The sequence below is a fragment of the Beta vulgaris genome, chromosome 2, assembly GCF_026745355.1.
Source record: "Beta vulgaris subsp. vulgaris cultivar EL10 chromosome 2, EL10.2, whole genome shotgun sequence".
NCBI classification, from domain to species: domain Eukaryota; kingdom Viridiplantae; phylum Streptophyta; class Magnoliopsida; order Caryophyllales; family Amaranthaceae; genus Beta; species Beta vulgaris.
In genome coordinates this window covers 26,763,279-26,835,367 of record NC_079203.1, presented here as the reverse complement: position 1 = coordinate 26,835,367, position 72,089 = coordinate 26,763,279, and the positions used below count along the sequence as shown (strand labels likewise).

The 72,089-nt window shown below is 37.3% G+C and overlaps 2 protein-coding genes across 5 annotated transcripts; one reads left to right on the top strand and one right to left on the bottom strand.

Annotated features, from left to right (window-relative positions):
* Positions 1-33,740: 33,740 nt before the first annotated feature.
* LOC104906151 (pentatricopeptide repeat-containing protein At4g20740-like) lies at positions 33,741-34,550 on the bottom strand. Its single transcript, XM_010694865.1, has one exon. The coding sequence runs from the start codon at positions 34,548-34,550 to the stop codon at positions 33,741-33,743; it is 810 nt and encodes a 269-aa protein (XP_010693167.1).
* A 3,064-nt stretch (positions 34,551-37,614) lies between these two features.
* Positions 37,615-61,808, top strand: LOC104906137 (zinc finger CCCH domain-containing protein 37). Of its 4 annotated transcripts, XR_007271177.2 has the most exons (13): positions 37,616-38,116; positions 43,385-43,629; positions 50,134-50,190; positions 50,278-50,346; positions 50,418-50,492; positions 50,619-50,834; positions 54,199-54,236; positions 54,326-54,372; positions 54,463-54,611; positions 57,381-57,434; positions 59,412-59,549; positions 60,781-60,885; positions 61,394-61,533. XR_007271177.2 is itself a non-coding variant. In XM_010694851.4 (12 exons), the coding sequence occupies exons 1-12, from the start codon at positions 37,801-37,803 to the stop codon at positions 61,568-61,570; spliced, it is 1,581 nt and encodes a 526-aa protein (XP_010693153.1). In that variant the 5' UTR covers positions 37,617-37,800; the 3' UTR covers positions 61,571-61,808. The 4 variants fall into 4 exon arrangements, 3 of the variants coding, with proteins under 3 accessions (XP_048494861.1, XP_048494862.1, XP_010693153.1); XM_010694851.4 differs by lacking the exon at positions 60,781-60,885 and having other exon boundaries at positions 37,617-38,116; positions 61,394-61,808; XM_048638904.2 differs by lacking the exons at positions 59,412-59,549; positions 60,781-60,885 and having other exon boundaries at positions 37,615-38,116; positions 61,394-61,808.
* Positions 61,809-72,089: the final 10,281 nt, after the last annotated feature.

The following is a 72,089-nucleotide window of genomic DNA, read 5'->3' as shown; positions in this document are numbered from 1 at the left end:
TCACCTAAGGAGGAGAGTTCTAAGCCTCCTCCCAAGGTAGAGTTGAAACCCCTTCCCCCTTCTTTAAAATATGCATTTCTTGGTGAGGGTGAGATTTACCCGGTGATAGTCAATGCTACGCTTGAAGGCACTCAACTTACTCAACTTCTTGATGTCCTTCGGGAACATAGAAGTGACATTGGGTATAGCATTGAAGATCTCAAGGGGCTAAGTCCTACCCTATGCATGCATAGAATTCATCTTGATGACAATCATGCTTCTTCTATTGAGCCTCAAAGGAGGTTGAATCCCAATATGAAGGAAGTGGTCAAAAAGGAGGTCTTGAAACTCCTTGAGGCGGGGATAATCTACCTTATCTTCGATAGTCGGTGGGTTAGTCCCGTCCATGTGGTCCCTAAAAAGGGAGGCATGATCGTCATCACCAATGTAAAGGGAGAGCTAATCTCTACAAGATCGGTGACCGGGTGGCGTATGTGCATAGATTACCGGAGATTGAATAAAGCCACCCGGAAAGATCATTTTCCCATCCCTTTTATAGATCAAATGTTGGAAAGGTTGGCGGGTCATTCCCATTTTTGTTTCCTTGATGATTATTCGGGGTTCTTTCAAATTCTCATCCACCCCGATGACCAATAAAGGACTACATTCACTTATCCATTAAATACCTTTGCTTATCGAAGGATGCCATTTGGCTTGTGCAATGTGCCATCTACATTCCAACGATGTATGGCCGACATCTTTTCGAACATGTTGGAAGATACCATTGAGGTATTCATGGATGACTTCTCCGTGGTAGGTTCATCTTTTGACGATTATCTCAAGAACTTGAAAAATGTGCTTCAAAGATGTCAAAAGATGAATCTAGTGCTTAATTGGGAGAAGTGTTACTTCATGGTTGAGGATGGCATTGTGTTGGGACATAAGATTTCCCAAAAGGGAATTGAGGTAGATAGGGCCAAGATTGAGGTCATAGAGAAGTTGCCCCCACCTACTATGGTGAAGGGAGTGCGTTCTTTTTTGGGTCATGCCGGTTTCTATCGCCGGTTCATAAAAGACTTCTCTAAGATTGCTAGGCCCCTATCTAGCCTCTTGTAAAAAGATAATGAGTTTGTTTTTGATGATGATTACATGAACGCTTTTGAGACTTTAAAGCATGCCCTTATTTCCGCCCCCATTGTGCAAGCTCCGGATTGGAGCTTGCCTTTTGAACTCATGTGTGATGCTAGTATTATGCCGTGGGAGTTGTTTTAGGGCAAAGAAAAGAAGTAAAGCTTCATGTTGTTCAGTATGCGAGCAAGACACTTGATTCGGCTCAAAAGAACTACGCCACAACGGAGAAAGAGTTTTTGGCGGTTGTGTTTGCCTTTGATAAGTTTCGGCCTTATCTTGTGTGCTCCAAAGTGGTAGTGTATACGGATCACTCGGCAATCAAGTATCTTATTTCCAAGAAGGATGCGAAGTCGCGGTTGATTCGATGGATCTTGCTCCTTCAAGAATTTGATATTGAGATTAGAGACAAGAAGGGAACGGAAAACTTGGTGGCCGACCACCTTTCACGGTTACCTTTGATTGAAGACTCCCCCTCCCATGAGCTTCCCATTGATGATAGCTTAAAGGATGATCTCCTACACTCCATCAAAGCCCTTGATACCCCATGGTTTGCCGACATGGCGAACTACTTGGCTTGTGTGATTATTCATTTTGAGCTTACATATCAACAACGAAGGCGGTTCCTCCATGATTCTAAGTTTTATGCGTGGGAGGACCCACTTTTGTTCAAGCGAAGGGAGGATGGTTTATATCGGAGATGCCTTCCCGATGATGAGATAGCAAGTGTGATAGAGAAATGTCATTCATCCCCTTTTGGAGGACATATGGGCGTCGACAAGACCGTTTTCAAGATCTTATCATGTGGATTGTGGTGCCCCACAATGTTCAAGGATGTTTGGAGCTTTGTTAAAGCTTGCGATCGGTGTCAAAAGGTTGGCAACATCTCAAAAAGGCATGAATTACCCCTCACCAACATTCTAGAGTTGGAGATCTTTGATTTTTGGGGGGTGGATTTCATGGGACCTTTCCCTTCTTCACTTGGTAATTCTAACATTTTAGTTGGGTTGACTATGTCTCCAAATGGGTGGAAGCAATCGCCTCTCCTACACGATGCTAAGGTAGTTACCAAGCTCTTCAAGTCCGTGATATTTTCGAGGTTTGGGGTTCCGAGGGCCGTGATTAGTGATAGGGGATCCCATTTCGTCAAAAAGAGTTTCCAAGCACTCCTCTCCAAATATGGGGTGCATCATAAAATGGGGCTCTCCTATCATCCACAATGTAGCGGCCAAACGGAAGTGTCAAATACGAAGGTGAAGCTCATCTTGGAGAAAACTGTGAACCGATCTCGCAAGGATTGGTCATTAAAGCTCGATGATGCTTTATGGGCTTATAGGACAGCTTTTAAGATACCAATTGGCACAACCCCCTACAAGATTGTGTATGGCAAATCATGCCACTTGCCAGTTGAGTTAGAGCACAAAGCATATTGGGCCATCAAGCTTTTGAATTTTGATCTCAAGTCATTCGGGGAAAGAAGACTTTTGGATGTACATGAGCTCGAAGAGCTTAGGCGGGATGCCTATGAAAATGCTAGGATTTACAAGGAGAGAACTAAGACATGGCATGATCGAAGGATAATGAAGAGAGAGTTCAAGGTAGGAGACAAGGTCCTTCTCTTCAACTCTAGGCTAAGACTCTTTCCAAGGAAACTTAAATCTAGGTGGAGTGGACCATTTAAAGTCAAAACAGTGTTCCCCCATGGAGCGGTGGAAGTGTGGAGCGAAGAAAAAGGGACGTTCAAAGTAAATGGGCAAAGACTCAATGTATACCACGATGGAACCCAAATTGAGCACATTTGTCACATTGCTTTGGATGACTACCCCCTTCCCCTATGAGAATTTTAATCGTAGGGAGGTCAAGCTAATAACTTTAAAGAAGCGCTTACGGGAGGCAACCCGAGTTCTTAGCTTTGAGAAAAAGAAAAAAAAAACAAAATAAAACAAAAACTAAGTGTTGAAGAAGAGAGGGAGGAGCGAGCCAAAAGAAAAACCCAAAGGGGGGCGCTACACAAGAGGAGCGGGCTCTCCACTAAAACAGGAGCGGGCGCTCCGCCCCCCCCCCTCCCCCCCCCCCCCCCGGCAAAAAGTTGGAAGAAAAACTGAAGTTTGGAGCGTGTGGGGAGCATTCAAGGAGCGCCCCGCTCCAGGCTTGGAGCGGACGCTCCAGCTCGGTCACGTGAATTTTTTTTATCCCTCCTTTTCCCATCCGTCCACCCCCCTTCTCTCTCACTCACATTCCCCCCCCCCCTGCCTCTCACTCAACCTCCATTCAAACCTCTTTTCTCTCTCTAAACTCCATTAAAACTCCACCTTCAAACCTCCATATCTCCTTCATTTCTCAACATTTTCACTCACTTCCTTCACAAAACCTTCCTCTTTTCTCCTCCTCTACACAAAGAACCCACTTTCGTCCAAAATCCCCAAATTCAAAAATTCATCATCACTTAAAAGTTGAAGTTTGGGGGAGATTACTTGAAGAAAAATGTTAAGGAGCACGGTTGAAGCTTGAAATCGCCTACATTGTGCGTAATTGGGAATTTCTTCACCCCTCTTAAAGAGGGAGGTAAAACCCTAACCCTAACTTTCATTTTTCTTCTAGATTTGGTTAGGAAATTTGAACATATGATGATTGTTGTGGACTTAGCTGGTAGATTTAGATAGATTTTGATTTTTATTTAATTTTTGGAATTTTTGTATGATTTCTTTCTTTCTTTTCTTTTTAGTTGCTTACTCCTTTTAGCTTACTTAGCTTAATTTTTCCTAGTTTCTTTTGTTTTTTTATTTTTTCTAGTTTCTTTTCAGTTTTTCTTAATTTTTACTTTGATTTTTTTTCTTGTCTTAGTCGGTGCCCTCATTTTTGTGCTTATTTGTCGGGTTGAGCTCGTGTCTTTTGATTTCTCAAAACCATCACTTGGTTGAGTTATTCTCTATAAACTCCAAGCATGTTTCGTTTGTGCAAAAAAAGTAAGAAAGACCATGGCTCCTCTACCCAAAAGAACCCAAAGGGCACCCTTCCGGCCCTTAAGTTCGTCAACCCCGAACATAAACGTTGGTATGACTTAAGCACCGAAAGATTAAAGCTTCTAAGTTTTTCCATGGTGACACCCTTGAAAGTCTAGGGATAAGGAGTGATATAAGGCATGCCTTGTTTGTTGTAGGCATGGAACGCTTTTACACGTTTAGCGCTTTGACGTATGAGCGCCTCACCTTGGAATTCTTAGCCTCTCTCGAGAGACGTGAGGTTGAGGGACATGAGGGGGAGTATGAAATCTCCTTCCAATTGTTCAATCAACCCCAATGCATCTCTTTGGTGAGGCTTAATCAAAATTTCCAATGTGATGCCTCAAATGTCATTCGCAACCTCGAGACTTGGCAATATCCCGTCTTCGGGACGTATTTTGGCGCGACATTACCGGATACGCCCTCTTTGATCCAAAGACGGGTTACTCCTCTCACATGCATTCCCCCATCCTTAGATACATTCACCGCCTCTTGGTTACCGCCATTTACTCAAAAAAGGAACCAAGTAAGGTAGCCTCGGAGGAGGTGAGTGCTCTCTACATTGCCGCCCATCACCCTGAAGAAATTGGGGGTAAGTTGAATTTCGGATTTCTATTTCTCCAATGGTGTCTTGCTATACGCCGTGGGGAACTATTCAAATCCGATATTCATTGTGGGGGGATGGTTACTATCATTGCCTCCGCCATTGGGTTTGGGGAGCAACTCTCTTTGTTGACTCCAGTTGATGAGAACCCCTTCCTTGATTTCAATTATATTAGAGCCGCCGAGTGGATTGATTTTACCCCCGACCCCGAGCGGTTTGTTTAGAAGGTAAGGGGTCGTCATCAATGTTACCTCCCAAACCCGGAGGTGACCCAATTTGATCGCGACGGGGATGATGGTGATATTCTTCTCATGCCTTTTGAGCCCCCCGTCGGGGAAGCCCAAGCCGCACGCGTCGACTTAGCTCCTCCTCCCCATCACGAGGAGCCGAGTTCCAACCGTCGTGCCTCAGTGTCGTCCTGCTCTTTTGACTACGAGAGGGCCTATTACAGTCTTGCTCTCAACCAAGATCGTATGATGAATACGATCCAAGGCATGAGAGAAGACTTGAGTTGTATGATGGTACAAACTAATACTATGTACCATCACCACGTGGAGAGTGGAAATGTTGACCCATATGTCAACTTTACAAATTGGCCTCCTCAACATGGGCCGGTACCGGGATGGAATGAACGCCAACCCACGTACCCGTATTGGCCCCACCGCGCCCCACTCTATGATTGGCGAGCACCCGGGGGTTCCAACCCCATGGGTGATCCCGATTATCCCCACCCCTATGGCGTTTGGCCGTCAGGCTACACAGGCGGTTGGGAGCCTCATGGCCCCGCTCCTTTAGCTTTCTACGGCTCGATGCCACGCCCTCCCCCTTCGGGAGAAGGTCCATCTCACATGGACGAGGAGTAGTTCCTCTTGCCCCGCTCCCCCTTTACTTGTTTTGACTGGTTGCACCGAGGACGGTGCCTTGATTGTTTGGGGGGTGTTTATATTTGATTATGCTCGCGGGATGTGGCTTCTTTTTGAGGGTTTGGGGTGTATTTTTGGGTACGCGTTTTAGAGTGGATGCATTGATAGGTCGGGTTTACGGGGCATGACAGCAGAGTGTGCTTCACTGTTTATTGCCTTGAAGAATTTGATGATAAGGACCATGGTTGACTGTTTTTCTTGTATATTACATGTATATGACTTTCTTCTATTTTTACCTTTTTGTTGCTTTGTATATATCTCTTTGCTTTACTTGTCTTTTTATTTTCTTCTTTAGGTCTTAGACTTGCATATAGTATAGTTGCATAGCATGATAGTTTTGCATGTAGCTTATGAATTGAATATAGGATTGTCTTTGGTAGTTTGAATGTAAATTTTTAAAACAAAAAAAAAATTCAAAAACATCAAAAAGATTTTTGCACCACCAAATTAAGGAATGACTTTATGATCTGAATTTAGAGGTTAGAGGTTGGGAACTTGACTTTTGAGTAGGGGTGAATTAGCTTGAGTGTCTTATGTGCTCGTTAGGAGTATTAGGGGTGCTTTAAGCTTGGATGCCTAGGTCTTGGTACGAATAGACCCCTTAATTGTCCGAGACTCACCTTTAGCGTGACCTTGCGTGAAAATTCGACCACATTGCGCGAAAAACCAACTAACCCCCCGCGAAAATCCCCCACCTTGCGCGAAAATCTAACTCACCCCTTGCGAAAATCCCCCACCCTGCGCGAAAAACCCACCACCTTGCGCGAGCAGTTGATGTGATGGTGAACGAAGAAGGGGAGGGGGAAGGGGGAGGAAGGGATGCTGCCAGGGAGGGATGCTACCAGGGAGGGGGGAGGCCGGCAGTGGAAGGGAGGGGGATGCGGCGGTGAGGGGGAAGGGGTGGGGCTGGGGGTGGGGGGTTGGGCTTGGGGTTGTGGTTAGTGTCACTATATCCCCATAAAAAGTCTTTACTCTCTCCTTTGACCTTGGATAAGCCCTTTAGCGACCTTGAGAACCCTTCTAGCTCAATTAAATGGAAGGCTAGTAGCCTTTAAAAAAAAGGAGAGGAAACAAAAAAAAAAGAGAAAAAAATGAAAAGAAATAGAGCCCTTTGGCCAATTGGATCAAATAAGTGGTGCATAAGAGCCCACAAGGCTAGGAGCCTATAGTTAAAAAAAAAAAGATCATGCTTTGGCCTCTAGAGATGCTCCAATGCCTTGGGTATGAGCTACCTTACCCTCTTATCGCGTCTCATACCGAGTGCTCGGTACCGTGCCTCAGAAACATGATTATCGAGTGAGAGGTAGACCGCGTGAGGAGGTAGTCTAGAGCCCTTGCAACGAAAAAAAGAAGAAGTTAACTAGTGAATAAATAGGCTAGCTTGGGGGATCTTGTGAGCTTGTAGGGCGTGATTGGTACAAGGTTGAGCGAGTTTTTCCATTTTATAGGGAAAGGTTTCACTTAGAATCAATGAGGGGTTGTGTGATAGTTGTAGCCCAAAAATCAAGGGCTATTAAGATGACAAGTGGCCTCATCGGAGCCCTACACGTGGCAGATGCTCATAAAGGTAAAGTACAAAGGGCCAGAAAGCTGCAGGGCTAAAAGTATATCTCCTGAAGAAAAGTGTACTAAAGTCCCTCTCTTGGCCCAAAGGTTGTACTTAGGCCCAGCAAAAGTAGTCTGCACCTTTGTATGAAAGTGAGGTGTACTGACCAATCAATCACCTCCACGTGTCACCATTTTATTGATTAGCCAATCAGATGCTCCCAAATTAGGGTGACATCAAGGTACAGCAGTCATTTCAAACAGTATAAATAGTCCTTGATTTCAGGGTGAAAGGTACGTTTTTCAGAGCATAGTACTGTTACTCTGTCATAAATTCTTCTCTCTCTCTCTCTATTTGTCTCTCTAAAAGTTCCTTTACATCTCTGATATCTGACTTAAGCACCGGAGGGGGAAATACCACCCAAACCTCTATGGTGGGTCCCTTTTTTGCAGGTTGTTGGTCAGAACTTTGCACCGGGATTCGAGCCAATCATTGTTGTACAAGTCTCCAGTTTTAGAACCTATTTTTGGGAGTTATGATATTTAATTACTAGTTTTACACTACGTAACATTTGGCGCCGTCTGTGGGGAGACGCAGCAATGACGGCTGTCTTCATCGAATGTCGCAAGGAAAGAAGTTTTAGATTCAGGTAGAGACACTGTGGATGACGAGAGGCCACCTCGTGGACGAGACATGGCCATGCTGTCGTCCATCTGGAGGGTAGGACTGTGACTCTAGTCATTCAGGAGAATCTTGACCGTTCAGTGACAGCTGGTCACTTGGAGAATGTGTTGAATGACTTCCAGGCAAGAATGGCCGCTGTTATGGAAGAGCAGATTAAGAACAATATGTTGTTCTTTCAGCTGAGTCCAGGAGGAGAGCAGCGCCGCTCAAAGGGAGATCCCAAGAGGGTTGTCCAGGACCTAGTCCGCCACCTCGGCCAGAATTGACCAGGCCGCTTTCCAAAGGGAAGGGGCCAGCTGTTAGTGACTCTAGGAGAAAGATGGACTGGAGGTTGGTAGTCCGTCTAGGAGACAATATTCCTCCTACTGGCCACAAGATGGAGACTGATGCTAGGGAATATTTGGAAGCCAAGAGGGCAGCAGCTCAGCAGCGTTCAGCCTCTGGTTCCACTCCTTATATGAAGGATCCGTCCTTAAGACTCCCGTCCAAAACAGTGGTACGAAGCCATGGACCATCAGCTTTTCAGCCAAGGCAGGAAAAGACAGTTTTGCAGCCAATGGTGTACAGGCGTCAAGCCTTAGCTAACACCTCTTCTAATCCCGTATTAAAGGAGTACCGTCAGGAGCACATACCCATTGAGGGTCAGGTTGCGGCACTCCAGATCAATTGGCCAACTCCTTTCTCGGTCAGGATTATGGAGTCCCCTCCTTTCCCAAAGGTTAAGCTCCCGACCATTGAGCCTTTCGACGGAACTACTGATCCAGACGATCATCTATCAGCCTACAAGCATCAGATGTATGTCCAAGGGGTGGACGATGCTACTTGGTGAGAATTTCCCAACTACTTTGAAGGGGGTAGCGCAAAAATGGTTTAACAACTTGTCGCCTAACTCAGTGAACAATTTTACTGAACTCAGCATTCTTTTCACCAGTCACTTTGTGGCTAATCGTCAGGAATAAAAAACAAGCATGCACTTGAGTAAAGTCATCCAAGGCCCTAAGGAGGCATTGAGAGGTTATGTGAATAGATTCAATCTAGAAACATTGCAGATCCAAGATCTAAATGCGGGAGTGGCGTTTGATGCCTTCATCAGAGGTTTGAGACCAGGAAGCTTTAAGTTTGATTTGGTCAAGAAAAAGATCACTACTTTGACGGAAGCTTTGAAGGAGGCTGAAGCCTTCATTCATGCCACGGAGGTTTGTGCTGAGGCAAAGCAGCCAGAGGTGAAGAAAGTTGAAGAGGCTGTTCAGCCAAAGAAGAATCCGCCCAAGAAAGCTGAGACTTGGGCAATGACTTCTCTGACCACCTCGTCCAAAAGAAGTAGGCGGTCTGAGCCGGCGGCCTCAGTTAACCAATAGAGTTCAACAAAGATCAATATTCCATTTTGATGGAAATAAAGGATCAGCATGAGCTAAAGGCGCCGGCTGAAATGAAGACGCCATACCGAAACAGAGACAAAAGCAAGTATTATCACTTCCACAAAGATTGTGGTCATGAAACTAATGAATGCAAACACTTGAAGAGAGCACTAGAAGAGTTGGCTCGAAAGGGTAAGATGAACAATTACCTACCTTAGTCAGGAAGAAAATTCCAGTAAAGAGATAACCATCAAGGAAGAAAGATGGACGGAGATAGCACAGATGATGATGTCGTAATGGTCATCTCAGGAGGATTTGCGGCAGGAGGTCCAACAAATCGCGGCCACAAAAACTATTTAAGGAAGCTCAGTCAGGTTATGCTCACCAATCAGGCCGAGTCTGATCCTTTCCCAAAAATAGTGGTCAGCGAGCTGGACCGAGGGAAGATAAGGACGCCGCATGATGATCCACTAGTTGTGGAGATGAAGATTGCCAACATTCTTGGTCCCTTTCCTATTGCTGCCGGCCAGAAGAAGTTTGTAATAGTAGCTGTGGACTACTTTACAAAATGGGTTGAAGCTGAAGCATTAAGAGGCATCACCACTAATGATGTCAAAGGGTTCATTTGGAAGAACCTGATTACAAGGTTTGGAATGCCCCAGTCGATAGTCTTTGATAATGGGCCGCAATTTGAAACACCCAAGCTACGTCAATGGTTGGCTGATCAGGGAATCAAAGCTCACTTTGCCGCAGTGGCTCATCCACAGGCTAATGGGCAAGTTGAGGCTTTTAACAAGATTCTGTCGGCCGGGATCAAAAAGAAGTTGGACAATGCAAAGGGACTATGGGTAGAAGAATTGCAGCTGGTCTTATGGTCAATAAGGACAACGGCCAAGAATTCCACAGGAGAGACTCCTTTCATGATGGTCTATGGCTCTGAGGCGTTCCTTCCTATTGAGGTTGAAGAACCCACCTTAAGGGTGATGATGTACTCAGAAGATGCTAACTGGGCAGCTCTTCGGACGGCTTTGGACTTAGTTCCCGAAGTCAGGGGCAATGCCTTGCTGAGAATGCAACTATACAAGTTGAGAATGGCAAGGGAGTTCAACAAAAGAGTTGCAAGGCGTCCGTTAAAGCTGGGAGACCTCGTCTTAAGGAAAATGGAAGCGGTCGGCCGAGCCAAAGAGTTAGGCAAGCTTACCCCTAACTGGGAAGGACCCTACAAAATAATCGAAGTAGTTCATAATGGCACCTTTCGTCTGGAAGGCATGGACGGACGTCCCATTCCTAGGACGTGGAATTCTGACACTTTGAAGAAATACTTTGTTTAGGGCATCCTGCCAAATTGTAATCTTTTACTAATGCATTACAATGAAAAAGTAGAATGTATACATGTACCTTGACTATTCGTCAAGCAAACTTCATATAATACAGTTCTACTTCTCTATGACTTTGTTTGATTTGTTTGTTTAAGTTATATACTATCGTCCAAAGCTAATTAATTTAACAAAGCAAAAAGGCAATGCACCTTTCATTAGGAGGTTGGCTGAACATGTTATCGTCCTAAAATGGATAAATACATAAGATTTGGTCGGTTGTTTACTTAAAGAGTTAAACATCTCCTAAACAAGGTCGGTTGGGATTAGGACGCCTTAGTAAAGGTATCTTACTTTCCGTCCAGAAGCCAAAAACTTAGAGATGACAACCTTAGTAAAGGAACAAGTTATCTCATAATTTAACAAAGATGGACGAGTTGCAATCACTCTTAGCAAAATGTCCAAGTTATTTAAAAAAAAAATTATGGTCTTTACTCCTTCTTGAATAGAGGAAGAATATAAGCATTCCTCGTCCAAGAAGGGGGCATATAGGGGGATAATTTATAAATGACTAAGTCTTTGTCCAATGACGAAAGATTGTCCAGGTTCCGGCCGAACAAGTTATTAACTTGGGAGGTTTTTAAAATTCAAAATTTAAAACAAGTTTTGCTTGGACATCTATTGATGAACGTCCAGAAAAGAGCTAATGGGTCAGATAAAAACTGGTTGACGAATTACTTTTATACTTGTGGACATTAATAAAGGTTTTAATGCAATCGGCCAAAAGAGCTGAAAGGATCGTCGGAAGTATGTTATGACGAGTTGCTTTTGTACTTGGCATAAATATGGAATTGTAATGCAAGGCGTCTTAAACAGTAAAGTATGACACAATGGAGATTGAAAAAGATAGCTTTGTATATATATAAAAGAGATGATTACAACCTAATCTAACAACAAAGTACAAGAAGCAAAAAATTACAAGTGGCCTGCGGCCCAGAAGAGAAAGGGGAGAAGCTAAGCGTCAGGATGGCTATTATCCTCTTCGTCTTGAGCCTCAGCATCAGCTTCTTCCTCTTCGTCTTCGGAGGATTCTTGGAAGACGGGGGCCTCTACCCCTTGGATGTTGGCTTTGTGCAGGCTCTCCTGGAAGTCCAGCCGGCGTACATACCGGGGGACATCCTCTTCTTCGGCCATCATCTCGAAGGCCTGCACCGCCTAGTTCCTTGAGGTGTCTATGACGTTATTCATAGCCTCCTTAGCCGCCTCCACCGTGGCCGCAACCTCAGCTCGGAGAGTTTGATTTTTAACCTTCAGGACGAGGTTTTCTTTGTAAAACTCGGCAGCCATGGTCATGACTGAGTTTCTCTCGTCCAAAAGGTAGCGTTCCAGAGACGCTCTCTCGTCCAGCCATTCGGTCAGCCGAAGTAGATAACTTTTGTTTTGAGATTCAATATCGGCTGACCGCATCTCCCAGGCTAGCTTGGACTGCTGATGCAGCACCTCCTGCTCGGCCATTTTGAACTGAGCGAGGTCCGCAGCCGCGGTCACATCTTGGACGAGCTTTTTATTTTCCTTTCTAAGCTCCTTCGCCCAATCTTCAGTTATTATGTTGCGAGCAAAGAGCTTAAAATAGGAGGACAAACGAGTCAGGACGAATGCAACATGGAGAAAATATATGTCTAAGTAAAGAATATAAATGTCAAAAGAAAGAAATATGTACCTCGGCAGCAAGTTGAGACATGTATCCTACATGCCCTAAAGATGCTCCCCTCAACCCCTTAATGTAGGGTTCAGGAAAGCACTTGAAAAGCTCCAGCTTGAGCTTCTCGCGGTCGGACGATGACATCTTTCCAAAAGCCGGAGAAGATTCATCGTCAGAAAGAATGGGAGAGCCGTCAATAGCTGGACCCTTCCCTTTATCTGAAAGATTAGACTCGTCAGTACATCTGATGGGAATAACCACGGCCTGTTTGTTGGACGGACTCATCGGACATCCGCCAACCCGTAGTGTTCTAACCACGTTTCAATAATAAGACTCACCAGAAGAACGGGACGCCGTCCTATAGGCAGTAGGCATTTGGCCTACCAGCTTAGCCACTGGTCCAGAGAAAGCGGACCTATCTGCAGCCGCGTCCGGCTGAGAAGATTGGCTTGCGTCGTCCAAAACGACAACCTCGTCAGGTTGTGAGGCTGCAGGTTGTGAGGCAGGGCCGGCGTAGGTCACCAGGGCCAGAGAGCCAATCTCGACCGGTTCCTCCTTGGCCTCTTCTTTGGCCGAAATATCGATCACGACCTTAGGAATCGGCCGTGTCGATTTCTTCTTCTTGGCTGTGAACCCCTTTGCCTTCTTAGAGGGAGGAGCTTCATTGGTTCCAGCCGGCCGCTTCTTTGCTGCTGCCTTTTCAGCCAAGGCTTTGGATGTTGGGGCATTTATCTGAAAGATTGGAAAGATGTAAATTAAGTAAAAACTCAGAGGCCCTTCAAAGAGGGAAATCGTCCAGAACAAATCCGGACGTCCTGCTCATCATGGAGGCAGCTCGTCAAGCCATCGACTGGACATGTTGCACTTCAAAGAGGCAGCCCGTCAAGCAATCAAACTGGACGAGTTGCTCCTCAAAGAGGCAGCCCGTCAAGCAATCAAACTGGACGAGTTGCTCCTCAAAGAGGCAGCCCGTCAAGCAATCAAATTGGACGAGTTGCTCCTCAAAGGGGCAGCCCGTCAAGCAATCAAATTGACGAGTTGCTCCTCAAAGAGGCAGCCCGTCAAGCAATCAAACTGGACGAGTTGCTCCTCAAAGGGGCAGCCCGTCAAGCAATCAAATTGGACGAGTTGCTCCTCAAAGGGGCAGCCGTCAAGCAATCAAACTGGACGAGTTGCTCCCCAAAGAGACAGCTCGTCCAGCCTTCATCTGGACGTGTTGCTATTCAAGAGAAGCAGCTCGTCCAGCCATTGCCTGGACGTTTTGCTCTTCAAAAAAAAAAAAAAAGGCAATCTTACCAGTGTGTCCGCCCTCTTTTCGGCACATGACTTGCTGTATTCCTTCCAGAGGGTATCTGCAAATCTGGACGAGCTCATGTCTCATATCCAAGATTTTCTCAGTTTACTTCTGGCTGAGTTTGCCAAAAGAGAAATAAGGAAGTGAAGGTCAGACGAATGATAATTAGGACGGGAAATTAACTTGGAAAGTTTATCGATGATTATACCTCTGTCCTCGTCCTGCCGTAAGCCGGCAGCGACTAAGAAGTTATCGTGGTAGAACATCTCTTTAAAGGGGATCCAGTTGGACGGACCCTTGAAAGAGACGCCCTCCATGGAATATTCCGAAATCCGGAAATACTCCACCATCTCTTCGGCCGAGTTACTTTCTAACTCTAATAATGAAGCCATCCGTCCAGTGTTGGTATTGGATCGGCTAAAATAACGAAGCCGATTAGCCATCACTTTATTGGGTGCTTGGACGAATAGGAACTCACCTTTCCAAGAATGCATCTTGGATGTTTTATCCCAGGATGTCAAGAATCCTTGACGGTTGCATACACTTAGCCAGCTTCCCTCAACGGTTCTGGGAACCTTGGCAACATAATGAATATGGGTGAAGGCGGCCAGAGAATGGTCCTTTCCTTTTAAATTGCAAACGGCCAGAAAAGTGAGGATGTTTTGCCTGGAGTTTGGGGAAAGCTGATTATGTCCTATGCCATAGTAATGAAGAAGCTGACTGATGAAAGGGTGAAGAGGAAAGCGCAGGCCGGCATCTAATGCCAAGCGATAAACAGCAAAATGTCCCGAGGGGGCACTAAGTATGGTATCCTCTCGGCCAGGGAGGACGAATTGGTATCCTGGCATAGGCATGGCCAGTGAGAAAGGTCTAAGGTCCGAGCCTAATCGTTCCAGCCAAGTATTATCGGCCAAGATAAATCTAGGGTCAAAAAGAGGACATAGCCGCCGTCTTATTTCAGACGAGGTTGTCGACGGCTCCTCTGAATCACTGGCAGGATTGGAAGAGCTGACCGTCTTTGGCTCATCCGAGACCGTCCTACGTATGGACGGGCTAAGATCTGGGGAGCCTCTAATTTCTTGTTCCTCCTGGACGTATTCAGGGGAAGGACTCGGGGTTGCTGGACGAGCGCTCCGGACTTCGCGCTCACCCTCGTTGGGAATCCGTCCAGTGGATCCCTCCATTTCTGAGCTGGAGGCCGGCAGGTTAACTCCTCGTCTGACACGAGTTGTTTGCTTGACGCGCGCCAGATTACCCTGCACAGGTAAAGACTGGGTCGTCTGACTTTGCCGGCCATGAGAAAAGAAAAAGAATGCATGACCGGCCAAGATGGGTCCAACTCTAGAAGATGCCGGTGAAGATTGGCCCTCTGTTCTAGGGCTAGTACCAACCCTTGAGCGGTCGGGATTGTTCGATGAAGAGGACGAATCCATTTTCTTAAAAAATGCTTGGAAATATACAAGAAAGGAATAAGGAAATACCTGTAGACGAAAGTTCAGACGGTAGTCAAGGACGAGTTGAATTCTCGGACGAGTGAAGTAGCAGTTGCAAGAGCTTAGACGGGAGTAGTTTCTCTCTCTAAAAGCTCAGTAAAAATTGCGGAGTCTCTCTCTCTAGAAAATTTCTCAGCAATGTTAAAATGATTCCAGGAGCGACTAAGTCACATATTTATAGAGGGGTGAAAATGACCCCCCATCCGGTAAAAAATAACCGTTGCTCTCATGAGTTGACCTGTGGAGACCGGCAAAATGGCGCCTCTTTTTTGAAAAAGAAAAAGGGCAGTTCCAGGTCGGTTAAAAGAGGAAGATTAACCGTCTTGGCGCCTAGAAAATAATAACTCCCTCTTTTAAGGGGTAAATGTTGTAGCCCAAAAATCAAGGGCTATTAAGATGACAAGTGGCCTCATCGGAGTCCTACACGTGGCAGGTGCTCATAAAGGTAAAGTACAAAGGGCCAGAAAGCTGCAGGGCTAAAAGTATATCTCCTGAAGAAAAGTGTACTAAAGTCCCTCTCTTGGCCCAAAGGTTGTACTTAGGCCCAGCAAAAGTAGTCTGCATCTTTTTATGAAAGTGAGGTGTACTGACCAATCAATCACCGCCACGTGTCACCATTTTATTGATTAGCCAATCAGATGCTCCCAAATTAGGGTGACATCAAGGTACAACAGTCATTTCAAACAGTATAAATAGTCCTTGATTTCAGGGTGAAAGGTACGTTTTTCAGAGCATAGTACTGTTACTCTGTCATAAATTCTTCTCTTCTCTCTCTCTCTACTTTCTCTCTCTAAAAGTTCCTTTACATCCCTGATATCTGACTTAAGCATCGGAGGGGGAAATACCACCCAAACCTCCAGGGTGGGTCCCTTTTTTGCAGGTTGCTGGTCAGAAGTTTGCACCGGGATTCGAGCCAATCATTGTTGCACAAGTCTCCAGTTTTAGAACCTATTTTTGGGAGTTGTGATATTTAATTACTAGTTTTACACTACGTAACAGACCTCTAGGACGATCTTTTGCTTTGCACACTAGCTTAAACTACTCCTTTGACCCCCTAACTTGTGGATAAGGAAGGACGGCTATAAGCTTCAAAAGTTGCTCGAGATTTCCCTTGCCTTGACACCTCTTATAAGACGAGGACCTTGATTTTGTGATGCCCTTTCTAGTTTTTATTCATGCATTGGTTTCCTTGAGATTGTTAATTGCTTGAGGACAAGCAATTGGCAAGCTTGGGGGAATTTGATAAGTGGACTTTAGGTTCACTTATTTGCATTTAGTTTAGGTCATTTAGATTCATTTTAGGCCACATAGTTTCCTTTTTCTTCCCCTTTTTCATCATTTCTCATATTCTCATACTTAGCATTTAGTTTTAGTTTGTTTGCATATTGTTAGGTTACATATAGGTCATTTCATTTGCATGTGCATCGATCCCCCCTCCCCCATCTAATATTTTCTTGGAGTGTTTTGAAGCTAAAATAAGCAAGGAAGAGGCTTCAAGCAGAGGAGTGGGCGCTCCTGTGGAAGAGGAGCGGGCGCTCCGTATTATGCGAAGAAACAAAGGCAAATGGCAGTAATTTGGAGCGGCCCAAGAGCGTTCCAGGAGCGGGCGCTCCAAGCCTGGAGCGGGCGCTCCATGTTGCAAGGAGCGGGCGCTCCATGTTGCAAGGAGCGGGCGCTCCATGTTGCAAGGAGCGGGCGCTCCGTCGTCCAGTTCTCCTTACTTTTGGCAGTAGCTTTGGAGCGGCCCAGGAGCATTCCAGGAGCGGGCGCTCCATGTTGCGAGGAGCGGGCGCTCCGTCGTCCAGTTTTCCTAATTTTTATTTCATCTTTTACAGTTTTGCCCTTATTTCTACGGGGTATAAAACCAATTTTGTAATAATCCTAATACTAAGCTTTCAATTTCTGAATTAATTAGTTATAATTAGAGAGAAGTAGAACTTAGAGAGAGAAACTATATCTAAGCTTTTGAATGTGAGTTATTGAAGCTATTTCAATGGAGTTTTGCATTTGATTTTCATCCATTTTTGAGTATTTCTTCTATCTCTTCTCTTTATTACTTTTAAACTTGTTTTACCTTGTTTTAGTATTGATTATTAGTAATTAGTGATGATTAGCTTATTAAATATGATTTTCACCATTGTTGCTTCATCATTGTTGCTTCACCATTATTGCTTCAAGCTTTTTATTTATTCCTTTCCATGGCTAGTGAGTAGATTAGTAGCTAGGGGAAGGGGATGGCCTTGCTAATCATGTGTTGGCCTTGAAAGTTAAGCTTGGTGTAATACCCCAAATTTTCAAAGATTATTTTATTATTATTTATTAAGATTTAACATTTTGTTTTCCACTTAAAATTATTTTATGATAATGAGATTTCAATTGTCAACTACGTTTATTAAAATAATAACTTCATTTAGTTTGATTTATTTTAACAAGTTTCAACTAAATCATTGACTTATTATTCATTTCATTATTAAACTCTTTATTTGATTATGGATACTCTTGTACAAATTGCCACCCATGTTAGTCCATCCACATTAATAATCCAAAGCCCAATAGTCCATAATCCATGTGTCCTTTAACCAAAAAGAAAAAGGTATTTTAAAAAAAAAAAAAACCAAACAAAAAAAAAAAAGTGAAAATCAGTTTTTCACCATCTTCCTCCCCCCCTTCCTCTCTTACCAATTCAACAGTAAAAGAGTCAAATAAGTTCAGCAATTTTCAACCATTGTCAGTAAACTTCAATCTTCCCAACCACATTTCAGATTTCTAGGGGTAAACATTCAAGAAGCTACTCCATAGCCTCACTTCCTCCATTAATGAGGATTGACCAAGCTTCCAAAAACCAGAAGATTTTCTCTATAAATAGCAACCCAAACATTCCATTGCTCAAGCAAACAAATTAAACTTCAAAGGTTTGCTTCATTTCTCTCTCTCCCTCTTTAATTTCTGAATTTTCTGTTTTAAAAGATAAAAAAAAAATTGAAAACCCACCATTATCGCCACCCTTGAACCACCACAGAAAACTCGACCACCCTTCGTGCAACCGCGCAAGCCACCACCACGACCAAACAGCCACCCTCGCATCACCTAACTCGCGCCTCACCCTCGCGACTTCGCGCGCCCCCCTGCAGCCCGTCGCAGCCTCCTCTGCTGCGTCGTGACCCACGCCTAACCCAGCATCCCTCCTCGCCTGAATTCCGCCGGAAATCACCGGCCAAAACGACCCACAAAACTCCTCTTCGTGCTCCCCTGCTTTCTCCCTCCGTTTCTTTTTTTTTCTATCTTATAAAACTGATTCAATGAATCAGTAAAGGGACACCCCCTTGGCCCCTTCCCCTTTTAAATGATTTTGTTTAAGTTTTGTTATTTTACTTTTATTTTAAAACTAAAACCCATAAATTTCCTAAACTAGCTACATTAATTAAGTTAGTGTATTTTGTTAATCTTTTAGAAACTTGATAATGTTTTCTAATTTTTCTAAACTTAAAACAAGGAGTAACATAAAGTTAGTTTTCTATGTTTATAATAGTTGTTTAAGTTATTAAAATTAAGTTGAAGTAATTTTATGAATATTTAAAATGATTTCACATATAGTGTAAAAACTATAAAACTTTGATTTATAAACTCTCTTAAGTTCATTAAGAATTTCTCTAAGGTTATTGGATTATTTAAATTGCTTGTTTTATAAAAAGGGGTTCTTTAGGAACTAATTTAGATATCGTAATATTCATTGTAGACTCCGATTTCGTAGACAAGGACTATCAAGAGCACTAATACGTTCGTGAGCTTAACTTTTGGCACGCGTCACGAGGTAATCTCCGATGTCCATCTAAACATAGATCTCGCTGGTGTAAAATGAATTGATTACGACTATTATGTGCTTATAAATTTATAAGTATGGACTATATTTATGAGTTATCGATTTAATGAGGTTTATGAATACGAATGACAAAATGAACAACGATTATGGATTTCGATTATGAATAATGACAATGGACGATGTACGATATGACAACGATGTTTACTATAATGTTATTAAAATCGGTTAATGTTATTTAATAATGAGATGATTATTACTATATTATTATTATTATGATTATTATTATTATTATTATTATTATTATTATTATTATTATTATGATTATTATTATTATTGTTATTATTATTACTTTACTCATTAATATTATTATCGTTATTAATATTGAAACTTTATGGAAGTTGGAATTAGTAAGAACTTGTGTTAATGAAATACTCCCTCTGTTTTTTTTTATCATTCTCACTTTTCTGTGCGCGCTTCCCAATGCACTTCTTTGGACTTAAATATCTTTCATTATATATTAGTAAAAATTATAACGATTGAATATTAATAATGTACTAATTGAGACGAATCAAACAAGATCCCACATGACTATATTTTTTCTTATAGATTGAAAACAATTGAGAAGATTCTCTCTAAGTATGAATAGTGTCAAGATTCTAAGTGAGAAAGATAAAAAAAAACAGAGGGAGTAATTATGAATCTGAAACGATAAATGAACTCAAGTGATTGTTGATATGAAATGAGTTATTGAAATCTCTATGAATGGATTGAGATTATGATGGATTGAATATGTTCACACTGTTTTGAACAAGATGACGTAAATTGAATAAGATGACGTAAATGTATATGTGAATTATGTGATGACGTGAATTAAAAGATGTTAATCACGTAAAGTGAAATATCGGAGGGAAATGATGAACAGGTTGCCCTGTATGAGTGGTTCAGCGGCCCCTACAGGTTCTCTGGCTACTATGCTGATTATTCTGTTACTGTCGTCCTTCTATCTTGTTGTGATCCAAGTAGAAGGGGTGTGCACACTAGGGACTCTGTTATGGCCAATATGATTTTCGTAGGTGGTTACAGGGGGTTTCCCCGGCCTACAAGTAGGTGGTTACAGGGGGTTTCCCCGGCCTACTATGTTAAAGTAAGAGGTTACAAGGGATTGACTCCGGCTTACTGGCGTTCTCTTTCCTCTCCTTGATTAACTGGATTAATTGAAGTAATGATATGATTATTCAGTGTATATATATGTGTATATGTGTTACGACTTCCAAAACTATTAATATACTATTTTACGAAGTATTTTCAACTTAAGTATTTTACGGGATGGAGTTGGAATTACTCAGTTTATCTGATTTTTGAGAGCTTGTCTCTCTTGTCTCTTTTCAATGTATTTGTGCAGGTGGGCGATCGATCGGGGGAACAAAAGGGAGATCATTTAGAGTTATCATCCACTGAGCATATGATTAGCTTCCGCTGTAACTCTGAAACATTTAATTAAATTAGGAATGTTTAATGAACGATTTACTTAGTTGTAATGATTAATGAATTTGAGTTGGTGTGTTGTAACTTAGCCTTGCAATTATTTTCAAGGAGATAATTGCGGCGGTAGCACCACCCGTCTAGTCGAATCCTCGTGGATTTATTTTCCCCCAAAACCTGAGTTTTATCGAATAAGGAAGGGTTCGGGTTGGCGAGGGTGTTACACTTGGGGGTGTGATTTGGGTGAGATTGTGTTGTCTAGCTAATTTGATTGCCTTGTTTGTTTGATTGATCACCATTTGAACTTGTTGTGGAAATCTAAGGTGAAGGATTGAGAAATGAAACCTTAGATAGACCTTTAGCTAGATTTTAGGTTGGCTTCACCATGAGAATAGGTGATTGACTCCCTAGGACCTTATTTGGATCGCTATGAGTTGTGGAAATGCTTGATTAATTGATTTTACCATGAGAATAGGTAAAATCGGTTGATTAAGTCCTCCTAATTAGCTCGAGAGAGTAATTAGGAAACATTTGAGTGACTTAGTCCCCTAATCGACCCTAATGAATCCCCTTGGCTTGACAATTTGGTTAATTATCTGTTAGCTCGTGAATCCCCTATCCCTAGTGTCCTCTTAATATAGTTTAAGGGTGCGTTCTGTTCAACTTAAAAAATTAAGTTTCAGGTCCAATAAGTTCAGATAAGTTCAGATAAGTTCAGATAAGTTACAATAAGGTCTAATAAGTGCAATAAGTTCCAATAAGGTCTAATAAGGTGCAATAAGTTCCAATCAGGTGCAATAAGTTCCAATCAGGTCTAATAAGGTCCAATAAGTTCCAATCAGGTCTAGTAAGGTCCAATAAGGTCCAAATAGTCAATGTTTAATAAACATTTGTATTACCCTTCAAAATAATAATAATAATAATAATAATAAACATTTGTATTATTGTCCACTATTTTGTTATTCATAATTTCATATCACTATTAGCGGATTATGTTATTATTAGAATTTTAATTAAAGTAACATAATGATTATATGTATTATACTTGTATTAGTGTCTATTATTTTATTATTTATTTGTATTATGTCTATTATTTTATTATTTATTTGTATTATGTCTATTATTTTATTATTTATTTGTATTATGTCTATTTTTTATTATTTATTTGTATTATGTCTATTATTTTATCATTCATATTACTATTAGCTGATTATGTTATTATTAGAATTTTTTTATTAAAGTACCACAATGTATAGTATTATACTTGTATTATTTTTTTTCGATAAGTTGGTTTTATTTTCATTGATTAGGAAAAGGAGAATCAGGCCCATAATCAAGCCTTTTACAATGAAAGTTCACTGCCTTTTGCTCAGCTTAAATTAGTAACTACTAGTATTTTATAAAATTAATTTTTGATTTTCTACTAGTGTTTTATAAAATTAAAACAACACTATTAGATATATTAGTGATGAAAATTATCTATAGGCAAATATATAGATAGTAATTTTTTTGTTAAATTAATTATCATAAAAGATAATAATAATCATTATTTTTTAAAGGACGAATTATAATAATAATTATTCCATAAAAAATTTTGAGGGGTAGTATTTACGTTAGTGGTAATATTTATATTATTCATGGTCAATGTTTTTGTCTAATAAGGTCAAATAAGTTTCAATCGGGTCCAATAAGGTCTAATAAGTTTCAATCAGGTCCAATAAGGTCTAATAAGTTTCAATCAGGGTCAATAAGTTCCAATAAGGTCAATCAGGTTCAATCAGGTCCAATAAGTTCCAATCAGGTTCAATCAGGTCCAATAAGTTGAATCAAGTCCAATCAGGTCCAATCAGGTTTAATAAGTTCCAATAAGTTCAGTTCAGGTTCAATAAGTTCAGTTCAGATAAGTTCCAATAAGTTCAGGTCCAATAAGTTGAATAGAACGCACTCTAATTCGAATCATTTAGGGTGCGTTCTATTCAACTTATTGGACCTGAACTTATTGGAACTTATCTGAACTGAACTTATTGAACCTGAACTGAACTTATTGGAACTTATTAAACCTGATTGGACCTGATTCAACTTATTGGACCTGATTGGAACTTATTGGACCTGATTGAACCTGATTGACCTTATTGGATCTTATTGGAACTTATTGACCCTGATTGAAACTTATTAGACCTTATTGGACCTGATTGAAACTTATTAGACCTTATTGAACCTGATTGAAACTTATTTGACAAAAACATTGACCATGAATAACATAAATATTACCACTAACGTAAATACTACCCCTCAAAATTTTTTATGGAATAATAATTATTATAGTTCGTCCTTTAAAAAATAATGATTATTAATTATCTCTTATGATAATTAATTTAACAAAAAAAATTACTATTTATATATTTGCCTATACATAACTTTCATCACTAATATATCTAACAGTGTTGTTTTAACGAAAACATGTTACTCCAGTGATGATAATGAAGCAATCAATTGATAACCTTTATATCTTTCATAGTTATTAGTAACGAAAACATGTTATCTCTAGTTATTTAAAGACGAATTGCAAAATATTGTAATTATAATTATAATTATAATTATTATTATTATTATTATTGTTAACCTTAATTATTTGACCATGATTATAATATTATTCAATAGCAATATGAATAATCAAATAATAGACAATAATACAAGTATAATACTATACGTTGTGGTACTTTAATAAAAAATTCTAATAATAACATAATCAGCTAATAGTAATATGAATAATAAAATAATAGACATAATACAAATAAATAATAAAATAATAAACACTAATACAAGTATAATACTATATAATCATTGTGGTACTTTAATTAAAATTCTAATAATAACATAATCCGCTAATAGTGATATGAAATTATGAATAACAAAATAGTGGACAATAATACAAATGTTTATTAAACATTGACTATTTGGACCTTATTAGACCTGATTGGAACTTATTGGACCTTATTAGACCTGATTGGAACTTATTGCACCTGATTGGAACTTATTGCACCTGATTGGAACTTATTGGACCTTATTAGACCTTATTGGAACTTATTAGACCTTATTGGAACTTATTGCACTTATTAGACCTTATTGCAACTTATCTAAACTTATCTGAACTTATCTGAACTTATCTGAACTTATTGGACCTGAAACTTAATTTTTTAAGTTGAACAGAACGCACCCTTAGTCTACTTGTTAGTTTCTTAGTTCTTAATTTCTTAGTTGTTCACTAATCTCAAAAACCCCAAAAAATAGGCTTAGCTCGCTAAATCGCATTCAACCCTTGATTAATCCTTGCTTTCTCGTGGATTCGACCCTTTCTTACCCTATATTAGGCTAAGTTAGGTATTTAATTTGGCACGTGCAACGACCGTGTCACTAATTGATCGGCTAGGCCTTAGCTTATTTGCTTCCTTTTAGGGGTCATGTCCAAATTCGATGGAATATGCTGCTCTCAATATGATAGATAGAGAATTTATAACAAAGCTAGTCTTGAGTCATACTACCATTTAGCAACTAGTGAGACCTGAATTATTCCAGCAGTTTGCTACATTTGTGAAAGTTGTTGCCTGTATTAGAATTTGGTCTCAAATGACCCAAATTAGGGGTTTCTTCTATATGTATTGTAAGTCAGTTGAAGTTGTTTCGGTGCTCCCTCAGCTGCAGTTGATACAAAATGTGAAGGTGAAATGATTCCGCGACCGGAATCTGCTTAGCTTCGAATAACCTTCACTCAGTTAATCTTCACTAAGGGTTCTAATTCACTTTTAGGGCTTCACTCACCTTAAACTTGAATTAGGAAAGGTTTTGAGATTGGTTTATTAGCTTCACTCACTAACTCACGCAAATCTCGCTTAGTTTTAGGTTTCACTCGCCTAAATCTAAGGTTCTTGTATTTAGATTCACTCTCTAAAAACAATAAAATCTTGGAATTAAGTACGTCCAAAATCAATCATAAACTTACGTTTAATCTTTAAACAAAAAACAACTCTCTTTTATTATGATGGCCGAAACTTATATTTATAGTACAAGTTTCCTAAACCTATATAACTAGTAAATTAAAGCTTAAAAGATAATAACACCTAACAAACTTATCTATCTTAATCTTAAGGATAAAGATAAATAACAACCTAAAACTTATCTATAACACACGCCTATTATAGATAATTACTAAGACTCAATGATAAGGAATTAGACTCCTACGTCTAATAGGATTCCTTTATCACTCAAACTCATAAAGCAATTAAAATACATTGAATCCTAACAGAACTAGGACTCTGGCACAGTCTCGCCAGTGGTTGGCACTGTCTGGCAACAGTGACCTACATTTTCTAACATGATGCTCTTCATACGCATCATACTCTCCTTCTTGAAAAGAACTTGTCCTCAAGTTCCAAGGTAACCATGAAATCATCCAAATACGGCGTACAAAACTCGTGAACATAAGTTGGACTTGAAATGCATAATATGATCCTGAAACTGTATGTGAAACCATAAAATCCAAAGCATCAAAGCTAATATGGTCAAGCAACTTAATAGAATATGAGATTTGTTCTTAATGAATAACATGTTCTTTACGGCTGTGTATATGCAACTGGGATTCAAAATTCGCTTGTGTATATGCATGATCAACAAGTGAAACATCTTCATGCTTGCTATCCTCATGTACTGTTGTAATCACACACGCTGAATGGCTGACAATTGCCTCACCAATTTCTGAACAGTCATCGAGGGTTTCGGCATCAAACTCATTCGCTTCAGATTCCATTTTCATACAATTCACAGGCAAATTTTCGCTCTTTTGTTCATCTTCAACAACAAGAAGTTGTTGTTTTTCTTCCTGGAGTTTTTCCTTATATTGTTGCATCAAAAATTTAACTCTTGCACCGGCTTCTTGCATACGTACAAGAGCTTGTTCGAGGCTCAATATGTTAAATCAAATTTATCCATATGAACCAAACAACAATAACCGACTGAAATTTTTCAGTAAACTAACCTAAAATTTCACTCAGAATTGAGATCTTAAACATAAGTAAAACACCTCGAAAATTCATGAAATTTTGTCACAATATACCCCTATGTGTCCTGAACACTCGACCCAAATTTCATCAAAAAAAAGAATCCAATCGAATGCAGTTTTTATTTTACTCACAGTATGTAATCTGCCCAAAAACAGAAATTTGCTCCAATGTTTTCGTTTACTGCGACTTCGTTACTGCTGGATAGGCTGAAATTTTGACACGATGTACTTGTATGTTAGCTTTCCACAAACAAAAAAATCGAAATTCAACGTACACGCGCCTCACGCGCCCCACGGTGACCCTTGCTCTGATACCACTTGATATGATTCCGCAACGGAAATCTGCTTAGCTTCAAATAACCTCCACTCTTCTTCACTAAGGGTTCTGATTCACTTTTAGGGCTTCACTCACCTTAAACTTGAATTAGGAAAGGATTTGAGATTGGTTTATTAGCTTCACTCACTAACTCACGCAAATCTCGCTTAGTTTTAGGTTTCACTCGCCTAAATCTAAGGTTCTTGTATTTAGATTCACTCTCTAAAAACAATAAAATCTTGGAATTAAGTACGTCCAAAATCAATCATAAACTTACGTTTAATCTTTAAACAAAAAACAACTTCTTTTATTATGATGGCCGAAACTATATTTATACTACAAGTTTCCTAAACCTATAGACTAGTAAAGCTTAAAAGATAACACTAACAAACTTATCTATCTTTATCTTAAGGATAAAATAAATAACAACCAAAACTTATCATAACACACGCCTATTTTAAGATAATTACTAAGACTCAATGATAAGGAATTAGTCTCCTACGTATAATAGGATTCCTTTATCACTCAAACTCATAAAGCAATTAAAATACATTGAATCCTAACAGAACTAGGACTCTGGCACAGTCTCGCTCAGTGGTTGGCACTGTCTGGCCAACAGTGACCTACGTTTTCGAACATGATGCTCCTCATACGCATCAGAAGGTATTGCATTAATAGCTTTGATACTTTTAATTAATTAGGCAGCTACTGAAGTCAGATTCTAACGAAGCTCAAGTTTGAGTTGGTCAACTGGTTGGGCTCAAATTACTATATATTATTGAGCTCTTCAACTACAAGAAGTTACTTGTACACTGACACTTATATAGTTATATGCTTAAAATTTGTCAACAATTATTGCCACTTGCCTAGCATCGTTGATCAGTTTTTTTATATTATTTCTAGATGTTTGATTTACTAATATGATTTCATGTAAAAAAAATCATTCAAGCAATTTTTGTATGAGCTGAATTTTATAGTTTGAGCTTATTTAGTCTTTCTCAGCCATTGCTAATTTGAACATTGTTTACGAATATCATATAAGCCATTTGGCATGGAGTTTAGGTGGTTGATGCATATTTCTTGCCATCTCTATCTTATCAATCTTTGTATCTTGAAGTGATCTACTGGTGCATGTAAATGAGTTTTCTCTTCATGCTTCTTGTGTAATATTATAGTTCTTAACTTATGATATTTTCTATACTATTATTGCGCTATATAAAAGGTTCAACAAATGTATGTGAGTGATTTTGTAAAAATTAGAGATTCAATTATTCAAGTATTGGTGCCTTATAATAGTGACAATTACATCACTAGATGGGGGTTTAGTAGGAAGGGAAGGTGATTAAGCGATCTATTTATTGAAGAGGTAAAAAGAGCCTTAGGTAAAATATGAGCTATCTCAAGGAATGCCACATCTTCCTCCCTATTTTTTAGCTTTCTCTTTCCTTATCCCCTTTATCTACTCTCTTAAGTTTTCGTGCGAGGATTCAAACAAACGAAAACTACTCTTAAACAAATGCACAAAAAGTTTTTATTTTTTGTTTCATAATAGATAAAGAATCACTTCAGCCATCCACTGTAAAGAGCCATGTTAACTTTGTCCATTATATACTAGAATTCAAGTATCGTAATATATGACTTAATTGGAAATGAGCAGTTGAGAAAGATGCTAGAAACTAAATCTTACAAAGGAAATAGTAGCCGTAAAATTCCATATTTGTCGCCTTTTCTTGATTCTTTAGTCAATTTATTTGTCCCATAGGAAGGTGAAAATATTTAACAATAGACAAGTAGTTTTAGTGACCTTGAACATGACAATAGATACTTTACTAGCCTCCTATTATGAATATCTTTTGATATTGATAATTGTATGTTTTTGTTTAAGGCTTGAACCTTGCATCAGATTCAGAATTTCTGAATTCTGATGTCAAACAGGCGAAATATTGAAGGAGAACCTGCTAGTGTTGTCTGTACCTTACAAATAGTAGGCTATCTATATTGTCTTTCTTGATGTAATCATGTAAACAAGCAATGCAAGCTTTTGCACTCTGCCTTAATTTCTGACACTTGATATATAGTCAACTCATATCATAAGGCATATATGTTTTCCATAGTAATCTATTTAATGGAAGGTTGTTGGATGATGATGTCCCTCAATATGTGTAAAGTCTCCTATGTATATCGAGGGCTTTTGCTGATCCTGAAAAGACCTGTCTCTTTTAGGAGAAAATATGGGGGAGCTGGTATGTAACCCTCTTAAAAGACACATCAAAGTGAGAAGGCCTTAATATGGATGGATGTCACAGATGTCATATCTGATCATAACAATAATTCAGCCCTGATGATGTAGTATGTGCTTTCCACAGGCAAAAGATCACTAGCACCTGGAAAAACAGATCAAACACTGAACACCTTAATGATGATTCTTTCTTCTCTTGGGCAGATGAAGGTAGTGCCTAAATAATTTTATGAAAATAAGGGTCTAATACTCTCATTTCGTATCCTGAAACCGAATATTAGAAATCAACTGTGGGGAGAAATAGGGATTGATTGGTCTAACAGCTAATAGTATTAGATGCAGTCATGCGGATCATTAGTAAATGCGTCAGAGATTCTGCACTTGGCTATTTTATGGGAACTTCTCATAATCTATTTCACGTGTTGTTCTGCCATATAAGGTATCAACATACTTATAATAGTATGGATACTTTATACTTTATACTTAGGTAAAACATGAGCTATCTCAAGGAATGTCACATCTTCCTCCCTATTTTTTAGCTTTCTTTTTCCTTATCCCCTTTATCTACTCTCTGAATTTTTCATGCGAGGATTCAAACAACGAAAACTAATGTACAATTGTGTTTTTCCTTAGCTATCTCAAGGAATGCCACATCTTCCTCCCTATTATTTAGCTTTCTTTTTTCTTATGCCCTTTATCTACTCTCTAAACTTTTCATGCGAGGATTCAAACAAACGAAAACTAATGTACAACCGTGTTTTTCCTTAGAATATGTCTTTTCATGGAAAATCATTTTTCTTGTGAATTAGCACCATTTCTATTTTTATCAGGTGGTGAATGTTTATCTTGTCAAGTAATTTAGGTGTTGAGTGCTAAATCACATATTGTCTTATTGCAGGTCTTCTGTCCTATTCTTCAAGATGGTTTTTTATGTATTGTTATGTTTTAACTTTAAGCATTTCAAGATTGATATTATTGACCAAAGGATGCTTACGGGAATATTGAATGAAATTATGACAGATATGCGATAATATTGGTACTTTATTGATGTTCATCTCAACTACTATGTTCTTTTTATGAACATAGTTTAGAATAGTATTAATAATGTGTGTTTGTAGGCTAGGGCATTTTCTAACTTTTTGGAGTCAAATGGTGATCCAAGAGCTACAAAGGTATTGAATTTCGATCTAAAGCTAATCAAGATTCAATGGAGATCAAATGAACATGATGATGTTGATAGTGGTGTGTATGTAATGAGGTGCTTAGAAATATATATGGCGCACAGAACTTCTTCACAGGGATATTTGCTTAAGAAACAATGTAAGAAATTTTCTTTTAAGTTTTGTTTCCTACTTATATTTGATGCTAAAGCTAATAAAATATATGTTTATTTTAGGCTCATTTTCTGAAAACTTTGAGAGCCAAGTATTGTTGTGAGATCTTGAAGGATGACCCCAACGTGGTCAAACAACTTATGTTAAAGAATGCTAAAGCGATGAAATGAGTGAGAAATTCGAAAGAATTTGTATTGCCCAAGGGAATAAAGAGTTTTGATTGTGTATAAGCCTTTATTTTTGAGAATTTTGGTTGTGCATGAATTGTCATAATACAGGTTGGTCTATGTAAGAAATATTATGGTTTTCATACTTATAGCATGGAGTATGATTCTTGACTAAAATTTCATTGTCTTCCGGTAGTTATGCTTTCAATTGGTGATGTACATTCAAGTCAGCGGTGATGTCAATTCAAACCATCAGTGATGTACATTCAAGCTATAAGTGATGTTCTTTCGATTTTTCTTGGTTAATTCTGTTGTTGCTAATGATCATTTATATAAAAAAGGCTTAGCAGAGAAAAAATTAGTGCGAAAAAATTTAGATAGTCTAGTAATTAATATAGAACATCAACTAAAACTTTTCGAGCCATTGATGGTGTATATTAATAGTTGACTACAAGTTACCATTCCCAAGTGGCTTGGCAATGCAACTACTGTCCTCATAAATGTGTTGAGAGGAGCAAGTATCCGCCGGGTGAAATAATCTATTACGAATCCTTATATTGCGTGAAAAATTACTCCATCTTTTTAAATAGATGTTTTATTTTAACTTCTACGGTTATTATATTTACGAGTATGTAAATTTAATCATTTATATCTCTAATTATATACCAAAAAACTGTGAAAATCGTTATTATGTAAGAAGTAAAGACTACTTAATAAGCTCTATATTAGTAGGCAGATAAATTCTCTAAAGAGAGTCTTGTTAAAAAAAAAATATGAATCTTTTTCCCTTCAATTTAACCATTCATGTAATCTCACAAGAGTTAAGTCATCGTTTACTATACCAATTAAGTAACTTCACCTTTTCATTATAATATTAGGTGTTTTGATAACGCATATATATATATTAACCTATAAAAGCCAATAGCTCTCCTCCTATATCATTGCCCCTAAGGCCTGATCGAAACTCATGCATCCTTATGAACATTGTTTACGAATATCATAAAAGCCTTAAATTACTATTTTACCACATCTAATGAATATCATACTAGTTTAGTTTCTATAGATAAATGAACAATGTGATTTTGGTTAACAATATAATTAGTTCGCAAACGAAAGAGATTCCTAAAACATAAGAACTCCATCTTTGAAGTACTTCAATAATTTTGAATTATTATTGCATCATTTGGTGTGTTTCCAATCTCCAAATACACATATTTAACTGTTCATATTTTGGTATGAGTATTAAAAACTTTGAGATCCGCATTTTGAATATACAATATCGATATAAATCTGACAAGATCTTATATAGCTATGTTTTATTGTACATACTAAGTACTTTCAAAATATCTCTTACCACAAGTGCAAAGAATAAAAGGAAACAGACGTGATCGATGTGTTAGGAGCATTGTTTGTCATTCAGATCAAGCCAACAAGCATATTCTTAAGCCAAGCATACTCTTGAAAAATAAGATATGCTTAAAACCGTAGCATATAACAAGTTGCGTTTCATTTCAAGTTTGACAAAGGCACATATACCAAAAAGTTGTTGATTGCTGTATATTTCAAAAACAAACTGTAATCTCCACTTGTATACCCACAAAAAAAGTACCAACGCTTCCTTCTGTTGCAAGCAAGACATCTCCCATTATATACCCTCTGATGTACATTGAAGCCGTCAATGATGTACATTGAAGCCGTCAATGATGTACATTGAAGCCATCTCTGATGTACATTCAAGCAATCGATGATCCCATCAGTACATTCAAGGTGTTCGATCCTGCACAATCTTATAACTTATTAGCCATTCCTATGATTCATGAACAAATTATAACAAAGTTTAAGTTATAGTTTTCTAATTTTAATCATCTAAATTAAGGAATATTTCAACTACATATTATCTTTGCGGAAGTTTGGTAGATCTCTTTTAAAGTGGATGGATGATCAGAAACCAGGTGCCATAAAGAATTTACTTGCTTCCCAAGAGAATATACTCAAAATCCTTGTAGAAAACAACTTTCAAACAACCAAACTAACCACTGATATCCTCTTTTTATTTTCTAATAAACATAAACAACTGAAACAACATGATAGAAGGTACCAAAACATTTAAGTTTCGACACTTACATCCTATGAAAAAAAATAGGGGCGAAAAAAAAATAGACAGAAGGCAAAAGCCCTGACTCTATTATATTATTCCAAACAAATATAATTACTACCAGGAGCTAGGAAAATATGATACGTGATAAGGACTCATTAGGCATCAACATAACTACTACTTTTATAAATATTAAATGAAAAGCAAATATATTGATATATTTTCGGTAACACATTAGCTAGATAGAACTGTTTTGCTGTTAATTGAAGCAGTGATGCTTCAACATAGCCCAAAACCATCACCCTTGAAACTAACTTGTCAGCTATCACGATTTCATGAACACTTAAAGGACAACAAGTTTGATGAATTGAAATTGCTTCCTCCATAAGAAGTGCATCCCTTACTCTATGCAGCCTCTATAGTTTATAGCCCATGAACACTTAAAGGACAACAAGTTTGATGAATTGAAATTGCTTCCTCCATAAGAAGTGCATCCCTTACTCTATGCAGCCTCTATAGTTTATAACCCTTAGGTGACTGTTTGGCCACATAACACTTCTCTTCTATTAGCACTCTTAACTACATCCTCTCCTTCAAAGATCAAGCTAGACCCACTTAACTGCTCTTCTATTAGCACTCTTAGCAATAAAATGGAAGTTAGTGGAAGACTATATATTGACATCAACCTAAAGTGTTTCTAGGAAAAGTCTGTAAAAACTGATTTCCGTTGTTATAAATGAATAAGAGTAGAATAATTAACCTGGTTTTTGAGGGACACAACAACTTTGAAAAAGGTCTTGTGATCAGGAACAAGCTGAGACAACTTCGTAACCGTATGAGTCTGATCAATAACTTCGAAGCAGCAGTTGGTTGTTGGTTTCGCTTAGAGCTGACAATTCGGGTAAACAGTCATGTTTGTGTTTGGTCTTGGGTTGATTTTAAGCTACTTGAGAACATGAAAAATATAGATGGATCCCTTGTTGGACTTTTCATAAAATAATGATGTACTTTTAATCCACTCTTGATGTACTTTTAAGCTAGTGGTGATGTATTTTTAGCCACCATTAGTTATATTTTAGCTAAAATATACCATGAACATTTAACAAGTAAAACTCCTTTCCCACTCCAAATGGAGTTGCTACTTGCTATCTCCATCTATTGTCCTATATCACAACGTATCTTTCCTTTTTTCTTTTTGTTTGACATAGCAGGCAAAATTGTTTACAAGTTTGTATAAGCATGAAAAAAAAAATCAGGTTTCTTAATAGATATCTGTTCTAGGGCTCCAATTGCACTTCCATTATGTCTGACAGATGAGCCTATTTCTCAGCATATGTGCTACTAGGGTTCAAGAGATCAGCATTATCATCTTCTTCATAATTAATGTGAACCAAGTAAAAGTAGCATTCAAGGACCGGTAAACATAATAGAAATCAATAAAATCAGAATAAATATGAGTTTCTAGTTACCTTAGATCATGAAGGTATCTTTGACGGGCAATTTCGAAGGTCATTGTATCCAAGCTCTCCACAAGTGCTGCATAACCTCTTTTTCTTTTGATGTTGCTCAATTGCCTTCTCTCTCTCACCCTTTATCCTTTTTCCACTTCTAGTGCCACTACCCTTGTTACTTTATATCTTAGGGGGTTTGATGGTTATTTCACTAGGCGTCACTGATCCAATTAATATGGCACTACTAACATAGGCTTTTAAAACCTCAAAAATCAAGACGTTAGTATTTAAATCTCCCCTTGAACATAAAACATTAAATCTGAATTTTTTTTGCTTACACTAGTGGGAAAAAACGAAAGGGCTGCGTTTTTAAACCGCAACCCTTCATTGTGAAGGGTTGTGGTTGAGGCCCAAAAACGCAACCCTTTTAATATAGAAGGGCTGCGGTTTTAGCCCAAAACCGCAACCCTTTTGGTCCCAAAAAAAAAATATTTTTTTTTTTGCATTTTTATGTCAAAATTGACACAAAATCAATTCCAAACTGATAAAATTATAACAAAATCACAAACTGACATTTATATATAATAACAAAAACTACTACCAAACTGATAAAATTAATACAAAATCAAAACTTACTTCTGCTAATCCAAAACCCCACTTCATATTAGCAATATTTAAACCCATTTCACATACAAACCCCAAAAATTGAACTCCATAGACCCGCTTGTAACGTTAGCCAGGCAGTCATGTACTAGTGAAATTGCAGCATCAATCTCTCCAATTTTGCAAACTCGTTTACTAGAGAGCAATAAGCTGCAATGGAAGGAATAGAACCCATCTCCTTGATTTTATTATACCATAGACATGCCTCTCTAACGTCCTCTAAATCAACAAGACACATAATTGCATGACTATAAGTTGTTGAATCTGGTGCAAAGTTTGAAGCTTTCATTTCTGTGAAGAGGGACAACGCTTCTTTTGCCTGCTTACTCTTGTATTGAGCTTCCAGAAGAATATTGTATATTGAAACACTACAATGGCCTCTGCCTTTCAAATCTCCAAATACCTCCAAAGTGCAAGGCAATCTCTCTTCCCTTTCAACCATCAAAGAAAAAAATTTAGAAAGGCCATCGAAAACAGATGATCCTAATTTATGCATCTGCACAAGCAAATTGCAGAAATCATCCATTTCTCTTGATTCAGCATAAGACACCAACATAGGATTCACAGTTGTGAAATCTGGTTGGAGGCCCTGGTTAACTGTTACTTGGAAAAGCTTATAAGCCTTGTCAAGCTGCTTCAAATTACATAAACCATGTATCAAGGAATTAAAGATCAACATATCCGCCCTATAATCAGAATCCATCATATCCTTTAAAAGGTCAAGGGCTGAACCAACCTTGCCATCAGCAACAAAACCTTCCACCAGTGCACCATATATAGCTTTATCAATCAATTCTCCCTTACTCTTCAAGCCCTTGAATAATTCAGAAGCTTTGTTTACCCGATTCCCTTTACACAGTGCTGAAATCAAGGTCGTATAAGCCATAACATCAGGCATAACGTAAGTGGAAGAAGAAGGGAGGAGCAAGAGTGGTGGTGGCGGTGGTTTGAGAAGGTTAATAATTAAACCTGACCAGCAGTAGCATTATTATATATCGAAAGGAGAGTGGTGGTGGCGGTGGTTTGAGAAGCGAAGTGGAAAGGAGAGTGGTGGTGGTTTTTTTTGAGAAGCGAAGAGTGAAGAAAGAGGAGTTAGGGTTAGGTGTGAAGTAGAGTAAGCCCATTAGCCCGCAAGAATTAATTGTATAGGGCTGCTTTTTTTAAAAAAAAACGCAGCCTTTTGTTACTTAAAGGGTTGCGTTTTTTCAAAAAGCGCAGCCCTTCACTATTAAGGGCTGCGTTTTTTTAAAAAGCGCAGCCCTTCACTATTAAGGGATGCGTTTTTAGAAAAACACAACCCTTGCACCGCAGCCCTTCCATTTTTCCCCTAGTGTTAATAATATGAAACATATAATCTGAAATAATTAAAGATACAATCTTTAAACAATACTTAGAAATATTAAATCAATATATATGAAATCAATATATAAGAAAAAGAGGAAAATAATGAAAAGAAAAGGGAGAAAAAGAGTGAAATATCGAAATCGCGAGTGAAATATGACAGCAAAATTGCGAAACTTGCAGAGTTTATAACTGATAGAATAATAATCATAATCGAGTGATTCTTGAGCCTAAGTTCAATAACTTTTCGAGATCTACAATTTCTCAGAAGGAAGTTTTGGCTAAAAATAAATGTAACTATGAGAAATCTAGACAATCAAATTCGGGTGAGAGAAAAAACGAGTGAAGGGATGGAAAGAGGAAAGAAGATTAGTGGAAGAAAAATTATTAAAAGAGACGGTCTAATTATAATATAAAAATAGACTTAGTCACTAAATGGATTAAATTAGTCACCGAAAGAAAATTAACCTAGTCACTATTGGGCTTATTCTCTTTTCAATATTGGGCTTACCATTGCTTAATTTTAGTTTAAAAGTAGGCGGTCTCTTACAAGACAAACTCTTAGTGGAAAGCAAAAGTCAAATCTGAAAATATGAATCATGGGAGGTTTAATGAAGTATTTGTAGGTTCCCTTTTCCTAATCCTAGTACAATTAGGAGTACATAAGAATAAGAGTCTTATTAGGAAAGAATTACTCCTTTTGGCTTTCAAATGGGCTCAAAAGGCTACAAATTGGACTACTCAACCCATAAGCTTAATTTAATAATTAAATATACTTTAAATACTACTCTTTAAATAATTAAAGTTCCACTTAATGAAACATTTAACTAATTTAAGAAATAAAAACCATAAAACTCTTTTAACTTCTCAAAATAAGCAAACATTAAAATAAATCGACTCATAAAATATTAAAATCATTTATAAATATACTTTAAATATATTTCTAAAATTCATAAAATTACGGGGGATTGCAGTCTACCCCTCTTAAAAGAAGTTTCGTCCCGAAACTTGGGCACGAAAACAAGACTTTCAAGAAAACTCTCTTTCAAAACTTTCAAGTAGGCAAACTCGAAGATATTATAAAATTCATAAAATTACGGGGGATTACATCATAGGTTTGGATTAAAAAGTTGTTATAATGGGTTTACAGTTATGGTATTTTGGTGTATTTATGGTTTTCAGTTAAGAGCTATAGTTTTATGGTTAGTAGTTGTGCTTTTTTGATTAATAGTATGACTTCTAATAGTTATTATTTTGGTTTAAAAGTTATGATTCTCTATTAGTTACTGTATTTGGGGTAAAAGTTAATGTTATAGGTGAAAACGTTAGGAAATAGTGGCGTAGGCATAATTTCTTAGGGTATGGTAGTGTGAGTGGCCTTTTATGCTTTATTACACACGCTCGGGCCTTGTTTGTCCGTTAAACTAACTATCTTACGGTATGACCAAAGATTTCTCCTTCTTTTTGATGATCTCAAGAAAAATATTGTCTTGTCTGTGACTATATGCCCCTAATTAGGAATGACAACGAGTCAAACTCAAAGCAGATTATGCGTACTCCGACTCCGACACTATAGGTCGAATGTTCAATTCGCATCCAGCTCTGACACCTGACTTGTGCGACTCTGATCTGACATTCAAATTCGACATCAGATCCCGACTCCGACCTGAATCCAAGTTTTTTTCCTTCTTTTTTCAGCCTCATTGTCTTTAATAATCATATAACAATAATTTATACTTAATATACTAAACCAAATACATGTTTATTACATAAGTAAAAAGTAGTGATATGATGTATATATAAATGTCTCATATACTTTTTTGTTTAATTACAACAAAAAGGAAATTTTACGTCTCCCTTGTAATACTCTTTGTTGCGACTAAATGAAATCGGATAAAGTCTTTAGTCTTATCTATATATCAACAACAAAAAAAAGCAAAAAGTCGAAGTCAGATAGGATTAGTCGGATTTTTTGTAGGATCCGATTGCCACCTTCTTTCCACTCGGAGTCGGATTGTTTAAAGGATTCGGATTAGAACTTTATTTTTCTTCGGACTTGGAGCGGATTTTTCCCTCAAATCAGAGCGAACTAGGAATGAATCCAAACTAAATTGCCATCCATGGAGTCCCTACCAATAATTGGAGATGGCAACGAGTGTTGGACCCGACCTAGACCCATTAGGACCCGACCCATTTATAAAAGGGTCTAGGTTCATAAATTTTAGACCCAATAGGTCTTAGTCGGGTCTGAGTCCCGGAGAGCATGCGTCGGGTCCACATATGCTAGACCCGACCCGCATATCTATTTACATATTAGAGATTTTTTTTACCTAAACTCTAAGGTTTTATGAGTTGTGATTTTGTGAACTCGTTAGTGTTGTAACTCAGTCTAAGATTTGTAACTTGTAACATCTTAAGATCTAACGAGTTAATTTTTAAATCTTTGTTTAGATAATGATTAAATCATGAATGTAGGACCTATATTTATTCAGGTGAAACTTTTTAATTACATATATTCAAAAATGTGATTAAAACTTAAAACTAAAAAAAAGTCATTTAGAACTTAGTTAGAACCCATGAACCCGCTAAATATGAATCTAAAGTATCTAAACCTAACGAATCTAAGGCAGGTAGTCTGAGCCAAACACCCCCAATTGGCATCCCTACCTATAATAAACTTCGCTCAAGTTCCACTAGCAATCATCTCCACTAGGGGCTAGCAAGTAGCAACTAGTATGAATACCCTGTTACTTCAATTCATCTTTTTCATCGACCCTTCTTCAAATTAAACTATCAAGCATTCAACAATGGCGAATCAACTTTACAACGGTCACCAAAACTCACTTTCAAACATCTACAACCCCTCTACAAGATCCGCCATTAATACCACCTACCCTGCTGAACCACCTTCGCTTCTAAGCTCTTCCCGCTACCTTTCCTCTTTTCCCGACCCTCACTCTCTCTCATCTGACTCTCCTTCTGAATCTGTTCGCCGCTCTCTCTCCTACTCTGACACCCATGGATTGACCGCTGCTTCTAGAAGCATCGTTCCAACGGCTACTTCCACCTCTCTTTGGCCTTCTTTTGACGTGTTTTCTGCTTACAGGAAGCGCCCCTCTGAAGGTTAGGCGTCGTTTTGTTGATTCTGTTTTTTTTTCAGCTTTGTGCATTGTCTAGGGTTTGAGAGTTGTACTGAATTTGGATCAATTGATGTTCGACAATGTTTACGTGCGAATGTTCTTTCCGAATTAGTTGAATTGGCGAAAACTATTCGAGAATTTAGCTACTGTTGCTGATACTATTTGTTTCTAATCTATATGCTTTTCAATTGTATACAGAGTACGCTATTGGTTTGTTCAGTAGTATTCTTTGTGCCAATGATGATTGTTTAGTTATGTTAGGAACTGAATTAAGTCGAGAGCTAGATCAAATGTTCGCATCGCTACCCTTATTTAATAGGGTTTTCTGGTTGCTTTGTAATACTGCCTTCATGTCTTCCAAGTTATTCACTTTAATTAGGATATCTTTCCCTTGAGATTTGACAATGTTTGGGTGTTGGGTATTACTAGGGTTGACGAGTGATGAGGTGAATGCCAAGTTTTGGGGTAGTTTTTTTTTTGGTTCTTGAACAACTTTGGTTCATTTGAAAAGTACATTGGATGATTGGAGTTGTAAAATTGTCAATTCTTTTGTGATCCTAGAGTCGAAAAATAAGTTGCTTTTGGAATATATTGGATAAGTTACATATGGATAAGTTATTGCAAGAGATAAACTAGATTAGCTAGATGAAGCTATTTGGTATCTGCATAGAGGAATAGGAGCAACTTATGGGACATGCAAAAAACGGGTTAATTGGGTTGTCACTAGCTTGTTTTTCCGTAGAGTTGTGATAACTTAGCATTAAATGCTTCAAATAGGTGATTTTGAGGATACAATACTTGAACAGTTGTTGACTTGTTGCTGAGATCACCTTGTTTTTAACTATGTTGAGCATTTTCTTGATGGCTAGGATTGAAGTTGTCCTGTATCCCTGCTATTCGAAATGAAGTTTGGACAGGATATGGTTGGGATTGTCAACTGTCAAATAAAAGGGGATCAGGGCATGAGTCTTCACAATGGCTATCGTTCATAGCTTGAGGCTATCTTTCTTAGCTTGAGGCTATCTCGGAGCTTGTATGACATGTTGCACGCTCAAATGGTGGTGCATTATCAATAACCCATTAAGTCATTCCCATCTATGCATTGTCAATTAAAATTATCCGTACCTCACATCGGAACATCTCCTAATGGTGTTGTGTGTTGCATATTATAATTTTTATGAAGTATACTGGTTAGGGACTGGTATGGGAGATTTCAATGATGATAGAGTTTCTTGTAAGTATACTGTATATTGATTCCATTTTATTGTTATTGTTCTTGAGCGGTTATTTAAAAGTTCAAGAATTTTATAGCTTAGACTTGTTACAAGTAGCTGAGCTCTTGCGAAGTGATTTTAGAGATGTAATAGTAAAACTGCTTCTTTGGAGGGTGGCAAATGTCATAAGTATGCTTTTTTATGCGAATTGGTAAGTGACCGTTACATAACTAATGACACGACAAGAAAGTCGTGATTTTTATGGTGGAGTGATGTAACGGAAAGACAAGTGCAAAATTTGTTATGTGACATAATGTCTGAGTTTTAATTCCATGATTGTCAATTTTACATAGGTGGTAGGCTAATGGTTATTTTGAGTTTTGCTTCAATTGGTTTAATTATGCTTTTTTCACTTTATTTTTTGGATGGGGAGACTCGGCTAGATTAGGTTACTAAAATTGACCTTTTTCCTTGGCTTTTATTGTAAATAATAAGAATGGTAGTAAGGTGAAAGCATGAACGTTAGAGCCAATATGATTTCTGCTTATTTGCTTTAGTTTGTTCATGTAAGTACTAAGTTGTAATTTGTTATCGGTGGCAAGGAAAAAAAAAACCGCGGATGCGTTTCCGTTCGCGATCGCGGTGTCGTTTGTGTAGTCACGGAAGCGGCTTGTAACGGATAAATGGAACAGATTGCGTGCGACATGGCGTGTATTTTTTCACAAAATTCGTATTAATATGTTCTAGCTTTATTTGCATTGTTTTAGTTTATGAAGCATTATTACCACATAATATAATCAAATCTTTCAAATATTATGTTCCATCAGCTATATGATTAATAAATAAAAAATTTTTGGCTTTTTTTTTTAAAAGAACGGATATAACGGGGATAAAAACGTTTTGACACGGCGATTTCACGTTATGTAACGTACAATGCGGCAAGAAGTATGTGATTTCTATTGTGGCTCTCCATAACGAGATTGCGCGTAACAATGAATCCAAAATCCGTTACAGGTTGGACGCTCTATAACAGAAAGGGAGAGTTTTAATTCCATTATCGGGGGTCATCTGAAATGTTGTGTTTAATCTTTGTTCTTTTGATTAGATATCTGCTTTGTGTCTGCTGTGACCAAAATGACTATTTGTTGACATTGACCTGTTATTTCTCTTGCTTGCAAATATAGATTTGAGCAACTTTTTTTTTTTTTTTTTTACCAAAAGCAAGGCATTTTAGTTTTAGCTTGGAATATATATGGTTGTCTCTTGCAATGCTATATACCCTTCCCTTCTTGAGTTTTTAGACTGGGGTATGGGTTTGTAACAGATTGGATGCATGAAAGTTGTTTTCTTTTTTTTGGGTCCCATCAGATCTATTGTTATTTTCACTTTACATATTTAGAGTACTCCCAGTGGTTGCCCTGCTTGTGGGTTACGAGGAGAGAGAGTGTAAAAGTATTATTAGTTTATTTGGAGAGAGAAAAAAATTAGGCAAAAAATTGATGCCCACCTCTTCATGATGGACCAAGAAAAAGAGGAGCAAAGAAGGAATTGGAGGAAAAAGAAAATATGGTGGGTAGGTGGAAGAGTGAGAAAGTAATAGAATAATCAATGACCTCAAACTATAGAGCAACCATTGGTTATGCTCTTAGGTTATGTTAATGGACTATTGGACTAGGTACTTGTATGTGATTTGGGTGCATATTTTGGTCAATACTCAAATTTTAGGATGCTACCTATAGCTTTTTCCTTTACTTAATTGCAAGATATGTCTTGTTTAGTCAAAAATGAATATTTACGGTCACAAATATCTGGCAAGAAAATGTCTGAGCCATGTGATAGTTTCGTCCCAGGCAGTATGCTCAATATAGCCGACATATCCCCACAAACCAAAACCTATATGTATGAAGGTGTTTTCTTCTATTAAAAAGAAAATCTGAAATTGGGAAGGAAGAGGAGTATTGGCTACTATAGGTAAGTGGGGCTATGAGATTAAAGAGGAGTTTAACTGACATGAGGGTTACTATAGGTAAGTGGGGCTATGAGATTAAAGAGGAGGTTAACTGACATGGTGTAATCCCTCATAAAAAACAAGAAAGTGGCATAGAAACTATTTGGTAAAAGGAAGCCCGATGGAGATAGGAGAGTCTCTGTTGAAGTCTTTGAAGAGCTCGGAGGGTGTTGATAAAGATAGGTGTTATCCTTGTATCACATTTCCTGTGTTGAACTATGATGACACATTAGTGAATCAGCTGTATATTTCGTACTAGTGTAGACATTATTGGATGTGTTTAGACTTTAGGATATATAGATTTTAGATTTTCTCAACCTACATGTACAAGATTGAAACTTTAGGGATAGGATGGACTGGATAAAAGTCTAGAAAGCACTTGGCAGTTAGCAAAACCTTTTAGTCTTATGGTCGATTGGGGTTTAGGTACTTAGATTTTTTGAACCGTGGTCTAATATGATTGCCTTCGGGGGTGGGCGGAGTGCAGCACAAGGTATTTATAAAGCAAAGATAGTCAAGTGGGTGAGATACTATTGCAAATGTTAATGTTACTTGTTTGAGTTCCTGGCTAAGGCTATCCCTGGTGGACTTCGAAATTGGTTTTCAGACATTTATAAACACATCAAGGTAGGGGGAGGCCTCCAATAGTGCTGACATATGCAAGGCGTGGCAAAAAGAAGAAAACAGCTGAGAATGATGAGTATCACAGAAGTAAAGGGAATAATCAGTGAGGGACAAAAGGTGTCAGCAGAGGAGAATATTTCTGTTAGTGATTCTTGTCTATAAAAAGAAAGGGGTCTAGGGGGAGAGAGTTTAATCCAGAAAATTATTGAGTGAATAAAATTAGTGGGAGAGTCTGACCTCCCAGATGCCATGTTTATCTTGTAATTATTTGAGCTTTCCTTTAATCAAATATCTTTCTCTTTGCTTGCTGAGTTATATTTTCCTTTATTCTGTGTTCTTATCCTACTGCTGCTGGTTTGTGTGAATTGAGGAGATCCAATGCATTACAGCATGCTCGGTGCTCATTGTTCTTTGATGAAATCTATCACACATATTTGCCAGTCTTTCCGCCGATACCGCTATTTTTTGTTTTAACCCTCTTCATTGAGTGCCCGTCTCTTGGAAGTTGGAATTGTTTTGTTTTGTGTTCACACTTAGTATTTTTCTTTCAAGAACATACAGGTTGATTTTTTTTTTCCCCCGTAACTTCAATTTGGAGGATGAGTTCTGCCTAGGATTAGAGCTTTCACTTTGGAGTGCTGTCTCTTACAAAATGAACAGCATGAAGCGCTATAGAGAAGGTGGTACTTTATGGAATGATCCTTGATATCTATATATTATATTGCCAGAGTGGGAGATCAATGATGCCATTTGCTCATTATCATTATTTTTGTCTTCTTTGGATGAGTATCATTGCTCTTTTGAGGCATGTTTTTTATTTATTTATTTATGAAGTTGATTATAATGTTGAGATTGAATTTGTAGATGTTGTGGATTGGAGGAGATACATATCCTTAAGGAAAGTAGGCTCTATTTTTTTATATTTATAAATCCATCTATCCTTAAAGTGATTAGCTTGGAATGGAGCCATATAATAGCCTAGCCTTTGTTTGGGTGAAAGTCTTTTCATGGGCTGTCTTTGACGATCTATGCTGATGCCAAATATTTCTTAGATCTTATTAATTCTTCCAATCATGAGAATTCCTGATCCTCCTACATGTATAGTCTTTGTTTCCTAGTAATACATATATATATATATAATTTTATTTTTTTTGAAAAAACTTTGACTATGACAATTTCTTATATGTTGTTTTGCTGTCTCTGTCTCTCTATCTTTGTCTTTCTTTGAAATCAATAGATCTCATAGTTTCATTTTATAATCTGTATCATATGCCGTATTTTGTATATATTATCTTTTATAATAATTCCATCCCTTTATTTTCTAGCAAATATATGTTTTTATTCTAAAATTATTTGAAGTTATTTAGTAACACATACATTTGTGGTTTTATATCAACTACTATAGCTCTCTACAACCATTCTGTTCTGGGTGCCCACATGGTTGGGCAAAATGAGGCTTGGTTTTCTTCTGATTCTTTGGCCAAGCGCCCTAGATTCCAGAGCGCAAGCAATTTGCCTGTTTATCCGCAAAGGCCTGGAGAAAAGGACTGCACGCACTATATGCTTACTAGAACCTGTAAGTTTGGAGATAACTGCAAGTTTGATCACCCTATTTGGGTTCCTGCAGGAGGAATTCCTGATTGGAAAGAGGTGAATCTTTGATTCTTCATTACTTATTTAATTTCCTAGTCTTCATTATACTATAGTGAGAAAACATACAAACATTGTATTGTTGGTCAATCCCTTTTTACAATCTAGTTTATACTCCCTCCGTTCTTTTTCCACAATTACACGGTTTATTTATGTCAATTCTTTTTTGATGGTTACACTTTCAGTGTTATCTTTGATAATGTTTTTTATTTTATTTTACCCCAACCGACCCACATTATCGAATCATCTTTTTTTATTTTCACTAAAGAAAATGTCACCATTGCTTTTCCTTACATTATCCCACACAACACTATCTCTCTTCCTTGCCTAAAGATGTGTGTCTAACTTTCTATAGTAACTAAACCTATCGTAGGAGAATGAAGTTTGTATATTTATATGTAAATAAGTGAGAGGGTCATAGTAACTAAACCTAGCATAGAAGAATGGAGGTAGTATAAATATATATATATATATATATAATATAATATATATATATATATAATATATATATATTAATAATATATATATATATATATATATAGGCAAGATCACATGAGAATGCTCCTTACATGAGAAATGAGAATAAATCTCAACCACACGATTGGTTTAGAGTTACAACACTTATTCATTAGAGTTATATCCCTCAAAAAAAATTTGAATTCAAAAAAAAAATTGTTTTTTTTGAATTTTTTTTTTCAAATATTTTGTTTTTGGAGTTACATCACTTTTTCATTAGAGTTTCATCACTTATTCATAAGAGTTATAGCGTGTAATATTCATTCTCATTTCTCATATAAGTATGCATTCTCATAGGAACTCACTTCTATATATATATATATATATATATATAAGGGCAAGATCACATGAGAATGCTCCTTAATGAGAATGAATCTCAACAACACGATTGGATTAGAGTTACAACACTTGTTCATTAGAGTTATATCCCCTTAAAAAATTTTGAGCCCAATTTTTTTTTTCTAATATTCTTTTTTTGGAGTTACATCCCTTTTTCATTAGAGTTACATCAATTATTCATAAGAGCTATAGCGCGTAAAATTCATTCTCATTTCTCATGTAAGTATGCTTTCTCATACAAACTCACTTCTATATATATATATATATATATATATATATATATATATATATATAAGTATTGTCTTTGAAATCATGTAGATAATACTTTCTTTGTTTCTCAGTAAGTGACACACTTCGTTTATATGGATATTTCACAAAGAGTGACACCAAGCTCGAAATGGCAAATCTTTTTCATTTTTATTACAAATATGCGACTACAAAAGTAAGAGGAGACCAATACCTTTTGGCGAACTCCTTTAATTACCTTACTTTGTTGAGGTCCCAACTTCCTCTCTTACTTTCTTTATATTTCACTTATTGAGAAATGAAGGAAGTATATATAATAAGTTTTGTTATGTGTAACTAGCCTTATTATATGCAAGCAATGCGTGTAAAAGCACATAGAAATCTCAATTGCATTATAATATGCATGAAAAATTATTCACATAGTTCAGGCTTTCAGGGTATAGTTCAGGCTTTCAGGGTATCTTTTTTCTTTTGTTTTTTTTAAAAAACCAATAAATTAGAGAAGCTGCCATTGTTTTTGTTAGTTAAGGGTATAATTGTAAAAGAGGGTGGACACCAAGTCCTCCTCTTTTCACTTATATAATAGAGAGAATAGTATATTATCTTTAGTTCATATATAAAATATTAATTCAGATTTACAAAGTAAAGAGGAGATATTACAACGATTCCTAATGATAGGTATGAGAAGACCATTTATTACCTATTGTTGCATTTTATAAAGTATGACAAAGGGAATTGGTGAACTACTCCCCCATTTTATTGAGTAATTTTTAGGGTTTCTCCATGTTATAAAACGATAGCAAGTTTAGCATGCCAAGGTTTCCTCTTCCTACGCCAATCAAGGTTGTTCCATGTATTTGTGCTTGGAGTATGTTGAGTACAAGTGTTTGTCACACATAGTGCTACGGAGCTCTTAAATTAAGTTTAGGAGGCGATGATAATTTTTTCAATCGTTTGGTGGTGGTGTTTGTTCCTACTCAAACCAAGTGTCTCCTAGCATGTGCTTGACTGCCACCGGATGCAACTAACTTTTCTCTATAATATTATTGTGGGTGACATCTAGGACTTTAGGACATGCCTGCACAGGGATCTTGAATTTTACTTTCATTCTTTCCCTTTGAAAGGGATGGGCAATTATCACTTGACCTCTAGTTGAGTAATGGCATTATTTCAAGAATTATTGTTTTCTATCCAACATCAACCAGAGAGTACAATTGGATGGCTTGTAAGGGGGAGGCTTGTATGTGGCTTCAACTACTCTCTATGTGCTTTTCACTGTACTATGCTCTTCCCCTATCTATATGTAGACTACTGGATAGTAAGAAAAGGCAAGTGTTTTCTCATTTAGGTTTTTCTTGATTCCATAGACCACGAAAGATAGTAGCAAAGTGCTCTAGGTGCACTTTCCTATTTCATCTATTCGTTGAAGACTATTTGGTGTCTGTTAGTAGCTTTAGCTAGATATGTAGGTGGTTGAGGAACTGGAAGGTGAGAGTCCAAATTAGGAGTTGAAATCGCTGACCAAGGTGGAAAGTGCTATTTTATATTTTTATTTCCAGAATCTGATTCAAGTAGGGTTAACGAGTTTGCAGAGGTTCTTTTTTGGTCAGGACATAAGTTGTACTCAGTATATGGAGGCTTTGCTATTGCTTGTATGATATCAAGTGGGTGGTTCCAATCGTTGGTGGCTAGTGGAAAAAGTTTGGGGCCCTCTTTTTCCGTCTTAGTTCAAAATAGAAATCTATATTTTTGTAGTATTTACTCAATATTTTAGGTCTAGATGTTCCTCCTCCTGTCCTATGTTTTGTTCATATTTCCTTTTGATTTCTCTAAAATTTTGTCCACTTCTAAAATAAATTATTATCTTACTCTAATGAATAAGTGAGTTTGAATTAAATAGAGAGTTCTGAATGAGTTACATTCAGTGGAAAGGGTAATTTTTGAGAATGTGGACATGTATCATAATGATTGCATAAGATGTTGGATTTTTCGTAAAGGGGCTATTAAGATAAAACTATGCCGCTCAAAATTAGATTTGTGAAACAACAAGCTTATGGTAATAGGATAAAATGGTGAAACAACAATTGCAATACACATTACAAATATTGCAATACCTGGATCAATAATTTAATACTCTTCAAAGTTCGCACCTCTAAAAATTATTGTTTTTAAAGCTTACACTTCTTTTTTTTTTTTTTTTTGAAATTTTACTTTAATTTTCAGAACAATCTTTGTAGTTACTCCCTCCATCCCTTAATGTTTGCCCAATATTACATTTTTTCATTGTCATCTTTTAAAGGTTGCCCCATTTCTTATTGGAAATTAAGACTAATTTGTCTTTTTTGTCACATAAGCAAAAGCATAAGGCCCCCAACCAACACAATAGAACTCTTAATAAAGTAACAAAACCAATATGAATCAAACTTTAATGCACGAAATAAATAATTTTTAGACGAAGGCACTAAAGTAAAACATATAAAAGTGTATTGAAAATGGGAATTAGAATCATGAGCGATTTGGAATATCGATAAATTTTTACTTGTTGATTAATTTTATAAAGGTTTGGGGAATTGGAAGTGTTATAGAAACTTCCAAATGTAGACAGAAGGGTGAACTTGTGCACATGAACTCAACTCTAGATTCCAAGGCTGATTAATGTAAGGAGTTCGCTGATGATGGTTCTTATGTATTTATATCTATGTCACACAATTCCCAGAGAACGCAGAACGGGTTCAGGAGTCGAATTCAGCTTTTAGGGTATTGCTATTTAGGAAAAGGCCTCCTTTTGTCAATTGCAAATTGTGTTTCAAATCAGCCATCCAAGTTCACAATTTGAAAGGGACTTGGGTTCATTTTGTGACACTGATTAATGTCAAAGGATAAAAGTAGAATTCCTCTCATGTTTAATGTGATAAACATCTTGCTATTTTATGGCTCTTCTCCATGGGCACAACCTAAGTTAAGAAAGCGCACCCAAGGTGTCTCTAGGCACAAGTGGAGGTGCTAGCCAAAACACTTCCGGCAGCCACAGCGCAATACAAGAGGACAGTGCCATACGAGGTAACTGGAGGCGGCTGCCTCTTGCTGGCTTTGGAGAGGAGGAAGTGCACCGGGGCGTATGCTTTTGGGCAAGAGACGTATAAACAACTTTATCTGAGCTGAATACAAAGAAGAAGGTGAAGAAACTTTTAAATTAAATGTTACCTAAGCTTTCAGTAACACATTTCAAGCAAAAGCCCCACTTAATTGCATGAACTTGATAAAATTTCAGCTAAAAATCAAACTCCCCAAGTTTGGGGGCAAAACCCTACTTTGCGAATTGGGATCTATTTTAAATTTAGAGGTCAACCAACTTGCTAGCTACAACAAAGATAGCTGGTGAACATCCTGGGTGACATCTGGCACTAGATACGGCGGTGGTCGTCGCCGTTGAAGAGTTTTCAGGTAAGTATTCTTCAATCTCTGCTCTTCTTTGTCTTCGATCTGCTTTTCCTGTGTCTTCATTCTGCCTTTCTGTCATCTTCTCTATCCTTTTCCCTTTCCTTCGATCTGGATTCTGAAGCTTATGCTTTCAGATCTTATTTTCTTTTTCCAATTATTTTATTTTCTCCATTTTGTTTTAAAATCAGCCACGGCTCATCATCAGATTGGAGAGAGTATTCTGTGTAAGTAATCTGTAGAAGTCAAAATTAGGGTACCGGACCCCATAGAGTAAAAGACTCACATTCACGTGCCCCTCTCCTTCTGATTTTATCAAGGGCTTTTTATCTTTTTCTCTTTATAAGGATCTAATTATTGTTATTGTTTAAACGTATATATGGGCTCATCCACTGAAATTCAATACAAAAAAGCAAATACAAAAAAGAAAAAGAAATAATAGTGCGCGGCGGTATGCCTGGCCTACAGATATGAATGCTTCCCTTCGCCAAACCCCTTGAGCCTCCCTTCCTTTGCACCTCGGTGCGCCTTGCACTTTTAATACTAAGGGCACAGTAGTGGCCAATCAATCAAGCTGGCTTTATGAGTCTGATATTGGTGTGTTCTACGTACATGCCGAAGTATTAGACTTGCTATTTTATAAAACATTTTATGAATTTTGTCCAAATGAAGGGTAGTCCAATCCATGTCTGAGTGTCAAGATAGGTACGTGAGTTAATAAGAAAAATTTAAGCACAAAAGGTAGTGGTAAATGTCATTTGTGTCTGTGTGTTTGTGGTTCCCAGGAGAAATAAGATTAATATAGAGAATGAAGAATGAGGTATTGTGATAAGATGCCTGAATATAACATGACTGGCAAAAGGTAAATGCTTTGCCCATATTGAGAGTATACATTTAAATTAAATGTAGAAAGATTGTTTGAGAAGAGGAGGTTGACTTGAGAGAATCTGGTGGGAAGGTCAATGCTGAGGTGATAAGCTATGATTGAAAAAAAATTTGAATCTCAGAAAGGACTCGTTTATATGACACTTGATAGGGATCCCCCTACTGGACACTAGTAGGTAATGCTTGACTTTAGGTTTTTTAGCAGGTTGGGTCTTCCCCATTATCCCACATGTTTTTGCTTTTACTCGTTCCATCTATTCCAATATTATCTGTTCAGTGTGTGCTTAAGTATTAGTTCTCCTTCCTTTCAGTTGATGAGAAATTATTACTTCTCCTTTGTCCAAAAACGCTTTCTTGATAAATGACCTCCTGCATTAAAATGTTTTTGCTGCTGTTAAAAGTAAAATTGAGCATGGCATTCACAGAGAACATATTCGTTTTTTTTTTTTTTTTTTTTTTTTTTTTTTTTTTGTGTCCCTTAATTGTGTTTGGAAGCATTTGTAATCGCGAGTTTTGTTGTCGACAGAAAACAAACAGTAGCTTTTCCTAATTCACATCTGTTGGTTTCACGGGCTCTTTTGTATATCCAAACCTGTAACATCATTATGGGTGTTCCTTCATGATTCGATCGATTTGTTTATCCTTGCTGAACAGCCTTGAGATCTCTTGGTCAACGAAGTGATGCCTCGTAAAATTTGGCACTTCAATTTCCCCTATTTTTTGTTTGCTTGCTCCTCTCTCTTCTCTGTGCTTGGGTGTCTGTGTGTGTGTGTGTTGAAGGGTGTTGGTATTGAAGTGGAAGAGAAAGTTGGAGTACCCTCCATTTTACAGCTTACAGTAAAGTAGACAGTTGCTTCTAAAACCCTTCCCGTTGCTTAACCTAAATAGTTTATCTACAATGAAAATGAGTTACGTGCACTCATTTTACTTTCATATTATTGGCAGTTTGGAAATCATTAGATCCATGACTCTCAGTTGCTGGAGTCTGGCTTTTAGTCTTGTATTTAAGGTTGAGGATCGTAGAGTAACTTTCTTGCTATTAACGACATTTTTGTGACATAAGTCAATTGCTTGATGCAGCCTCCCGCAGTTCCTTCTGAAATTTACCCTGAAAGACCAGGAGAGCCAGACTGTCCGGTATGTGTGTGTGTGTGTGTGCGCGCGTGCACTTATGTTCTCTTTGAAATCCCTTGCTCTGCCTTACTACTCTTGCTTTATTTTCAGTACTTCTTGAAGACTCAAAAATGCAAATTTGGTCTGAAGTGCAAATTTAATCATCCAAAGGATAAACTGGTAGGAGCACGAACTTGCTGTATGTATTTTCTGTCAGATTGTCAACGTTGTGCCTAATTGCTATTTGTTAGATATTGGCCCAGGATACTTCTGCCGAAACTGATGCTTCAGATTTACCTGAGAGACCAACGGAGCCTTTGTGTTCGGTACGAGTTGCTCTTCTATTTTCCGACCGCGACATATCTCTTAGTTTTAATCTGTTTTAATCTCAATTCTAGGTAATTCTTCTTCAATTATGTAGTGAGTTACATATTTGTTTCTTTTATGAACAGTTTTATACGAAGACTGGAAAATGTAAATTTGGCGCAGCATGCAAATTCCATCATCCAAAAGATATCCAAGTGCCATCAGATGGACAAGAAGCTGATGATGAAGAGCAGACTCATTCAATAGACCATCTTGGTACTACTAGTGATGGAAATTCACTCAAAGCGCTTACCTCAAATCCTGCATCATCATATAACTCTAAAGGATTACCCGTACGTATGGTAAGTTTTATGATGGAGAACCTTAATATCATATGGTCTCATTACTCTTATAGTTTTGATTATTTAATGATTACTTCCTATGTCCTAGAATAGTATGAATGTTTTGCTTTTTTGTTTGTCCCAAATTAGTTTGAACACTTCCAATTTTTGGCATGGTCCTTCCAATATTATACATCCGCCGTTTCTCAATAAGTGGAGCATAGAGAAAGTGGGGGAATACTAAGGAATGTAGAGAGTGAAAGTTGGGACTACAATAAAGTAGAGTAATTCAAGTGATGAAAAAAAAAGTTGTGGTTCCCTTTTGCTTTTTGGTGGCATATTTGTAATAATATTGAATTTCTTTTAACCATTTTGAGCTTGGTTTCACTTATTGTGACTATTTCAAATAAGGAAAATGTTGCTATTGTTGAGAAATGGAGGTAGTATTAGTTTTCCAACACCCTTTTTGGCCCACTAACTCCTATTATATCTACTTTTCAATTGAAAAATACCTCACCAACCCTTATCTCATCTATTTTTTAATAAAAAATACTTGATGATGTAAGTGTAAAAACACCTTCCAAAGTGAGGATGATGATGATGATTTTAGACTTAAAATCAGAATACTCACTCAACTCTCTTTAGGAACTCACAAACAAGGATAGTAGTGACCAAAATTGAAGAATTTATTCAAAGTTATGGGTTTTTTGGCTTGAGATAAGACTTACTCAAGTTCCCCTAAGCTTACTACTCTAGAAATCACTCAAAGTAAGAAGGGAACACTCAAACTTGAGACAAACTCAAAGTTAAAATGCTTCAGACACAAGGTTTTTGATTTAATCGCACCAAGCTGATTTGCTCTTCTTATTAGCTCATATATTTAGGAGATACAAGTTTAGAAAGGAAGGAAAAACATCACCTAAACATCTCCTAGAAAAGCGTCGAAAGTGATACTTTTTTAGCACACCAAAAGCCTCCTTGACTCACTCTCCTTCTTACTCCTTGTAATGGTTCATTAATTAGCCATTTTTGAGCAGCAACATGGGAGGTAAATCCAATCCTAAACACACGCCTATCATAGAGCATAGAAAACGCCTCACTGTCATGCCCCATCAAATTCAGGTAGGTAAATTTTTAAACCCCTACTTTCATCAAAATGTCTAGGAGGGTCCATCTCGCCTTCTCCCTCTAGAAAGTTCAGTTTTTGAGTGGTTTGCAAAGCCATTTCAGCTATAGCATCCATTCTTGTATTTTGCCTATTTTTTTCCTCCTCAATCTCTTGTGTCCTCGTCCCCAAGTTAGCCAATGTTTCCAGTAACATCCTAGTAACATCGTCACCAGCCATCATCTTCACTAGTTTGCTAGGATACTACAATTACAATGGAGGAAATACTGACGAAACTTTAAGCAACTGAACACACAGGAAAAAAGGGCTTTGAGACTCTCATAGGCTTACATATTCAGAAAATTCAGAAATTTTAAGCAATGTAAATGAAAAAACAAAATTCATTAAAAGCTTTCAAGATGAGGGAGAATTCTTGGTTTTAAATTCAGTATGCTCAACTGGATTGTTTGTGGCGTTGCTTTGAAAAAGTGCCGAGTTTGATAGCAGGAAAATTCAAAAAAATTTGAAAAAAATTGGAAGTATTCTAGACAAAAAATATCCAGATTCAAAAAAAAATCACCTAATTTGGACACTTAAGTCTAAGAAATCGCTCTTGAAAGTTGACTGAAAAAAGTGATCGAATTCCAGCGATTTTTTCTTCATGCCAAAACACGATTTTTCATCAAATCTTTTTAGTAAAGCTCTAATACCACATGCTGTAAGTATAAAAGCACCTTCCCATGTAAGGATGATGAATTTAGACCTAAAGGAATTAGAAAACGAACTCAACTTTCGTTCGGAACTCATGGACAAGGATAGTGACCAAAACTCAAGAACGAACTCAATGTTTTGGGGTTTTAGGCCTTAGATAAGAGTCATTCAATCTTCCCTAAGCTTACTACTCATGAACTCACTCAAAGTAATAAGGGAACACTCAAACTTGAGACAAACTCAAAGTTAAATGCTTAAACACATGGTTTTCAATTTAATTAAACCAAGATGATTTGCTCCTCTTATTAGTTCATATTTATAGGAGATGCAAGCTAAGAAAAGGAGGAAAAACATCAGCTAAACAATTCCCAGATAACCGTCCAAAGTGTTTGGTTTTAGCACACCAAAAGCCTCCTTAATTCACTCCCCTAATTACTCCTTGGAACAGTTCATTAATGAGCCGTTTTTTAGCAACATGGGAGCTAAACCCACTCCTTAACACATGCCTATCATAAAGCATAGATAACTGTAGCTCTGGTTTATTACAACTGAAATTAACAACACACTTAAGCAAATAAATCAGGCCCAAACAGAGTTTGGACTCACAACAGGCTTGCAACAAACATAAGCACACATACACACGTCCAAAACAGCAGCAATGCATCTCCAATTGGGCCTCAAGCATACTCCCATGTAATGCATGTAGCAAGCTCGGGCTTAAAAGTAAATGGAGAGAACCCAAGAGCTTCTAAGACAAGGATAACCAGTTCATGAAACAAAGAGCCTTTGGGTGGACTTGACTTTGGATCACTTGATAACAACACTACAACTTATCTCCTTAAACTATGTGTGCCAACAAATTATCTCTCTGGGATGGATGGAGTACTTTCTTTCTTTAAGATTTTTTTTAATGTGATGTTCACCATTTACCACTGTTTATTTCTGGGTTTAATTCAGTAGGAATGTGATATATCCGTTAAAATTCCTACACGCGGCCCTGAATTGGAAAATGGTTGTGGAAAATCAAAGAGCCAAAGTTTCTTATTGTATCTGAAAACAGAACTTTCAATTGCTTACTGGAAGAAGAAATTATTTTTCTGGACCTTCCTGGAGAAATTCTTGTGTTAACAGCCTCAATAGCTTCTGGATTTTGTTTCCAGAATAGTAAGTGCTGTTTATGTTAATCCAAAATTCAATGCTCTTTTGACTTCTTTTATTGTAAGCCGGTTTGACTTTGTGATCAGATGCATTGCCTTGGCATATACTAAATGGAAATTAAATTAGCAAACACCCAGATGTTGTCTTATTCAATAACTTTTCTTGCTCTTCATCCTCAGTTGGAATGGAAATAACTTGAAGGACTTTTTATTTATTAATAGTTCATTTATCCCCAAGTTTTGGTATCCAGTGGATTTGTCCTGCTTTTATAAGGTTCTTTCTATAGTGTATCACGAATAGAAAGAAAAGAAATACATTAGTACTTCATTTTGTTCCTTTTAATCATGTAATCTTCTGAGCTGTCTTCCCTTATTATGTTGGTCAGACCTGATGCTTTGTAATTTGTGACAGGGTGAAGTGGATTGCCCATTCTACTTGAAAACTGGCAGGTGAATATGTTATGGCATATTCAAATTTAGTTCCTTAGGGTTCAGGTTTTTCACGAATTTACTTAATAAGTGTATATGTTTTCTCGCAGCTGTAAATATGGGGCTAATTGCCGATATAATCATCCTGACAGGAATGGTAACTGCTGTGTTATTTTTATAATGCTTATAATTTGCGAAGTAAATTTGATTTGTTGTGATCGTAGCTTTAACACTGCAACTGCAACAGAATTATCTTCTCCGTTCTCGGTTATCAATCCCAGTTCTGCAGTGGTTGGCCATGCAGTTCTTCCTGCTCTAGCTAGTGTGAGTGCTGGGCTTATCAATCCTGCTGCCTCAATTTTTCAAAGTCTTCAACCCGGCCTGCCTCAAACAACGGTAATTTTTATGGTGCTTTTTTGGCTGACATCTAAAAATAAAAATTGCAGCATAATGTCTGATGCCTATTGAATAATCATGTCCTTGTGCCATTGCATGCGTTTCATTAACATATGCCTTGAACAGGCTCCTAGGATTCAATCCATCAACTTATTTGTTTTCTGACACACTTGTTTTATACGTGCCAACTCAAAGCTAACTTAGCCAATATAGGATAAGTATAGGGTCGAATTCCACAAGGAAGTAAGGATGATCACCAATCAATTGCTAATTACAATGAGCTAATTCTATTTTTTGGGCTTTTTGTGAATAACTAGAGGAATACTACTAAAAATACAATGGAATTTCAACTAGCAAGAAGATTTAAGGCTATTTGAACTAAGGGATAACTCAATAATAAAAGAGGCACTAGGTAGGAATTCACCGATAATTAAATCATAACCAAACACTCAAACATGGGGAGATACATGGGATAATCTGGGGGAAATCATTCATATGCATTTTATGCAGTTTCTCAATCTAATTAGAAAGGCTAACTAATTAATCATAACCTATTTTCATGGTATGACTATTAATCAAGCATATCCAGATGTCATATATCCAGATGTCATAATAATAATCAACAAACCCCTAAGTCGAGAAATCTCTATCTTCATGGTATTTTCAACCTAGCGATTAACTAGGGTGTACCCATGACTTCATCTATCAACCCTTCAAGGGCTCCAAAATAATGCTTCAAATTTGATCATTCAATTAAACATTCATGAGAAAAGGAAGCTAATCACCCAAATTTTACCCAAAGTCAAACCGCCAAGCTCGACCTAAGGTTCATGACATTATAAATGGCGCATCCTTCCTCTAGTTACTAAACTACTCACAATCCATAGAAATATGAGAAAATAAACAAGATTTGACATCATCATTGTAGTGAATATGGAGAAAGAAAACCAAGCTAAATCCCGCACTAATTAGAAAATACTTAAGGAGAGCATATATACTAAATGATCTTCAATAGAGAAATATGAAATCTTCATAAAATTTGGAAATTGTAGCTTGCAGAACTTGTAGATTTACTTTTCTCTCCTATAGGGCTCTCAGGTAGACTATTGTTTGTCTCAAAGCAATTAGTCATAAACCCGAGAAAAGCAAGATGAATAACAATATGGGACTATGATAGGACCAAACACAACATCTAGGACATGAGAGATATGATCACTACGCAAACTAAGCATCAAAACGATCTTGAAGAAAGCTTGATAGCACGTGATGTAATGCAACCCACTCTTTAAATGTGCATAGTATTGCAGAATTTCAGTTTTTTACTGTAATAATGGAACTAGTCAACCTAGCTGCTCTATTATGCAACCTAAGTGCACCTAAGAAATATATAAATAAATAACACATCACTTCCATCCAATCACACCCTTTTTTAAGACTTTTGTTTGTTTAATCTTCCATTCTTCCTCATGTATTTCATACACTTCATCTTCATCTCAATTGTTTATATTACTTGGGTAAGGGATGTTAATGTAGCCTACTATAAATAAAGCCTCCCATTCCCCCTCCCTAGAAATAAAGGAAAGGAGAGAAAGAAAGATAAATATGCACATAGGTGCAAGGAACCATTGGAGTGTATAGAGAGAGAGAGAGAGAGAGAGAGAGAGAGAGAGAGAGAGAGAGAGATAGAGAGAAATAAATATGCACCTAATTCACCCCAGCAAAAAGTGCAGTTTACAAGGAGTTTGTTATGTGAGATAGGCACTATGGGGATTAAATGATGAGACAAGGATCAGAAATCTGTGGGAAGGGATAGGAATAACATAATGTTTATACTTTGTTTGGTATGGGTTTAGGAATTTACTGGGAATAAAGTATGTTTTATTTAAATGCCCTTGACTAACTCTCCCAACTATTCGTCTCCTTTTTTATTAATGGTATATTTGTCATTTTTTTGTTATCCTCGCTTACTGTAGTCCTCAAATAAATATAATCACCACCAAAATGAATGACGATGAATTGAAAAATGTTCACACGACAGCCGTATAATGTTATATTTCGCCATTACAAACTGTTCCCGGACGTTACAGCCAACAGGATTGTGCTGTTTTTCCATGCATTAAGTAGATGAAATAGTTCACTTCGGGAAGTATGGCTGTCTGTTTCTTATATCTTCGTTGGGACAGCTATTCCTTACTCTTAATGGAGTTTCTGTCTCTGGACAGACCACTACTCAGCTTGCTTTGCATCTTTCTGTGAGACCATTCTGTGGTGATGCGGATTTGTACTCAAGGCTGTATGTAGTTACATGCTTACGTGGCAATGGCATATAAACAATGCAAGGATTGAGATAACACAAGGTCCCATTTCAAATTGAGTACATATTGTGAGAATGGCAATGGTACGATACGAAGGAAAGGGTGCCGCCGTGCCGGTATATGCGTACAATCTGGAGGAGTTGTTGAAAAGACTGGGTCCAATGATAGTATATGCCTTGGTGAATGCTGAAGCATTGTAATGAAGATATAAATTTCACATTTAATGATGAATTGATTGATAAGCAATTAAAATTGAATTGTCATAAATTCGAAAATCATATTTTTCTCAATAAAGTTATGCGTTATAATGATATCTTGCGTCATGTATTCTTTAGACTGATATTTCTGTCTACTTCACTTTCTTTTCTTTTTGGTTATTAGTCCCAATATTCATTTGCTGATGTCCTATGTTTTTGCTTTCTTTAAATCTTTCTTTTACAAAAAAAAAACAAAGTTTGGACAGGTCCCAGTCATATACCCTCAACGCCCTGGCCAGATTGAATGTGATGTAAGTACTATGATTTGATATTCATTTTCTTTTTTAAATATTTATCGATCTGTTAGGAGTCAGAACTGTGATCCTGAACTTTCATAAGTTGTTATTCTCTTCTGCATTGTGGCTGTAGATCAAGTTTTGGCTCTTTACATCATTGTTTTATTTATTTTCCTAGGATACATCGACATTATAAATTTTATTTAGGGGCGTCTTCCCATATGTTTGTTTTATATTTTTGAAATATTGCATTTTAATAATCCAACCTTTAATCGGCCTTCTTAAAACAGTCCCACTTATGAGTTTAAATAATCCAACCTTTTGGTGGAGTCTTCTCATAATGGTCCTTGATCTGTTTGCGACCTGAATAATAGGTCGAGTGTGACACGTGTCACACCCTCATTTGTCAAATTATTTAATTTAGAAAGTCCACCACAGCTCTTCTACCCTACCAGCCACCACGATCTACCTTCTCCCTCCCATTCCACCACCACCTTCATCTCTCCTCCCCCTCCACCACTCATATTCTCTCTTCTCACGCACTGGCCACCGTTACCCTTCCACAACCCCTTTTTCTCCCTCCCATTTCCGGATGCCTCCCCCTTCCCTCCATTCCAGTACCCACTGCTGCCTCCCCCTTCCTCCCATTCTAGTACCCACCACTGCAGTTCACCACAAACCAGAACAATCAATAAGAACCTTGTAGCTAGTAACATTAGGTTGAAAACCCCAAAAATTTTAACCCAAAGAAAGAATCTGTGAGAAGAAAAACCCAGATTTTTAGTTCTTTTTAGGACCCGTTCAACCAAATTTGTGGAAAGTTTTTGAAGAAAATGGGGAGAGGCGGAAGAAGATTCTGGGAACAAAAGAAAGAAAATGAAGAACGAGAAGGGGGTTTGGGCTGCTTTTGGAGCCGGAACTTATGGCGGTGTGGCGCGGAGGTGGGATGCCTGGAGCGTGCTAATGGGTGTGCAGATGGCCTGGGCATGGCGGTCTGACGGCAGTAGTGGGGGATATGGCGTGGTGCACAGACAGGACACCTGCTTGAAATCCACTGGTGGGAGGCGCAGGCTGTTGGCAGTGGTGGTGCAGTGGGTGTGCAGTGGAAGCGCAGGTGTGGTGGGTTTTGGTACTGAGACGGAGAAGGTCCATGGTGCAGTGAGCGTGGGTATGTGGAGATTTCAGGGTGGGGAGGATGGTATCTGGGGTGGTGGGGCCTGTTTTGAAGGGGAGTGGTGGCTCTTAGGGGTGGGGGCTGGGGGATGGGGGCTGGTGGCTGGGGAAAGGGTGGGAGGTCAATCTAGAAATAGAGGTGAAGGGGATTAGAGACAAATGAGTAGGAGGGAGAAAAATTACCTGAAGTAAGGTGACTTGGACCACTATAAGAAGACACTATCAAAAGGTTGGATTATTCAAAAATAACTTAAAAGTGGGACTGTTCTAAGAAGATCGCTTAAAGGTTGGATTATTTAAATCCACTTTTCCTTTAGTTTTTGTACATTGCAAGTTGGGAGATGGTCTTCCCAGATGGTCTCATTCCAAAGGTAACCTCTTAATAAGTTGAAAAATGCCACTTGCCTTCTTTTTTCTATCCTCCATTTTGCTCTCTCAATCCTGCCAACAGATTAAATCCATATCAATCTGATACTATTTGAATAACAGATTAGTACTCACTCGACCTCAGAGACCATAGTCAAGAGCAACAGATTAGTGAATTTGCATGAACTATTTACTTGCTGTAGCAGGTGGGTAACCTGCTGGGCCCTGTAAAGAGCAAAGCCCCCCATAGTTAGGACTTCTAGAGGTTGATTGATAGGAGACCTATTAACAATGTTCGGCAATAGTTGGGACCCTTGCCATCAATTTTTCCCTTTTTTTTTTTGGTAATTTAAACTAAATATTTATATTTTGTATAATCTGGGAGTTTAGTGATGCGTTGTCACTGTAATTCTTGACTATGGTCTCTGATTTCTTTTGCAACCTTTTGGCCAGTACTATATGAAAAGAGGAGAATGTAAATTTGGAGAAAGGTGCAAGTTCCATCACCCTATTGACAGATCTGCACCCGCAAGAAACCAGACCCTAGAACAAAATGTTAAATTTACTCTCGCAGGTCTTCCAAGGAGAGAGGTAAGTCTGTATCTACTTATTGCTGAAGGAAAGCATCTCCACTATGCCATGTGCTAGATTTAAATACTCTTGTGTATGATATGTTAACCATGTTTCTAATTTGATCTCCCCAAACATTTAATGTACTACCTTGATTTCGTATATTGTTTTGGTTAAGATTTTTTTATTTTACCACCTTATAAGTACCCTGTTTTATGCACCGCCTTGTGTTTTTTTTTTTTTTTGCAAATTTACCACCTTGACTCACTAAAAAACACCACCTAACTCTTTATGAGGTCAAGATTTCGGCCAAGTGGGGCCCACTTAATGGATATTAAAAATTTTCCCCCCCTTTTTACTCTCTCCCCCATTTCTCTTTCTTCCCTCCCCAAACTAAAATTACATTATTTTCTCGAACTTTTCTTTATCGCAAATCTCAAATTCCTTTCTTCTAAACCCAAATTAACTTAGGGCTTATACTTATCTCTATCCGCCATATTCGACCACAATCAAAAGACATTTTCAAATTCTTAAAATATAAAAAGGTATGGATTTTGAATCGGGTTACAAAAGTTAGAGTTCTTGGTTAATTTTTGGGAAGAAGATTTGAGTCGTTATGTGCCTATAAATCATGAAGAGAAATTTTTCACCAAATCAATTATTAAGCTAAAGAAGAGTAGAAGACCATAGATGCACCATTTTAGGCCCAATTTACAAAAAAAAAAAAAAAATCAATTTGCAAAAAATTGCCCAAAATCAAGCAAGAATCTTATCCTACAAAAATCGATCCATAAAGTATACATATAGTAACTTAGGAATCAGCAATTGTCCTTTAGTTCAGGTCAAGTATCTCAGGAATTCGTAAGCCCTAACTTGGTTTAGGTTTTCATGAACGAATTTTGGATGGATTGGAAGTTAGAAGTTTGGTTTTTATGAAGGGGAAATGAGAAAGAAAGGTAAAACAGTTCGGTGGGTCCCACCTTGCTGGCTTCTTCACCTTAGATGAGTCCAGGTGTTGATTTTTAGCAAGTTATGAACTCTAAGGTCGTAAATATGAAAAAAAAAACCCAAAAGGTGGTAATGCATAACACAAGATACTTATAAGGTGGTAAAGAACAAAAAATCCTTTTGGTTACCATATATATATTTTTTTTAGAATGAAGTAATATTGGCATCTGTATTTAGATTCTTTAGTCTTCAAATTGTTAGGCTTTTTATTCTGATATTTATATTGTCTTTATTGCAAGGGCAGTGATTATTTCGAGATAATGCTCATTACTGCCAAAGAAAATCAAGTTGATAGGATAAGATTGCCTGAACTAAATTGCCCTTGGAAGTTCATCACCTTGTCGCAATGGTATTCATATTAAATTACTCGTGTAGGAGGTCAGAGCTAGAGAGAAATAGTGTTTTCTGCAGCAACTTGCTATAGGAATGTGCATGTATGCATACATATAACATATGTCATTGCGCACATTCTGTCATTCTTCAACAAGCCCCATTCTATTGTATAGCGTGGAGGTGTTTAATGTGGATAGTCAAAAGTTATTTGTCATTACCTTGTGGAAAATACTTTCCGTAGTCTTCCCTTTTTTCATATCAGAAACAAATCGGTCTCTAGAGTTTCTGCTCTTATATAAACACCAAAGGTCTTAAGTAGCACAAATGTCACTATGAGAAAAGTGAGCCGAATATTTGGCGCGGAAGCTAAACATATGCGAGTTCAGAGACAGATGACATTCTAGTAGAGTAGTAGTCTCACCATCTTTTTTAGTACTCTATTAGTACGAAACTACAACTTGACATGCAGTGTGTAGGTCTGCTTTCATTGTTATGATTTTAAAATTTAGATGCGATGTATACAGGGTGTTCAACACTGCCCCTTCTATATGAAGACTGGTACATGTAGCTATGCCGTTAATTGCAAGTTTGACCACCCACCTCCAGGAGAGGTCATGGCCGCAGCAGGAAAGGAAACATTAACAAAGGCTGAAGAGGAAGGGAAAGAGAGTGAAGAGGGTGCTGCAACAGCTGAAAAGTAGCAGCAGGCTTTTGTTAATTCTAGAATTCTTTTAGTATATACCAGATCCTTTGTTGTTGGAAACAATTTTCTGTTTGTTTCGATACGTCATGCGTCTATTTTGTTTCCCTTTCCCCCCTTTGAAAGGTATTAATCTCTAGAAATGGCTTTGGTCTACAAGCGTTTGTTTGACTTGGAAGTGCTTGAAGAAGAACTTAAATGGTATTTTCTTCGTTCTCAAATAAATTTCCATTTAGATATTGGCACATGTGTTTAGCTCTGAGATAAATTGCCCATAAAATTTGGGCATGTATTTTAATAATTTTAGTAGGTAGTACAGGCATCATTTTAAGTTTTAACAGTGTCGAAATAGGAAATAATAATTTCATTGGAAGTTATTGGAGAAGGGAGTTCACAACATGTTTTATACCAATCTGACTAACTAGATATCACTGAGCTAAGCCAAAAACTAGACACGATGATCAGCAGAAAAAATAGAAAAATAAAGCAGACGGACATAATTATAGAGATCTCCAGAGCATACATGGAAAGTAAATCCTGTCCTGGTCCCTCGACTACTATGCTAGCAATAAACTGTAGTCCATGAAGTGTTCAAACTACAAACTTATTTCTTGATAGCTTTAACAAAGATTAATATGGCTTCTTCATACATTTAAATAGAATAAGTCAAATAAGGAATAAATCCACCTTAACTCGTGGCAAAGCTAGGAGTGGCGAATGTATGCTATTGATAGTGACTCATATAATGCACTATATATTTCAAGTTTATCTAAACATAAGGAATTGATGATTGTGGTGTTAACTTAGGGCCTGTTCTCTTCGACATAAAACAATCGAGCTGAATTGTACTGAATTAAAGTATAATTAATAGTAGTTATAATAATATAATATAATATTATTTAATTAATAATAATTCATAATAATGATTTGTTAATAATAATAAGTTATTAAATAAAATAATAATAAATTATTTTAATAAGTTATTAAATTATACTTCCTCCGTATTAAATTAAACACAACAATTCAATGGACACGGACTCCTAGTCAAAATTTCTTAGGGTGAGATTAGAAAAAGGTGAGGGTATGTAATTATATTTAATTGGAGAGAGGTGGGACCAAGCACCATCATATGCCACCACTATCAGTATCTACTGCCACCACTATCGTCGGGGCACCACTAGTACCGCTACTTACTGCCATCACCACCGCCGAAGCACCACTAGTATCACTAGCACCACCGAAATTCCACCACCAACACCATCAACACTACCGAAACACCACCACCATCAAAACGCCTTCTTGTTGCCCAAATCAACCAAAAACCCAAATCAAGACACACCCGAATTCGAAACACCCCCCCCCCCACCACCCACTGTGGAGGATATGTTGAGAGCTTGTGCAATTGATTTTCAAGGAAGTTGGGAGGACCAATTAGATCTGATTGAGTTTTCGTACAACAATAGTTATCATGCGAGTATTAAGATGGCACCATTTGAGGCATTATATGGACGAAAATGTAGAAGTCCCATTTGCTGGAATGACTTTAGCGAAAATATAGTCTTGGGGACTGAATTTATTGAGGAGACCGTCAAGAATGTCAATTTGATTCAGGCTCGAATTCAAGCTGCGTAAGATAGGCAGAAAAGTTATGCAGATTTAAAACGTCGCGAAGATGAGTTTGCTGTAGGTGATAAAGTATTCCTGAAAGTATCACCCACTAAAGGCGTTATGAGATTTGGGAAAAAGGGCAAGCTAAGTGCTAAATATGTAGGCCCATACGAGATTTTGGAGCGCATTGGGAAAGTAGCTTATAGATTGGCATTGCCAATGGAGTTTGAAAAGATGCATGATGTATTCAACATCTCCCAACTTAAACGCTATATCCCTGATGAGCGTCATGTGTTAGAGCCTGAAAGGGTTCAGATAGATAGTAGCCTCACATATGAGGAAAGAACTGTCAAGATTCTCGACAGAAAAGTGCGTAGTACGCGCAACAAGGATGTTCATATTGTCAAAGTTCTTTGATCTAACCACGAGTCAGAAGAGGCAACGTGGGAAGCCGAAGATGATATGGGGAAAAAGTATCCAGATCTATTTCTTGAGGTGAGTTACGAGGGCGTAACTCGTTTTCTTTAAGGGGGTAGATAGCGATAAATTTCGCGCTTTTGTCTATTTTTATGAGATTTTCATGCATATGTATGCTTATGTCGGGCAATTTGCACATGTTAGTGCAAAAGAAGTAGAGTCTCCGCATAAGAAAAAGTGTTCATAAGTAACACAAGTGTTTTAAAAATGGGAAGGTGCACAAGAGACACTGTCTTTCTTCAAAAGTTTTCGAAATGTTGAGTTCAAACTTTCGAAAGTACGAGGATTTTGTGTTAAGTTTCGGGACGAAACTTCTTTTAAGGGGGGTAGACTGTAATCCCCCACAATTTTAAAGAATTTTCATAAATATATCAAAGTATTCATGTAGTTATATTTAAATCCAAATGAGTTTGGAAAATGATTTGACTTCTAAAAAGGGTTGACTATTTTAAAAGTCAACTGAAATTATTTTACATAGCTTAATAAAATTTGAAATGTTTTAATTAGGCATGTTTTAATAAGAGTTTTAAATACTAAAAGTATATTGAAAAGGTAGTTAATGGAATCGAGAGCCCAAAAAGTGATAAAAAGGGAAAGAGTCATTTGATGACTAAAGTTTTAAATAGCCCATCTTATTAGTCATCAAGTTCATTAATTAAAATCTCTTTTCCTAGGCCCACAAGTAAAAGCCTTTATATAAAAATCCTAAAAACCCAAAATATTTTCACCCTACACTTTATTTTCTCCTCTTCTCACGTAATTCCTCTCTTTTCACTCGGCACTTTCTCTCTCCTCTTGGTTCGTGCGTCGTTCTTCAATTTTCTCCCAAAAGTTCGTTTCTTCTTCTTCAAGTAACGTTTCTTGTTCAACAAGAAACGTCATGAATACTTCTCAAGAGCCGAACCTGCTGCCGCCGGTTTCCCTGTCGTGGCTGCTGTTGTCCGGCGCCTCTTTTACCTCATTGTTGTGGTTGTTTTCTTTCTTCCTCTCTAAGATTCCACTAAAATACTAGTTTTTATGTTATTATATTGATATTTATCATGTTTATGAATTAAAGTACTGTTTTATTTATATAAATAATTTTCGGTTATCATGATTATTATTATAATAAATTTTAGATTTAATATGTTAAGTTTATTTTAGTTTTTATTATGAAATTTATAGTTTTTAGGGTTTTTAATTACTACAAACTATATATATAAAGTATAAATCATGAGATTTGGTTTATACATAATTTTAGATGTATTGAATATATTTTCAGAAGATTTATTAAATATTATAAGTGCTGTAATTTCAGAAAATAAGTATTTTAAGAGTTTTAAATGATTTTTAATCACTAGAATAGTTGTACTATACTAGGGATTAAATATAACGGAAGTTTGGTACGTAAAAACGATTTTAAAACACGTTTAAGGGGGTTTTGATCGTTTTAAAGTTGCTGTAAATTTTTAGTTCGAGATATTTATTTCGTTACTTTATTTTCTAGGCGGAGATTTCGTCGTAGGAGACTTTTAGCGAGTAAATGTGGCCTACCGATTGGTTTATACAAGGTACGCACATTGTCTACGTGCTATGTGATTTAGAAGCATGCTCTAAGAGTATTTTATTTATAAGTATCATGTATAGGACTCTATTTGTTCATATATATGATTACTGGAATTATTTTTACATGTATATGCCTGTGTGCTACATGTGAACTAGAAGTGTTTATGATTATAAATGTTTGTATGGAAGATTGATGCAAGCAAGATAAGTCAAGTTTATTTATTAATTCGTGAGTGAATTAATATAAGTTAGAGTGAATCATGTCTTACATGTATTCTTTGAGTATTAATTACTCCCTCCGTCTTTTTTTATTTGCTACATTTTGCCATTTAGGGGTGTTTCAATTTATTTGCTACATTTGCAAATATTTCCATATATAATACATAGGTCCCACACTTTATTTACAAATTTGCCATCACTTCCTTCTTGATTTTTGTAAATGTTTCCATATATAATACATAGGTCCCACAATTTACCTATTTGCTTTTTTGTTAATTCCATTTATGTCAATGGTCCCCACTCCCTCCTTGGTCTTTGTGAAAAAGTGCTTGTAGCAAATAAAAAAAGACGGAGGGAGTATTATCTTATAAGGACCGTGGACCTTATTTGGTAAGTTACGAGTTCTACCTATATAAAGGTAAAGTTTATTGTTGGCTAGGTTCAACAAGCAAGTTAGTAAAGTATAAAAAGGAGTTAAAGAGTCTTGATTGATGAGTTGTGATCACTTGTTAATCCAAAGATAAAAAGAGATTCTGTTATGATTATTGAGTATTAATTATGTGTTACTTGTTTCTTTGTGTCAACACAAGTAATAAAATATAATTAATGTAAAGTGCAACGAGAATAAGTTATAGACTTTAGACTTGTGCACGTCTAGAGTTGGACACTAAGGGTTGGAATGCATGGTGAGCGTGCCATGGGTTCTTCTAGGAATGAATTGATCACCATCCCTCTTTCAGTTCAAAGGTTCCTCGATATCGCAGGTCATTTTTGGAATATGTGGTAGCTCCCATATTTCCTATTTTTAGATAAGTCAACTCGTCCAATAACTATTCCATTTAAAGAAAGAAATAAAGTTTAGAGTCTAGTTCAGTAATAGTTGTCTGCAGATTATTATATGTTTATATTATTATTTATCCCTGCAAGTTATTTTTGTAGTATCATGTTTAGGATTATTTATGCCTGATATGTAGTACTCAGCTTTGCTGATTACGTGCTTGTTGTGTGTGTGATCATGGCTTTGCCTATTGATCCTGTGGTGATCCTTCGGGGGAGCAGAGTCGAGAAAGCATTGACATTACAGGTTCGCAGATGCATCTCATTGGGAATCTGGAATGGAGAGACTCATTGTATTACTAGTATTATTTAAGTTGCTTTCGTAGGAACTTGTGTTTTCAGACATTAGTTTTAAGTTGGTGTGTTTTAGTTTTAGATATTGTTATTGATTTCATAAGTTTTATTAAAGTTGATTTTTAGTAAGTTGTTTTCTGCTGCAAAATTCTGAGTAAGCCGAAACGTTATCACACAAGCGATAATGCCTGGGTAATTCTCTAAGGTTTATTATAAAAGTATTTTCTAGAAAGAGAGAATTATCGGGGTGTTACACAAAGTGGTATCTGGGAGCTTTCGGTTAGTTTAAGACTTATAGGCACCTAACTAACTAGCTTATTAAGTGACTTTAGCTTATTAAGTTACCTAGCTTATTAGTTATTTGAAGGAAACCTTAGTATTGCTCCTACGTTTTTATTTCGAAAAGTTGAACACAGAATTTTTTTTTTAACCAGAAAGTTTTTATTATATACCGAAAATTTTTTTTTCGGAAATTTGAGGGTTCGAAATTTTTTTTTCGGAAAATACAAGCTTCAAAATTTTATTTTTCTTCGAATAAATATTAAGTCCGAAAATTTTTATTATTTGTCGAGTCGAAATTTTTTTTCGGAAATCCATAGGTTCGAATTTTTTTTTATTATTCGAATTTTTTTTTTAGACACTTAAGTAATGTTATTTATAAAAGTGTCTGCATTATTTTTAAGGTGTATAGTATTGCATTGTGAGAATGGGTAGTATAAGAATGACATATAGGATAGAAATATTATATGCCTGCATTAAAAAGTTAGTTCAACATCATTATTATTTTTTCTTCCCTGCAAATATGCATATCATCATTTCTTTCTGTAATGATGCATTATTATTATACTTCCCTGCTATTGATACATGAATATTTTTCTTCCCTGCTAACTGTTTATAATTCTTGCCTGCAAAGTGTATATTTACATGCCTTTGTTTTTGTTTACCCCTTGTTATTTGTGGGAACACGTTAGAGAGGGTGTTAAACCTTCTGGTTTATTGTGTTGTAGCTCTACGAATATTGTAACACCCCCAAAATCCATACACGTCTAATGCTACGTCGCATCGACTTTGGGAGTGTTACCGCCGCGATGAAACGCAAGGCATAATTAGAAATACGGTAACTCAAATTCATTGTCTCAAAACCAAATTGCAGCGGAATAGAAAAATGTAAATACAACTCGGGAATCATAGATGACCCCTCTTTATTCAAACTCAAACCAATTAGCAATGTTCTATAAAATTCAGTAATCCTCAAACCAAAAGTTTAACTTCAAACTACAGACTAGCCCCCTTATGCTTGATACCATGCAGCAGCACCAGCTCACCTAGTCTGCTCCCCATTGAAGTGTCAATGGTTCATCACAGGTCAACAAACACATAATAACACACAGAGTCAGCTATGCTGAGTACGTAATGAACCATTGAAACTATATGAACATAAGTGATGCACAAATTACAAACTGCTATATGGAACTACGTTATCTCACATCCTTTAATCTTTCATTATTTGGCATCGAACGGGCACCGTCATCTTACTAGAATCATACGGGCTACTGAATCCTTAATAGACAACTTGGTCTATTAGATGAAATGCAAATACGGTTTTGTTCCGTCTCACACCCATCACCTTAGTATGCATACCCCCAAGATCGAACGGAACCTTCCGCCTACTTGAGTTATCAAAATATAAGGACACTACTGTCGTCACAGTAGGCCTGCGTAGGAGTGTAGGACAAGTCCCACACTCCCCCCATTGTTCTATACTTGTAGGGAATCCAACTACAAGTATTGCCATAATCTTCTTTCACTACTAACTAATCTTTTTATAACTTCAAAGAGTCATTTACATGCTCTCTTAATTACAAAACCCAATCTTATCTGTGGTAACACTCTCGTTACTCTATAGATCAGATTAATAATGCTGATGTTACACTACGATAGAACTTCGCATTTCAATGCAACATATTTCAATGCATCATATTGATTTCACATTATAAACGTCTAACCAAACAATCACAATCAAATGTTCCCTATCATGGTACTAGGTTCCAATAAACTGAACTGCAACCTAATCATGATACTAAACTTGAAAGTAAACTGGTACGCGTACGTACCTTGTAGCGGAGAATTTTCGCTGACTTAATAGAACGAGCCGCTTATGAAATCGGGACCTAAACCGTTAAAACAAAGCTTTAGTGTTACGTCCTTGATAACACTAACAACTACTACGTACTAAAACCATAACGATCTAACGATTCGAATTAACCGATAGTTAAAACCTTACTCCAGAACTTTCGTTATAATTCTATATCTAGTGGATTTAACGTCTTTTAGAAGTCAGGGTTAGTGAGTAACTAAGTTAGTTAGTAACATTAGTCCACTATTTTACCAATCCAAAAGGGTCATAAGTCCAACCTGTCTTATGTCCAGAAGTTATGTCATATGTCCAAAAGTAAGTCATGTGTCCAAAAGTAAGTCATGTCCAGAAAGGTAAGTCATATGTCCCAAAGTCAGGTTCCATGAAACACGTTACTTATGAAACGATAATAACTTTAACTAATAATAATAACACACGTCTCCTACTTTTATCTTATTCCAATTACAAACCTAACCAGAATTTTAACTTAAAAACAGAATAATAACTTACTAGTTAAACAATCTACTAATTTACTAAACACTCTAATTACTAATTATTAATTACAAACCTTACGTACTTATGAAAACTGTAAATATAACCCTAACAAATAAACTGTCATACTAAGTTAAGTACAAAAATTATACCACTGACTTTCGCCGGCACAAGAATTCCGGCGACGACGCACACTTTCCGTCTCCTACGCGCGGCCACGACACTCAACCGGCACTCGTAGCGCCTTCGCGCACACACGACGAACACCTTCGCACCCCTCTTCGTTTCGTCGCCCAAACACCCTTACGCGACCAGATCTGTCGCGCCACCACACGGTGTCCGTTCGCCCAACTTCGCACAACACTCGCACAACCCACGAATACACCTTCGAACTCCTTCTTCGCACACTCGAACCACACACACGCCACACGAAACTCGCGAACGAAAACCTCGACACACCCGCACAAAATCTTCGACCCTTCGCACCAAACCCTCGCCTGAATTCGCACAAACGCAGGCGACTAGAAGGAGGAAGCGAGAGGAAAATTCAGCGAGAGTTTGAGAGAGAATCCGAGAGAGAAAGAGAGAAGGAAAATTCTGAGAGAGAAGGGAAGAGAGAGATCGGCTGAGGAGAGAGAGAGGAAGAAAAAGTAGGCTGAGGAGAGGGAGAAGAAAGGGTTAGGGTTTTCTGAAATTCCCTCTCCTTTTCTTTTTATACTCCCTTCAAAAAGTAGTAACCCTAGGTCAAGTAAAGATCAGGTTACTCTTTTAAAAACTCCGAAAATTTCCTAACAAATTCATATTAACAATAATTTATTCCTATTAATTTGTAAATAAACTAAAATACCTTTTTATTAATTCTTTATACTTTCTTAATTAATACGAAATTACTACTAAAAATACGGAGTATTACAAATATGGCTGCTAATCTAGGAAATTATTTTAACCCCATCGTTCTGACTGACGATGAAGCCGACAACTTTCATGCACCCATTGACCATAGAGAGTATGAAGACCTGCATTGGACGATGCGTTGTATTTTGAGGAAAGAATTTGCTAGGGATGATGAAGTCATCATAGAAATGGACCGTGCTAGAGGTACCACTAGGGAGGATATCTATGATGCATGTTTCAGGTATGCGTCTGAACCTGAAGAGGACGAAGACACCATACCTATTAGAAGATCTAAGATCCAGAGAAAGTTCATCGATTATTATGAGGATGAAGAAGAGGATGAAGCTAGTGATGAAACCTTCATACCTAAGCGGTATAAGGAAGATAAGGATAAAGATGGCAATGTAGTGCCATAGGTTATATATATACTTATATACTTTTTTATATATATACAGATATACATAAGATATTAGTTATAAGAATAATGTTGGATGTGTGCCAACAAGGACAAAGGTGTTTTATAGAGTTATCATTTTAGGAAAAATATAGATACTAGTATGTTATTTTTTTTATTTCACATTTTTTTTCCTTCTATGGAAGAATAAAATATTGTTTATTTATTGGAGGAGTAAGAAATTATTTTGGGCACGTAATGGGAAATTTTTTTTTATTTATTTTCATTATGTGATTATATTTTCTTGCTCAATTCCATTTCATGTTGATATGAATTTATTTACGTGAACAATTATATGAATATTAGAGAACACTTCTTGTTGAAACTTAGTGGAATTGTATGTTGATGCGATCTTTAATGATCAAATCAAGTGTTGCCTTGCTTAGATGACTAGTAAGTTTTCTGGAACCGAGTAGAGTTATATTACTTTCAGGTCCCGAAGTAGAATGGCTAACAACACTGAACTAGCTGATGCTATTCGCCTCTTGGCGGAGAAACTGAATCAGGACAAGGTCGAACGTCCAGAGACTGCTGGAGAGATGTTCGAAAGACTGGCCAAAGTGAAACCACCTTACTTTAAGGGATATCTGACCCTACCTTCCTAGAGAACTGGATTAGGGAATTTGAGAAATTATTTGAAGTAGTATAATTGCCCTGCTAGATGAGGATAGGCCAGGCTGTATTATATCTAAAGGATGAGGCCGATTTGTGGTGGAGAGAAAACGGGGCTAGATTGAGTGCTGCGAGGGATTCAATTGGGAAGCCTTTGTGGTTGTGTTGAGGGAAATTTTACCCTGCCTTCATGAGAAAACAGAAAGCTCAAGATTCATCAACCTTAGAATGGGTAGTATGACTATCTCTGAATATTATAGTAAATTCATAACCCTGTCTAGGTTTGCACCTGAGGTGGTAGCTACTGAGGAGCTTAAGGCTCAGAGGTTCGAACAAGGGTTGACTGATGAAATCCAGTTAGGATTAGGGGGTGAAACCTTCACATCTTTAGATGTGGTGTATGGGAGAGCTTCACATATTTATGGGTTGCAAACAAGGAGGGATAAGAGGAATGTGGTAATAGGCGAAAAGAGAAAAGAGGCTAGTACTAGGGGAAACCAAGGTAATTTTAAGAAAAACCGGAATGGAAATGGGAATTTCCAAGGTAGGAATAACCAGGATAGCCGCAAAGGAAAACCTGAGAGAGTGCATCACTGCAAGTTTTGTGACAAAAACCATCCTGGGAGAGACTGCAAGGGAGATTTAGTAACCTGTAACTATTGCCAGAAGAAGGGTCATAGGGAATATGAGTGCTTCTCCAAGCACGGGAAAGATCTGAAGACTCAAGGGAATGATAATCAGGCTAGATCAGGGTCCAATCAGTCAGGGAACACTAAGCATGGAGGTCAGAATAACCAAGGAAACTATAGTAAGCCTGCAAATGAAAATCCTACCCAGAATAAGCCTGCAGGAAAAATGTTCGTGATGAGTCGTAGCGAAGCGGAGAGGTCCGCTGAATTTGTAATTTCTTTATTAATCATTTAATTGTGCATCTTTTCAATTTCTTTTTTT

Coding starts and splice junctions, on each gene's coding strand:
- LOC104906151 (XM_010694865.1), bottom strand. CDS start 34,550: ATGCCTGATGTTATGGCTTATACGACCTTGATTTCAGCACTGTGTAAA.
- LOC104906137 (XM_010694851.4), top strand. CDS start 37,801: ATGGCGAATCAACTTTACAACGGTCACCAAAACTCACTTTCAAACATC. Junction 38,117..43,384: donor CAGGAAGCGCCCCTCTGAAG/GTTAGGCGTCGT, acceptor CAACTACTATAG/CTCTCTACAACCATTCTGTT. Junction 50,347..50,417: donor ATCATCCAAAGGATAAACTG/GTAGGAGCACGA, acceptor GCTATTTGTTAG/ATATTGGCCCAGGATACTTC.